The following is a 72,089-nucleotide window of genomic DNA, read 5'->3' as shown; positions in this document are numbered from 1 at the left end:
AGGCCCAATGAACCGAGGACTCAATTTACCCTTCTTCCCAAATCTTATAACACCCTTCATGGGTGAGACCTTCAGTAGAACCTTCTCCTCAACCATGTGAAACACATCACAGACCTTCCTGTCAGCATAACTTTTTTGTCTGGACTGCGCTGTACGAAGCCGCTCCTGAATCACTTTCACCTTGTCCAAAGCATCCTGCAAAGTCTGTACCCAAAAGCCTAGCCTTACCCGGCTCGAACCAACCAACTAGAGATCTACACGGTCTCCCATATAAAGCCTCATATGGAGCAATCTGAATACTTGACTGATAACTATTGTTATAAGCAAACTCCGCGAGCGGTAGAAATTGATCCCATGACCCTCAAAAGTCAATGACACAAGTGCGCAACATGTCCTCCAATATCTGAATAGTGCGCTCGGATTGCCCATCCGTCTGAGAGTGAAAATTTATGCTTAACTCAATGTGAGTACCCAACTCTCTATGCACGGCCCTCCAAAACTGCGAAGTAAACTGAGTACCCTATCTGAAATGATGGAAATTAGGACACCATGCAAGCAAACAATCTCTTGGATATAAATCTCTGCCAGCCGCTCTGAAGAATAGGTAGTACACATAGGAATAAAGTGTGCGGACTTGGTCAGCCGATCCACAATCACCCAAATAGCATCGAACTTCTTCAAAGTCCGTGGGAGTCCAACTATAAAATCCATGGTGATCCGCTCCCACTTCCACTCTGGAATATCTAACCGCTGAAGCAAGTCGCCCGGTCTCTGATGCTCATATTTCACCTGCTGACAATTAAGACACCGAGCTACAAATCCCACAATATCCTTCTTCATTCTCCTCTACCAATAATGCTGCCTTAAATCCTGATACATCTTCGCGGCACCCGGATGGATGGAATACCGCGAGCTATGGGCCTCTTCTAAAATCAACTCCCAAAGTCAATCTACATTGGGCACACATATTCGACCCTGCATCCTAAATACTCCATCATCACCAATCATCACATCTCTGGCATCATCATGCTGAACCTTGTCCTTAAGGACAAGCAAATGAGGATCATCATACTGGCGCTCTCTGATGCGATCGAACAAGGAAGACCGAGAAACCACACAAGCTAAGACCCGAATGGGCTCCGAAATATCCAACCTCACAAACCGATTGGCCAAGGCCTGAACATCAACTGCAAGAGGTTTCTCCCTAACAGGAATAAATGCAAGACTACCCATACTCACCGCATTCCTACTCAAAGCATCGGCCAGTACATTGGCCTTCCTCGGATGGTACAAGATGGTAATATCATAGTCCTTTAGTAGCTCCAACCATCTCCGCGGCCTCAAATTGAGATCCTTCTGCTTGAACAAGTGTTGGAGGCTACGATGATCGGTAAACACCTCACATGACACAGCATAGAAATAGTGCCTCCTTCAACGCGTAGACAATGGCAGCAAACTCCAAATCATGAACGGGGTAGTTCTTCCCATGGGGCTTCAACTGAAGAGAAGCATAAGCAATAACTCTACCCTCCTGCATCAACACACACCCAATACGAACTCTCGAAGCATCACAATACATTGTATATGAAGCTAAAGCTGATGGCAAAACTAACACTAGAGTTGTGGTCAAGGTAGTCTTGAGCTTCTGAAAGCTCGCCTCACACTCATCTGACCACTTGAAAGGAGCACCCTTTTGAGTCAATTTGGTCAAGGGTGATGCTATAGATGAAAATCCCTGAACGAACCGACGGTAATAGCCCGCCAAACCAAGAAAGCTGCAAATCTCTATGGCTAAGGACGGTCTGGGCCAACTCTGAACCGCCTCTATCTTCTTCGAATCAACATGAATACCCTCACTGGACACCACGTGCCCCAAGAAAGCCAATGAACTGAGCCAAAACTCATACTTGGATAACTTTGCATAAAGCTTCTCCTCCCTCAATCTCTGTAATACAACTCTCAAATGTTCAGCATGCTCCTCCTAACTACGCAAGTATACCAAAATATCATTAATAAATACAATAATGAACGAGTTGAGATAAGGACGAAACACGTTATTTATCAAATGCATGAACACGATTGGGGCATTGGTCAGCCCAAACGACATCATAAGGAACTCATAATGACCATATATGGTCCTGAAGGTTGTCTTAAGAATATCCAAGTCCTTGATCTTCAACTAGTGATACCCTGAGCGGAGATCAATCTTCGAGAACACTCTCGCTCCCTGAAGTTGGTCAAATAAATCATCGATACGAGGCAAAGGATACTTGTTCTTGATTGTAACTTTGTTAAACTACCTATAATCAATGCACATCCTCATCGTACCATCCTTCTTCTTCACAAATAGAACAGGCGCACCTCAAGGCGACACACTAGGCCGAATAAACCCCTTATCAAGGAGTTCCTGAAGCTACTCCTTCAACTCTTTCAATTCCGTCGGTGCCATACGATACGGTGGAATAGAAATGGGCTGAGTGCTCGGCACCAAATCAATACCAAAGTCAATATCCCTATCCGGTGGCATGCCCGGCAGGTCTGCAGAAACACATCGGGAAAATCCCGCATTACTGGAATAGAACCAATACTAGGAGTCTCTGCACTAACATCCCTCATGAAGGCCAGATAAGTAAGACAACCCTTCCCAACTATCCGCTAGGCCTTAAAAATGAAATCATTCTACTGGAAACATAATCTGTCGAACCTCGCCACTCAATTCGTGGCAACCCTAGCATAGCCAATGTAACTGTCTTAGCATAACAGTCCAAGATAGCACGACACGGAGATAACCAATCCATGTCCAATATCACATCAAAATCAACCATACTAAGCAATAAGAGATCCACTCGGGTATCCAAATCCCCAATAGTCACCACACATGACCAATATATATGGTCCACAATAATAGTATCGTCCACCGGAGTAGATACATGAACAGATAAAAGAAGAGACTCGCGAGGCATATCCAAGTAATGAGAAAAGTATGATGACACATATGAAAAAGTGGAACCACGATCAAATAATACAGAGGCATCTCTGTGGAAGACTGAGACAATACCTGTAATCACAGCATCTGAAGCAATAGCATCTGGTCTGGCTGGGAGGGCATAGAAATGGGCCTGACCACCACCTGATCGTCCTCCCCCTCTAGGGCGAGCCCTGGCTGACTGACCTCCACCCCGAGCTGACTGAGCGGGTGGGGAAGTAACTGGTGCTGAAGTCGAAGGCTGACTCCTCTGCTGAGATGAACCTCCTGTGAGACGGGGACAAAACCTCTTAATATGGCCCAAATATCTACATTCGAAGCAACCTCTTCCGACAAATGGTGGTGGGGACTGAAGGGAGCCTCGAGCACCGGGATGCCCACTAGAAGAACCCAGCATAGATGAGCCCTGAACTAATGGTGCCTGAGTCGAACTCTGAACTGAAAGGGCATTGAGAGATAAGTGGCCTTGATGTGAACTATGAGAACCGTGGCCAGATGACCCACCACGGTGGCCCGAACGGGCTGGCTGAACATGTCTGAATGGACGGCCTCTGCCATGCTGAAACTAACCTCCCGACGGAATACCACCAAAACTACCAGACCCTCGAGGCCTTTTGGCCTCCCTCTCAACTTGCTCCTGATGGCAAATAGGCTCTATCTCTCGAGCAATGTTGACAACCTCCTCAAAAGAAGCACCAGACACCCTCTCTCTAGTCATAAGAATTCGTAGTTGATAAGAGAGGCCATCCACGAATCTCCTGATCCTCTCCCTGTCTGTAGGAACTAACCAAACAACATGATAGGCTAACTCAGAAAACCTCATCTCATACTGCATCATAGTCATATCATTCTGACGTAACTGCTCAAACTGCATGTGCAGCTCCTCTCTGCGGGGTTGTGGCACATACTTCTCCAGGAAGAGAGCGGAGAACTGCTGCCAGGTAAGGAGCGCTGCACCAACATCCCTACACCTCTAATAAGCCTCCCACCAAGTAAAGGCAGCTCCAAAAAACTGAAAAGTAGTAAATGAGACCCCACTAGTCTCCAAAATACCCGTTGTACGTAACATCCTCTGATACTTGTCCAAGAAACCCTAGGCGTCCTCGCCCTTTGCACCACTGAAAGTTGGAGGCTGAAGTCTACCAAACCTCTCCAATCGATGTTGCTCATCATCAGGCATAACTAGAACTGTATAATCCTGAGCAGGTGCAACCGGCTGGGCTGATAGTGCCTTCGATGTCTGCAGTCCCTGAACAACCTGCTCGGGTGTACGGGCGGCGGGAGTCTAAGTGCCTCCCCTGGCGTGAGAAGAAGTTGATGTAGTAGTAGTCACGACCGTCTGAGCAAAACTGGTGCACACAGTCAGAATATGAGCCAAGGTCTCCTGGAGACACGGAATAACAATTGGCACAATCGGTGCCTAAACTGGTACTGCTGGAGCATCCCCCGCTGGAGCCTGATCATGAACTGGGTAGCTGGTAGATCTGCAGGTGCTGCCCTAGCTGTTGTACGGGCTACACCCCTGCCCCTACCACGACCTCGACTGCGACCTCGGACTCTAGTGGCCTCAACTGGTGGTACTGGTGGTCGTCCGTCCTGACCGGTAGCACATGTCCTCACCATCCGTGAGAGAATAGAATAACAGAAGTTTAGTCCCAGAATCAACAGATTCGTACGACAATAATTCAAGAATGTGGAGTTTTTCCTAAAGGTTTTGTAGCCTCCTGAGGATAAGTACAGATGTCTCCGTACCGATCCGCGAGACTCTACTAAACTTGTTCATGACCCGTGAGACCTATGTAACATAGGCTCTGATACCAACTTGTCACGACCCCAAAATTGACCCGGTCGTGATGGAGCCTATCGTGAGATTAGGCCAGCCAACACATTTCCTATGCAAACCACATTTTTCATTTAAAACTTAAGAAAACCCATTTTTCAATAGAAATCCGATAAAGATGTAAAATTAAGTTTAACAAAGCTGAAAAATACAAGCCCCACCTCGGTTGTCACTAAGTCATGAGCAAAATACTACAACTTTTCGAAATAATAAGACTAACATAGTCTGAGAATAACCGACAAATATACTAAGAGAAAGATAAGGAAGGAGAAGGCGGAACTGCCATCACCAAGCAACTACCTCGCTCTCTCCAAGGAAAAGTCCACAACTGATATGATCAGTAGCCACTACCATGGCCCCAGATACCTGGATCTGCAAAGAAAGTGCATGGGGTAACGTGAGTACACTAACTCAGTAAGTAACAAGTCCAAACTATGGACAGACAAGTAGTGACAAACCAAACCTCAACAGGTAATATCATTAAACTGTACATAAAAGTAGACATGCTTGCAGTTCAGGCAAAACTCAACAATAAATAAATACAGTTTGAAAAGTACGGAGTATAAAGCTCAGGAAATATCTATGTACCAACGCACGGATAGCATGATCAATGTTCTATGTACCTCACTCATATGTGTTCAACCACTCGGTATTGTATATGGCCATCCGGCCCAGGGAAGATCCATTGCAGAATATATATATATATATATATATATATATATATATATATATATATATATATATATATATATCTGACCGTAGTCATCCAGTACCGAGGAAGGCCATTCCAGCCCTATGGAGAAGATCCATCACCATGTATAAGTACTTTGGACAAGATCCATGTCCAGGGAAGATCTATCCCTCAATATCATCAACTATGCTTACTGGGGTGTGTTACAGACTCCGGAGGGGCTCTTAAAGCCCAAGCGCTATCATAATCATCAACATAGCCACTGCGGCGTGCAACTCCGATCCCATATAATATCACTTATAACAGGGCTCTCAGTCATCACTCTCCAGTCTCACACACACGGGCTCCCAATGTCATGATACTAGCCCCAACAATGATATGAAGTGCCAAAAATAATATCAAGACTGAGACATGATATATAATGCATGAACAAGACTGAGTACAAAATATCAATGAAGATAATGATATGACAGCAAGAAACGACCACTCGGGTCTCAACAGTATCGGCATGAAGCCCTAGCAGGATATCTAGCATGTTTTCACAGCACATTTACTCAATCACATGATAGAAACACGGATATCAACAAGAAAGAGTTACTAAACGGTGCCATGGAATGATCCAGGCCGCAATTCTCACGGTGCACGTCCACATGCCCGTCACTTGGCATTTGCGTCACCTCAATAGTAATCATAGAACACATAGTTTGGGGATTCGAACCCTCAAAATCAAGTATGGAAGTGTTACTTACCTCAAGCCAAGTCAAACTCTAGCCCGCGACACCCTTGCCTCTCAATTTGGCCTCCAAATTCCCCGAATCTAACTAAAATCAGAACCATAACATCAAAATATGCTAAGGGAACAAAGCCCACACGAAAATAATCAAATTACATCAAAAATCCCGAAATTGGTCAAACCCGACCCCATGGCCCACGTCTTAGAATCTGACAAAAACCACATCAATAGAATCCTTATCCTCCCACAAGTCCATATATACCATGAACATCAAAATCAGACCTCAAATGGCCCCTCAAATCCCCATTTTACACTCTCCAATTTCAAGCCCTAGCTCCCCAATCTTAGGTTTTAAATCCCACTAATTCATGTCTAATTAGTTAGAAATCACCATAGAATCGAGTATTGAGTTCAAAAATCTTACCTCCAAGTGTTTCCCTTCGATTCCCTCTCCAATCCCTCCCAAAAAGTTTCAAAACCGCTCAACAATGGTGGAAAATGGGCTAAAAATCGCGGAGGCAACTATTTAAACATTCTGTCCAGGGATTATTTCCTTTTTTGCGAACGTGGTAGCTCCCTCGCATTCGTGAAGCAAAAATTCCACTGCCCAATAATTCCTCTTTCATGAACGTGAGTCCTTCCACGTGAACGCGAAGCTTCAGCTGCCCAAGCCTTCGCGAACGTGATGAACAACTACCAGGGGACCCAGCCGCTCCAATTTCCCTGCGCGAACGCGGGACCTACATCGTGTTCGCGATGCACACTCTGCCTTACACTTCGCGAATGCGGAACCAACATCGCGAATGCGAAGAGTAACTCACCTGCCTCATTACACATCCCTTCGCGAACGCGAGTGCCCTCTCGCGAATGCGAAGGGAAAATCTTTGAAACAGGAATAGCAGAAATCTGCAACTTTCCAAAACCACGAATTGGTCTGATAACCTCCCAAAACTCACCCGAGGCCCTCGGGACCTCAACCAAACATGCCAACACATTCCATAACATCATTCAAACTTAGTAGAGCCTTTGAATCACTCAAAACAACACTAAAACACCAATTCAACCTCGGATTCAAGTCTAAGAACTTAGAAACTCTCAAATTCCACAACGACACCGAAATCTATCAAACCAACTCTGAATGATCTGAAATTTTGCACACACGTCACAAATGACACAACGGACCTACTCCAATTTCCAGAATTCCATTCCTACCTCGATATCAAGATTTACACTACCTACCGGAAAGCGCCAAAATCCAATTTCGCTAATTCAAGACTAAATCTATCACGGACCTCCAAATTATATTCTGAACACGCTCCTAAGTTCCAAATCAGCTAACGAAGCTATCTGAACCATAAAAACCAAATTCAAATATTGTTAACTCACAAGTCAACTTCTAGTTGACTTTTCCAACTAAATGGCCAACTTAAGAGACTAAGTGTCTCATAACACGGCAAAACTACTCCAAACCCGAACAAACCAACACGATACAATGAAATGTAGCTTAACAACACATAAGAAAGCAGAAATGGAGGAAACTGAGCGGTAACTCATGAAACGACAGGCCGGGTCGTTACACACAATTTGTTTACCAAATGTTGCAATAAGTACTTCTTAAATGAATTGGCAAAACACCAACTATTTTTTTCTAAAAGTACTTTTAAAAAAAGCACTTCTGAAAAAAGTACTTATGTAAATAAGTAGTTTTTGGCAGCTTGGCCAAACGGGTTCTTAATGTCGAATTGGTTCAGGCCTTAAGGTATAAACGGAGCCGAAGCTTGAAGTTTATAAGTTCTAAATTAGCTATGGAACTCATAGCTTGTCTTAATTATGAGATCCACAATTAAATATATGTATATATTTAATAAATTTTTAATACAAATACAAAATTTAAGCAAAAGTTATTAAGTTAATTCGAACTCGTATTTAATATTCTAGCTCCATTCCTAGTTCAAGGTTGAAGAGTTCAAAAACCGAGTACTAACTTCATTGCTTTGGAGAGAGAGACTCTTCCTTCTCTCTAAAAATCCTTTTCACATGGAACTCTTCTAAACCAAATTCCTAAATTTCATTCCCAAACAACACTACCTTTGAGACTATAAAAATTCCCCCAAAGCTGCCGGATAAACTATCTACAAATCCTCAAAGGGAAGAAATTATTAGCCCAGCTACTAATAGTGACATAACTCCCCAAACGTTCAAAGAGAAGCTCTTGGAAAGGGAAGAAACAATAACTTTCTCTATAGGCCCCTTATCTTCCCGTACATTTCCAATGGACATCCAAGAACAAGAGCCTAACTCCCATCCAAACAAGGAAACTAATAACCTCTCCCCCACAGTTCCCACATACTTGGAAGACAAACTAAGAATCTATCACCCATGGAACTACTCATTAATAGTAAAACTACAAGGTAGAAGAATACTCCACCAAATTTTGAAATAAAAAATCCAAGACCTATGGAAAATCAATGAAAACTTCCCACTCATCGACCTGGGAAATGATTACTTCATCGTCAAACTACAAAAGGAATAAAATATGAATTTAATCCTCCAAAAAGGACCTTGGTTCATATTTGGAAATTTTCTATCAATACAAAGGTGGCAACCTAATTTTGTATCGTTTGAAGCAAAACAAACTTACTCAGCAGTGTGGATTAGGTTCCCCAATTGCCAACTGAGTTTTATGACGGGATAATTCTACAAAAAATAGGAGTCATAGGGAGGCTATTGAAGGTAGATGCATACACATCCTCCTCCCTGAGAGAGAGATACGCTTGGCTATGTATTGAAATACCTATGGATGAGCTAGTTAAAAAATTCGTATATATTGAAACTCATAAAAAATATATCCAATACGAAGCTGAAAAGCTACTTTGCAAAAAATGCGGCAGGCTGGGACATCAAACTGTATCTTGCACAACATCAAGTCCACCGATAAACAACATGACATTATCATCAATGGATCAAATTCCAGAAGCGAACACGAATCAAACTATAGCACATGAGGGAGGATGGTTCACAGTTCCTTTTTCGAAGGTTAGAAAGTCCAGAATTTCAAATTCAAATGAACCTATTGGGAAACATAAAGATCCAAGTATCAATGCTAAACTATTCAATGTTCGGCAGGTAAGTTCACTGTTACCCCAAAACTAAAATACACTCCTAAGTCTTCTAGATTTTCTTTTAATAAAAATATCCAAACATATGATCAAATCCTCGAACAAGACTCAAATCAAGTTGAAAATAACTCTCTAAAAACAAATAATCATTTTTTAATCATCAATCCAGATTCCCAACAAATGGATTTAGACAATACCACTAATAATAGTAATCATAAAACCACTAATTCCAAGTGCATAAACTGGCCGCTAGAGACAAAATAAATATTACACAATCTAGCCACACTAAAGGACAAAAATGAGATTACCTTAATAAATAACCCTAATAAAAACAATGACCAATCAGATGCCACCCTTAACCAGCCAACCAATAATTATGATGCCCTAATCTCTCCCCCTAACTCAAAAAACCTATTAAGCTACAGTACCCAAATGCATGCGCTTAAACATGCGGCCAACCAAACGAACTCCCTTGGACAAATCACGTAACTTGGAACACGTGCCAATAAAAATGCATGAAATCCCTCTATTTACCCTAACACGCTAAACCCTTCATCTTACATGCAAATAAACCCAATTATTTCCCTACTACTCCAACAATTCCCTTAAATCAACAACTACAATCCCTTAACTATGTCGAGAATTCCATTAAGCCACCAAAGGAGGAGATTCATATTGTTCCAAGTACTAAGGAACCAAAATACCCAAACAATGAATAATCTACCTCCCTTTCCTCCCCAACTCTCAAACGTGCCCATAATCTATGCTCAAACCCCTCTCCCACGGGATCATCGACCAACCTTATGGATAGATTTAGGACTCATGGGGAGGGGAGTGTCTCTTCAACTCAACATAAACGGGCAGGATAGCATAGTATTAATTAAGAAACCGCAATTCTTAGCACACTTAGTATCCGAGGGCCTACACCTAGCAATGAGAAACTACATAAATCACATTTGGGTCAACAATATTATGTAACCTCTAGCTCCAGGAATGAACAACAACCTAATTCAAGCCATAAGGACTCAATGGAGTCTTCCCCCTCACTACAACCAAAATCCCTACCTACCTCAAAGCATGGGGTTAGACCTTTCATTATTCCCTCATCAGGAGATCACAACCCTCAACCCAATCTTAATGAATTGAGATCCTCTCCTGAACAACATGCAACCCTAATTTCCAGTGAACTTAGAGCCTATGGATCAACAAGTTTGAAATCAATTTGGTGGGGGAATACTTGGTGGAATCCACAAACCTAGACGAGGTAAAGGTCTACCTATTCGATGAGATGCGAGAGAAGAGACTAATTCTAGCTTGCCCAACCTCACTTTACAAGTGTACCATGGACATGCGTCCACCCCAAGATCCAACAGTGGGGAAATTAGCAATGATACTGGTTCCTTCCCTACGGAGCAACCTAGTGTTTCCATAAGGGAGTCGACTGAATAGCCCTCTTCAACCACCACACCAACCACATGAATAGTGTTAAGACCTTTATTATCTGGAACATTAAGGGGGGAAACAATGAAGACTTTAGAAGAAATTTTCATGAGCTTATATCCACTCACCACCCATGCATGGTCACTCTCCTAGAGACTAGGATGTCAAGCCATGGTAGCCTTATGAATGAATTTAGGTTCACGGATATGATCGAAGTTCCAGCTGAGGGTCAATCAAGAGGAATGGCAGTCCTTTGGGATATAAACTTAGTAAATGTTAACAACTTTATCAAAAGGAACAACGAGATTCATGCTTTAATTGAGGTACCTCTTATTCGCCACTCTTGGTTATTTTCATCCATATATGATAGCACTAATATCTCGGATAGAAATAATATGTGGGATAACATTACCAACATCTTTGATAATTATAAAGATGCTTAGCTAATGGGGCAAGATTTTAATGAAGTTAAAGGCTGCAAATATACGTGGTCTAATCATCGAAAAATTAGTAGTGATCTTATAATGGAAGGATTAGACAGACTACTAGCTAATGAAAAATTGGTAACTTTAATTCCTAAGGCTTCCGTCATTCACTTACCAAAAACCCACTCAGACCACCACCCGATATTATTAGAATTAATCCCAAAAATAAGTGAACCCATGCCCAAACCATTTAGGTTAGAAAATTACTGGAGTGGCCACCCAGAATTTGGGAAAATTGGTCAATCATGCTGGCTCAATAACCAATTTACTGAGGCCTCAAATACTTTTAAAGTCTGTATTATAAATTAGAAAAATGTTACATTTGGTGATATTTTTAAAAGGAAGAGAAAGATCCTGGCTAGGCTCAATGGCATCCAAAAATCCACCTCTTATGGCTTTAGCAATTTTCTAGATCAATTTGAAACTATTCTTAAAGCAGAATTTAATGATATCCTTAAGATGGAAGAAGATTTCTAGAAATTAAGATCTAGAATAAATTGGCTCAATGATGGTGACTTAAATTCAAAAAAAATTTATATCAATGTCTCTAATAATAGAAGAAAAAATAAAATTATCTATTTCAAAGATTCGAAAGGGAATTGGATAGATAATCCTCCAAAAATTATGGATCACACCCTGTCCTACTTTTAAAAAAATCTCTCTACTAGCCACAGCTACACAAACTGGTCTTCTATAAAAAAACAATGACCACCCTAGTCATCAAAGAATTGACTTAGCTCCCTTGATGATAACATATCTCCTTTAAAAATAAAAAATGCTATATTCTCCTTCAAGCCATATAAATCTCCGGGCCCGAATGATTTACACCCTTTTTTTTCAAAAGTACTGGGAAGTTCTAAAACCATCAGTTATAGATCTTTGTTGTCAGGCCTTTGACTCGGGATCCTTACCTGAAGGCATAAACGACACCTACTTATGCCTTATCCCAAAATTCTCAAATGCTAACAATCTGAAAAACTTCAGGCCTATTGGTTTGTGTAATACAATTTACAAAGTTATTACAAAAACTATTGCTAATAGACTTAAACCCTATCTTAGTAATATTATTGGTCCACAACAAGCAAGTTTCATTAAGGGAAGACGAACGTGTGATAATGCTATAATAATCTAAGAACTCATGCTAAAAATGCACAAACAAGTAGGATCAAAAGCTAATATAGTTATCAAATTAAACCTGGAAAAGGCATTTGACCGATTGGAATGGTCATTTATCTACAGAACCCTTTCATACTTCAAATTTCCTCCTAGGATCACAAAACTAATTATGAATTGTATATCATCTAGTAAAATATCAGTCCTAGTGAATGGGAGTAATAGCAAATTCTTTAGGCCCAGTAGAGGAATAAGACAAGGTGATCCTTTATCCCCTCTATTTTTATCTTATGTATGGAAATGTTGTCCATTCAAATCAACCACAATGTAGATATTAAAGTTTGGACCCCTATTACTACGGGGAGAAATCAATACCAATTATCTCATCTCTTCTATGCGGATGATCTTACACTAATGTGTACAATTGATAAAAAAATTACCTCAAACTGTTTTTAATTGCCTAAAGTTTTTCTGCAAAATATCTAGACAAAAAATTAACTATACAAAATTAAAAATAATAGTGTTTAGAAACTGTCCGATAAGCACCTCCAAAGACATGGCCAAGCTTTTCAACATTAGCATTACTAAGAGCTTTGGCAAATATTTAGGTTTTCCTATTACAATCCTTAAACCAAAATATTCCGATTACCAATTTATCATTGATAACATGACAAAAAAATTAGCCTCTTGGAAATCTAACTTCCTCAGTATGGCAGGAAGAACTGTATTAGCTATCTCGACCTTGAATACTATGGAAAATCACATCATGCAATACAACTAACTCCCTACCAAGCTTCTAAAATATATAGATAAAATTCAAAGAAATTTCATTTGGGGTACTACTACATCTTCAAAAAAAAATCCATTTAGTTGCCTGTGCTACAGTGACTAAGGAAAAGTGTGACGGTGGGCTTGGTATACGCTCAGCTAACCACAAAAACCTAGTTAACCTAGCAACCCTCACTTGGAAACTTCTTTATAACCCTAATAGTCCTTGGTCAAAAATCCTCTCATCTATATATGGATCCAAAAAGCTTGCTTATAACACTTCCTTCACATAAAAAGTGTATTAAAGGGCTGGGACATTTGCTATAGAGGTATAAAATGGATCCCCTGCTCAAATTCCAACCTTAATATTTGGACTACTAGCTGGATACCCAAAACACTTATCCTTAGGCAACTCATAGAAGGTCCCCTCACTGAGCATTGTAACACTCTTGCCGTCAAGGATATTTGGACTAACTTTACGTGGCAATTAGGGAAAATATCGCTCAACTTTCCAACTAATATTAGGAACTACATCCTAGCATTACAACCTAGGGAGGACTCTAGAGATATTATGTCTTGGGAGTTAACTGGGGATGGGTCTTTCTCCACAAAAAGTTGCTACAAACTAATTACCCCGACCAATCAACCTTCTAGGGATTTTAGTTGGATATGGGAGTTGAGGTGTCCTAATAAAATAAAATACCTGCTATGGAAATGTTATCACAATAAGCACCCACACGTTCCTATCTCTACCACATTGGCATGAACAAGGATACAATTATGGATATTTATCAAATGTATAGATGCTATCGGACACTAAATAATCAAATTATGTGTCTCTAACTAAATTGAAAAATAAAGGTTTTGGACAGACTTATGCCATCAACCAATCCCACTTGATAGATAACATCAAGAATTTAGTTACTGACTCCTCTTTGCACCATCCTCTGTGGCAGGATCAATATCCCTTTATTTTATGGGGCATTTGGCTCAACCTAAATCACAACAACCACTCTAATACAAACCTCGATTTCAACCTTGGTCAAGCTTTAAAATTAGCAACTGAGTACAAATTGCTGACTAACAAGGAAAACATCATTGTTCCCTCCCATGCAATCAACGTTGCATGGCACAAACCGCCTACAAACTTCTTCAAACTCAACATTGACGGGGCCTTTAATGATAACAAGAAATGGAGGGTTTAGGAGGTTTGTTCAGAGACCATATAGGCAACTGGGTAATAGGCTTCCAATATCAATGCCCAGTAACATCACCTATCCATGTTGAATCATTAGCACTTAAGGAAGGACTCAACTTAGCCCTGACAAGAGGCTACACCCCCTTGATCATTGAAACAGACTCAATTGAGGTAATCAATTTTATGAATACTAGATGTGTTTCTCACGATTGGATCATATGTTTATGCAGGTTGTTAATGCTTCAGCTGAAGCAGCCGACAATCATTCATAATTTTAGGGAAGGCAACAAGATAGCCCACAAGCTGGCAAAGACAGCCCTGAAGGAAGGAAAAAATCATCATCTACTAGGCAAACTACTCTTTTATGTAATAAATAACCTGGCAATAGATAAGGTGGAAGATGTTTATTTTGTTAAGACTATTAGTACTAATGTTTGTATTAAGCTTGCCAATTGGGGCAACATAAATTTCCTTAAGTCTAGCTGTTTTATGGATTATGTAACAAACAGTAATTCGTAGCATTAATACATATTATTTCCCCTGGGTCAAAAAAAAAAAAGAGTTCAAAGACCAGGCGGACTCACATGTAATGGTGCACTGTGGGCCGGGCCTGAACCGGATCGGGCCCGCTGTCCTAACGGGCCTAACGGGCCTGGTGGGCCAGTCTTAACGGTTCTTTAAAGCCCGTGGCGCGCCGGTTCTTCCTAGAAAGCACACGAGCCCGGGACCGCTAAGCCCGGGACCGGCTGGCGGGCCTGGGCCGAGCCTAGCGGGCCTAACGGCTAGTTTTTATTTTAAAAAAAAATTTAAAAATTCCAACAGTCAAAATTTAAAAAGTACCCGTTTGGGCTGCAATTTTGACCGTTTGGATGTTTAGAAAATAGTCATTTGGCCCCCAAACTTTATATAATTACACTTTTTCACAATTCTCAACTATAAATACCCCCTCATTCTTTCATTTTTACTCACCAATTCATCAATCTCTCTCAAACTCTCTACTATAATTGCTTATTTTATTGTTGAAATTTCGTGAAAAATTGTGAAGTTGGTGAATTGAAGTATTCAAGTCTTCAACGATTTTCAATTTTCAAGAAGTTTTTCGGCAATTCGGTAAACGCGTTCCAACTCTTAAGTTTTAATATTATAGTTTTGTTAGTTTATTTAGTATAATTATAATTAATATGACATTTTCTTTGAAAAATATTTTTGGTGGTAAGGGTAAAGATAAAATTGGTGAAAGTAGTGGCCAACCTACTACCCTTCCCCCGGCTCCCCGACCCATACCTGGTAGACGTCCTACTGCTCCTATTATTCTTGATAGTGATAACCCATGTTTTCAATTTTCCGATAGTCAATTTTGCCATAATGTTGCACAAGGTCAAAATTTAGATGATGAAAATATGAATGCTCTTTATCCTAATGAAACTATCTTTGAAAATGATAAGGAAAATGAGGATGAAAATGAAACCCAACCGGATTTAGATGATACACCTACTAGTCCTGTTAATAACCCAACTGATGTACCGTCCGACCCACCTGTAGAAACCCCTAGTTTTAATAGACAACCTTCTAAATGCCTAGAAACATCATTAGTTTGGAATTTTTTTACTCAAGTAAGAGAACAAAATAAGGCTAAGTGTAAAACATGTGGGAAATTACTGGCGCATAAATATACTGGAGACCGTAGTGGCACGGGTAGTTTGACTAGGCACATAAAAACACACCCTAGAGATAAAGCTAGATATTTAAAAATGAAAGCGCAACTAGAGGGAACACATGTAGATTCTGATGTTAACCCTAGTACAGGTTCAAATCTAGTTCAACCAGGAATTAACACTGTGACCGGAGGTATTTTATATTACGATCCAAATAGAGATCGTGAAGAATTAGCAAAGATGGTTACCGTTATGTGCTTACCCTATTCTTTTCCCTCTAATCCTAATTGGGTGCATTATATTAGAAGAGTTTTTAATCCTACTTATAAAGGTTGGCCTCGCGCAACAGTTAAGAGCGATATTTATAAATATAAACATGAATATGAACAATATTTGCGGTATTTATTTACTCATATAAGTAATCGGATTTCTATTACTACTGATATTGGTAGAAGTGGTAATGATTGTGATTATCTAACTGTTACAAGTCATTGGATAGATGAGGAGTGGACAATGCAAAAACGCATTATTGCGTATAGAATAATTAATTCATGTCACACAGGTAAGTTTATAGCTAACACTGTTGCAGATATTTGTAGATATTTTTGCTTTAGAGATAAAATAATGTCAATTTCTATGGATAATGCTTCTAGTAACACTAGTGCTATAGGCATACTTACAACAACACAAAATCCCGCATTTAGAAATATATTCCATGTTAGATGTATTTGTCATATTTATCATTTAATTGTCGGTGATGGTATGCGAATTTTAAATTTAGAAATTGAAAATGTTAGAATGGCTCTTAATTGGCTTTTTTATTCAAACTGTAGAAGTAGACTAAGAGAATATTTTAAAAAATGTGATGAATATGGCCTTAGAGAAAGAAAGGTTCCTAAACCTTGCCCGACTAGATGGAATTATATGTACGAAAGTTTAGTAGTTGCATATGAATATAGAAACCCAATTAATGCAACGTTTAATGCTCGGGTAGGTGGTGAGGATGATGATGAAATGCTTACTACTCAAGATTGGACGAATGTTAAAATTCTTATAGATTTTTTAGAACATTTTCAAATTGCTACAAATGCATTTTCTGGGCAATATTATCCTACTATTTCAAACTGTTTAGTTTATATTGCAGCACTATGTGATTTGTTTGTTGAATTTTCGGAGGGTGGGGAAATTTATCAACTTGCTATAAATGCAATGAAAGAAAAGTTTAAAAAATATTTTTTCCCTATCCCTCATATTTATGGTGTTGCTGCAATGTTAAATCCTACAATGAAATTAGGAGGTCCTCATTTTTGGTACTCAAATATTTATAAGGCTTTAGATCTTTCAAATGAGGAATTTGCTACACTTGGAGATGCAAAAGCCTCAATTAAAATTAATGCTCAAACAATTTATAATTGATTATCAACTTGCCTTAGAGCATGCTAGGCCAAATGTTCCAACCCCTACTTCGTCTAGTTCATAATCGTCTAAAAGAGATGCGGGCTTAAAAGCACTTAAATCTTGGACGGAGTTCAGGGGTTCTCAAGGTGATAATTATGATGAAACTTCACATCTAAATGAGCTTCAAGTTTATTTATCGCAGGGACTTGAAAAGGAAAATCCAGACGGCACTTTTGATCTTTTAGAATGGTGGAAGGCAAGGGAAAAATCTTTTCCGGTTCTTGCAAGGATGGCTCGGGATATTTTATCTATTCAAGTTTCAACTGTTGCATCAGAGAGCGCTTTCAGTCAAGCAAGACTTCAAATAGGTGATCATAGAGCGTCAATGAGGGAGAGCTTGGAAAAATCTGTACTGTTCAGAGATTAGATCCGCTCGGAAAGAAGAAACTTTGGAATTGCGGAATCACAACCGGCGATAGATGAAGCTTATGAAGAAATGATGGTGGAACTTGCGGAGGATGTTGCTTCGCCCGGAAGTGGTGATGAACAAGCTTCTTTTCCACCACCACCAACGCAACCGCCTCCGAACCTTGAAGGATTTATAAAATTTGTTAGAGATACAATGTAGATTATGGTGTAACTTGTACTTTGGCATATCTTCTTTTAGTTTTTTTCCCTTTTAATGGTGGTATTAGTACCTTGTTGTGCTCATTCCATTGGGGGGAGGAAGACTAAGAAAGATATGCCATTTTTGGTAATAAAAATTATAATACATGCCCTTGAATATCTTTTTGCAATATTTTTTTGTCTTTAACTTGCAATTATTTATAAGCTATAATATATATACATAACATACAATATATACTACAAGAAAATATGTAATATATATACATAACATACAATATCTACTACAAGAAAATCTCTCTCTATATATATATACATAACATACAATATATACTACAAGAAAATATATAAGGTAATATATATACATAACATACAATATAACATACAATATATACTACAAGAAAATTTATAAGATAATATATATACATAACATACAATATATACTACAAGAAAATATATAAGGTAATATATATACATAACATACAATATATACTACAAGAAAATCTCTCTCTCTCTCTCTCTCTCTCTATATATATATATATATATATATATACTACAAAACATTATAAGAAATTATATTTGGAAATATATATACATAACATACTATATATAGTATACTATACTAGTATACTATATATACTACAAAACAAGATTTTTCAAAATTCAAAATGAGGGCCCCACCCCCAATGACCACCAACGGCTATATTGCACAAATAGCCATTTTTTTTAATTTACAAAACTAACCTTCTCTAACACTATAAATACCCCCTCCCTCTTCTTCATTTCAATACTCAATACTCATTTCTCAATCTAAATTTCTCTTAATCTCCAATTTTCAAGACTTCAAGTCTCAATCTTAATTTTCAAGTTACATCATGTCTCGTTCGGAAAGAGTGCGCTTATTTGTTTCGCACTACTATGAACTGCTTGAAGAAAATGAAGAAGGCCAAATATTAAAATGCAAGAACTATGGAAGAGTCTTAAATTTTCGTTCAGGGTGTACCACAGGCATTTTAAGAAGGCATATAACGTATTGTGTTGATGGTATTTATCCGCAAATTCGTCTTTAAGATATTTCAACAATTTGTGTTATTTTAAAATTATTAGACGTATTTATGCTTCATGTTGTACTTTCTTATTAATTTATTATGCATGGCAATTTAGTTTTACTATTGTTTTGTTATTTTACTTTTTCGTCAAGCACTTTAAAAATTAGATTTCTACATATATATTACATATATATTTTTTATATAGTCATGATATGGTTTACAAGAAATTGCCTTAAACAAAAAAAATTTAAAAAAAAAAACCCCGGAAATAAAAAGCCCATTAGGCCCGCTAAGCCCACGAGCCCGACCCGTTTAGCCCAGGACCATATGGGTTTAGGCCCGTCACGAGCTGGTTCCACCCGTTGAGCCCACGAAGCCCGGGACCGCCAAATTCAGGCCCGTTAAGCCCGGCCCGTTTGGCCCATTTAGGCCCGAGCCCGGCCCAGAATACAGCATTACTCACATGTGGTCCCATATCGCAGCAACTCGTAGTTATTACTCCTAAGAGAAGTCTCGTTCTGCCAAACCATCGTTAATCTCATGGTTTACTAATTTGACATGTGCACTCTTTTCATGTATTGCTTTACAAGTTACAACCTTAATAATTATAGCCCCCTTCTTTTATTTTTAGAGTTACCGGGTACCTGCAGGGGCGGATATAGTATTAATGTGACGGGTTCAATTGAACTCATAACTTTTGATGCCAAGTACAGTTAAATATTTCTATAACAGACTTGTTTGTTTCGAATATTTTTGGATGCTATAGCGAAGTGCTGTTATAGAGAACATATATTATAACATAACATAAAAATCGGTTCCAGAAAAACTTGGCTTTTATAGTGAAGTGTTGTTATATATGGATATTGTGATAGAGAGGTCTGACTCTATAAATTGTGTGTAAAAATTCATTAAATTTGCAACAACAAAAAAAAAAAGTAGATATGAGCTTATATTTTAAAAATATCATAGGTTCGATATTAAAAATCGTAAATATTAAACCTATAAAATTTAAATCTTAGATCTGCCTTTGCTTATACGTGCATGCTATAACATATATGGTTAGTTAGCAGTTATGGTGAGTTATTGCCCTATACGTGATAAGGGCGTTTCTTTAAGGTCTACCAATTACCAAAAGCTAACTAAGTGTAAGCACTATTAAAGCAGCTAATTTTGAAATAACGTTGCACTATGGTGAGTTATTGCCCTATACGTGATGAGGGCGTTTCTTTAAGGTCTACCAATTACCAAAAGCTAAATAAGGGTAAGCACTATTAAAGCAGCTAATTTTGAAATAACGTTTGCTAGTGCACACAAACAAAATATTTAACATGAAATACATATGGATGTGACCTAATGATCGATGAAATGCGTGGAAGTTTTAGGATCCGTTTATCCATAAAACAATTTTTACCTTTTCTAGTTATTTTTTTCCAAAAAGTGGTCTATGAAAGTTTGCAAGTTTTTGGAAATTTTTCGAAATGAAAAAGTGGTTTTGGCCACTTTTGCAAAATTTGTAGTTGTTTTTTGCACTTACAAATCTGCAATATTTTTTTAAGTAAAATGCATGTTCAAACATAATTTCAAATTCCAAATACCATTTTTCAACTTAACTTCAAATACTATTTTCTTTTTAGAAATTATAATTTTTATGTCTAAACGTATGCTTAGAGACCAAAGTTCAAATTCTATAAAAACACAAAATATTATAGTAAGTGATTCTTCCTATTCGTCTGTCTTAATGGATAAAGTTAATTCGTTATCTATATTAGTAACAAATGATATTCCCTCCGGTCCGTAATAAGTGACCAATTTATTTTTTTATTTTGGTCCAAAATAAGTGTCCATTTATATAATCAAGAAAAAATTCAATTTATGTTTTCAAAATTATCCTTATGTACCTATCCCTAAAAAGTCATTTACTCCTCACATTTGAGAAGTGAAGTAAGTGCTACTATAACTATGCTGCAACATTTTATTAAGGGTAGTTTAGTCACACTAACTATTTTTATCTAGAATTTAGTATTTCCTTAATGGGTGTGCCCAAGGCAAATTGGTCACTTATTGTGGACCGGAGGGAGTAAATACTTGGTGAAATAGTCGTGATGCTCGCAAGTTAGCATGTATGTTGAAAAATAAATTAGGAAGGATCTCTATAGACAGAGTGGCACTAGGGTGTACATAGGTCGGGTTGATTCGGATTTTGCAATTACCAAATCAAACCAATTGTATCGGGTTAATAAATCTAAAGACCAAACCAAACCAATAAAACTCGAGTTTTTTCAATCTCGATTTTTCTCGGATTTTTGGGTTATTCGAATTTTTTTGATTTTTTTTTCCGATAAAATCTTCGTAGGACAAAACATATAACTTGTGTAAATATTTCTTTAACCCTAGTAAGATACAATTATATAAGGTATTTTCAAAGAAAATAATATAAAATATGAAATGTGTCATGACATTATCCTAAAATATTCAATAATAAAGACAATAAAATTATGTAATATAAATATTGCTTATTAAAAAGTCAAAATAAAAAAAAACATAATTTAAAAGTACTAAGTTGTGACGACCCGGCCGGTGATCTTAAGAATTAACGCCCCGATCTCCTATTAACTACTTTCCCCATATTTATTTCTGCCATTTTGATTTGCCGGGATGTTCGGTTTTGAGTTTCGAAGAGTTTTGGGACATTTAGTCCCTAAATGAGAGCCTAAGTGTTGGAAAGTTGACCGTAGTCGAAACAGTGTGAAGACAACCTCGGAATGGAATTCCGATGGTTCCGTTAGCTCCGTTGAGTGATTTCTGGCTTAGGAGCGTGTTCGGATTGTGTTTTGGAGGTCTGTAGCTAATTTAGGCTTGAAATGCCGAAAGGTTGAATTTTGAAGTTTCTGGTTCAATAGTGAGATTTTGATCCGAGGGTCGGAATGGAATTCCGGAAGTTGGAGTAGCTTCGTAGTGTTGAATGTGATGTGTGTGCAAAATTACAGGTCATTCGGACGAGGTTTGATAGACTTTTTGATCGAAGGCGTATTTTTCGAGTTTTGGAATTTTTAGGCTTGAATCTGTGGTTGAATCGTCATTTCGATGTTGTTTTAGGTGTTTTAAGGATTGGTATAAGTTTGGATAGTGGTATTAGACTTGTTGGTGTCTTTGGTTGAGGTCCCGGGAGCCTCGGGGTGATTACGGATGGTTGACGGAAGGATTTTGCAGTTTGGAGTTGCAACTCCATCTTGTTTTCTGTCATAACCACACCTGTGAGTGTGGGGCCACAGGTGCGGAGCCGCAGAAGCGGCATTTGACATTGCCAGAAGCGGAAATAGAGAGGTTCAGCAGGAGCCGCAGAAGCGGTAGAATTTCCGCATGAGCGGTACTGCATCTGCAGATGGGGAATCCAAGATGCGAAATCAGGTTGAGTTAGTGATTGTCGCAGATGCGACCATTGGTCCGCAAAAGTGGGACCGCATCGCAGATGCGAAAATCGCTGGGCAGAAACAAATAAATACTTACCTTCGCGAAATTTAGCCATTTTCACCTTTTTCAAACGGGAAGAAGCTTGTGGAGTACTTTTCAAGAGGGATTTTCAGAGAAGTTCATTGGGGTAAGGTCTTTGGTCCCTAAACTCGTTATTAGAATGATTCTTATCAATTCAAGTATGAAAAATTAAGAAAAACCAGTGGTAAATTGTGGGTTAGGGCTTGACTAATTAGAGACCATTGAGTGATGATTTGAGGGACCCTTTGATGTCCGATTTTGATACTTTTGATATGATTGAACTCGTAAGAGTGTGAGGATTCTGGAAATATAAATTTTACACGATTCCGAGACGTGGACCCGAGGGGCATTTTGGTTATTTTACCTAATTTGGCGTATTAGCTTAGAATTTCTTTGTAGAATCAGTTACTTGGAGTGTTATTTACATTATGCAACTGAATTGAATAGATTTGGGTCATTTGGAGTCGAGTACTCGTGGTAAGAGCGTGGTTTCGGATTGATTTGAGCGGGTTCGAGGTAAGTGGCTTGCCTAACCTTGTGTGGGGACCTTCCCCTTAGGATTTGATATATTTGATAATTGAAGTGTCTTGTACGTGAGGTGACGAGTGCGTACTCTAGCTAATTGTTGAAAATTCGATTTTCTTTAAGTAATTTTAATTGTGTTCCTTTTCCTGTCTTATACTACTTGCAATTTAAGCATGTTGTTAGCCTAGAAAAGCATGTTTAATTGACTTAATTGCTTACTTGCTTAACCTGCCTTAATTGTATTACGTGAAGCATGTTAGGTTAGAATTACCTGTTACTTGGTACGAAATTGAGCTTAAATGAGTATTCCTTGTGTTGTTGCTGCGTGTTTTACGTTGGGACTACGGGAAAGCATCCCGGGAGATCCTCCGCACATATTTATGATTTGAGCTGAGGTACATGATACTGAGAGATCCCTAGCACGTATATTGAGGATACCAAGAGATCTCTAGCATATATTAAGGATATTGAGAGATCCTCGGGATACCAAGAGATCCCTAGCATATATTGAGGATACCGAGAGATCCCTGGCATATATTGAGGGTACTAAGAGATCTTCGGGATACTAAGAGATCACCGGTTATTTCCTTGTGATTATTTTTGCCTCTGTTTCAATTATTTAATTCCTTATTTTTCTGTATTAAATTCTTATTGTTAGCTTACAATTGTACTACTTATCTTATACTGTCATACCTTATATTTTTATTTTATCTCAGTAGGGCCCTGACCTTCCTCGTCACTACCCGACAGAGGTTAGGCTTGGCACTTACTGAGTACCGTTGTGGTGTACTCACGCCCTTTCTGTGCATGTTTTTCATGTGCAGATCCAGGTACTTCGGCTCAGACGTACCATTATTGAGGCGAGGCGACCCTTCGGAGACTTTGAGGTATATCTGCCACATCCGCGGACCGAGGAGTCTCTATCCATGCTCTCTTGTAGTTACAGCCCTTCTGTATTTACTTTGTTTTAGACTATTCTGGAGTTAGAGCACTATGTAGTATCCTTAGCTTGTGATTCATGGGTTTCCGGGTTTTGGAAAAATGTATTAGTTTAGAGAATATATATTGTATATGCCGAGCGGCACTTTTAAACGTTGTTATGTCACTCTATTTCTATTTTAAATTGCTTTTATTCCGCAAATTGGTTTATCTTCCACAAATTTAGGCTTACCTAGTCGTAGAGAATAGGTGTCGTCACGATGGTTCACGGAGGCGAACCGGGGTCGTGACAAGTTGGTATCAGAGCTCTAGATTCATAGGAGTCATGAATCACAAGTCGGTTTATTAGAGTCTCGTTGATCGGTACGGAGACGTCTATACTTATCTACGAGAGGCTATGTAACTGTTAAGAAAATTTTCACTTTATTTGATTTCCTTGTCATGCTATATTTTGAAATCACAATTCTAAACTTCTATTTTCTATTCTCTCATAGATGTTGAGGACACGCACTACCCGAGATGATCAGGCACTCGTGCCCCCTACTGCAGCCGTTAGAGGCCGGGGCCGAGGTAGAGGCCGAGGACATGCACGTGGTGCAACCAGAGCACCTCCGCGAGCTTCCACCAAGGTACCACCAGCAGTTCCAGCCGGAGTTCAGGCACCTGATACGCTTACTGCTACTACTAATCCAGCACTTCAGGAGACTCTAGCATAGTTCATGAGCATATACACCACTTTGGCTCAAGCAGAGTTGTTTCCCCTTGCTGCAGCTAAATCTCAGGCGGGGGGAGGAGCACAGACTCCCGCCGCCCGTACTCCTGAGCAGCGAGTGCATGTTAAGCAGGTCCTTGAGCTTATTCTTGTACAGCCAGCAGTCTGAGATCAGCCCGAGGACAGGGTAGCGGTTTCCGAGGATGAGTAGCTGAGGCCTGAGAGGTTCAAGAAGTACAAGCCTCTTGTATTCAGCGATCTAGCATCGGATGATGCTTTGGGATTTCTAGATGAGCGTTACCATATTCTCCGTACCATGGGTATATCAGGATTGAGCGGGGTTTCCTTCACTACTTTCTAGATTTGAGGAGCCGCCTATGAGTGATGGTGCACCTATGAGTTAGACAGTCCGGATGAGGTTGTTTCACTGATTTGGACTCAGTTTTCAGATCTGTTCCTGAGAGAGTTTGTTCCTTAGAGCCTTAGGGGCGCATGGCGTGCAGAGTTTGAGCACTTGCGCTAGGGTGCTATGACTGTCTCAGAGTATGCTGTTTGTTACACTAGTTTGGCTAGACATGCCCCAACCTTGGTTTCTACTATTCGCGAGAGGGTTCGTCAGTTTATTGAGGGCCTTATTCCCAGCATCAGGTCTAGCATGGCTCGTGAGTTGGAGATGGATATTTCTTATCAGGAGGTGGTGAGCATTGCTAGGAGGATTGAGGGTATGCATGTTAGGGAGAGAGAGGAGAGGGAGACCAAGAGGTCTCAAGAGTCGGGCCATTATTCTGGTGCCCGTGCCCTAGCTGTAGGCCGTCATGGTAGGGGTTATACGAGTCGCCCTGTTCATTCAGCTCTTCCAGTATCCAGTGGTATTCCAGCTCCTCCTAGACCTCAGGAGCCTTATTATGCACCTCCGGTATCTAGCGCGCCTCCTGCACGGGGTGCTTTCAAAGGTCAATCAAGCAGACCTGGCTCGAGCCAGTCACAAACACCGCATCCTCCAAGAGCTTGTTTTAAGTGTAGTGACACACGCCATGTGGTGAGGGATTGCCCTAGACTTGGGAGGAGTGCGCCTCCATAGACTTCTCAGCCACAACTCACCCCGTAGAGTTCTCAGGCTATGGTTACAGCTTCAATTGCTACCCTACCTGCTCAGCTAGCCAGAGGTGGAGTTCGGGGAGGTAGAGGTTGCCCTAGAGGGGAGGCCAGGCCCGATACTATGCCCTTCCTGCCCGTACCGAGGTTGCTTCCTCTGATTCTGTCATCACAGGTATTATACTAGTTTATCACAGAGATGAATCGGTTCTATTCGATCTAGGATCCACTTACTCTTATGTGTCTTCTTATTTTGCTCGGCATTTGGTTGTACCTCGGGATTCTTTGAGTTCCCCTATTTATGTTTCTACTCCTATGGGAGATTCTCTTGTTATGGACCGCATTTATCGATCGCGTTTGGTTGCTCTTAATAGTTTTGTGTGGCTCTATAGCTGATTTATTATGGCTCAGCATGGTAGATTTTGATATTATCATGATCATGGACTGGTTGTCATCCCATTTTGCTATTCTTGATTGTCACGCCAAAATTGTGACGTTGTCTGTGCCTGGTGTACCGTGTGTTGACTAGAGGGGTACTTTAGATCACACTCCCAATATAGCTATTTCTTTCCTTAAAGCTCAGCGTATGGTTAAGAAGAGGTGTGACACATATTTAGCTTATGTAAGAGATGTCAATATTGATACCCCTTCAGTTGATTCAGTCTCAGTAGTACAGGATTTTCCCGATGTATTTCCAGCTGATCTTCCGGGCATGCCGCCTGATAGAGATATTAATTTTGGCATTAATCTGTTGCCGGGCACTCAGCCCATTTCTATTCCTCCGTACCATGTGGCTCCTCCTGAGTAGAAGGAGTTGAAGGATCAGTTATAGGAATTGCTTGATAAGGGTTTTATTCGGCCTAGTGTATCACTTTGGGGTGCTCTTGTCTTGTTTGTGAAGAAAAAGGATGGTTCTATACGTATGTGTATTGATTATCGCCAGTTGAACAAGGTTACAGTGAAGAACTATTATCCTTTGCCTCGTATTGATGATCTGTTTGACCAGCTTTAGGGCGCACGAGTGTTTTCTAAAATTGACTTGCACTCAGGTTACCATCAGTTGAAGATTTGGGATCCATATATCCCGAAGACTGCTTTTAGGACTTGGTATGGTCGTTATGAGTTCCTTGTCATGTCATTTGGGCTGACCAATGCCCCATCAGCCTTTATGCATTTGATGCATAATGTGTTCCGACCGTATCTTGACTTGTTCGTCATTGTCTTTATTGATGATATTTTGGTGTATTCCCGGAGTTGGGAAGATCATGAGCAGTACCTGAGGACTGTGCTTCAGACTCTGAGAGAGAAGAAGTTATATGGTAAGTTCTCGAAATGTGAGTTTTGGTTGGATTCTGTGGCATTCCTAGGCCACGTGGTATCGAGTGAGGTATTTAGGTGGATCCGAAGAAAATAGAGGCCGTGTAGAGTTGGCCCAGACCATCCTTAACTACAGAGATCTGTAGTTTCCTTGGCTTGGCGGGTTACTACCATCGTTTTGTGGAGGAGTTTTCATCGATTGTAGCCCTTATGACCAGGTTGACCTAGAAGGGTGCTCCATTCCAGTGGACGGAGGAGTGTGAGGCAAGCTTTCAGAAGCTCACGACAGCTTTAACTACACCCCTAATTTTGATACTGCCTACAGGTTCGGGGTCTTATATGGTCTATTATGATGCCTCGAGGATTGGCCTCGGAGTGGTATTGATGTAGGACGATAGGGTGATTGCCTATGCGTCTAGACAGTTAAAGATACATGAGAAGAATTACCTTGTCCACGACCTTGAGTTAGCTGCCATTGTTCACACCCTAAAGATCTAGCGCCATTATTTATACTGGGTTCCCTGTGAGATTTATACTGACCATCGAAACTTGCAGCACCTGTTCAAGGAAAAGGATCTAAATTTGCGCTAGAGGAGGTGGTTAGAGTTGCTGAAGGACTATGATATCACTATTTTATATCACCCGGGCAAGGCTAATGTGGTGGCTGATGCCTTGAGTCGCCAGGCAGAGAGTTTGGGGAGTTTGGCTTATTTACCAGCATCGGAGAGACCTATGGAGATGGATGTTTAGGCCTTGGCCAGTCAGTTCGTGAGATTGGATCTTTCGGAGGCCAATCGGGTTCTAGCTTGCGTGGTTTCTCAGTCTTCCTTATCTGATTGTATCAGGGAGCGTCAATATGATGGCCCTTATTTGCTTGTCCTCAAGGACAAGGTTCAGCACGGTGATGCCAGAGATGTGACTATTGGTGATGATGGGGTATTGAGGATGCAGGGTCGGATCTGTGTACCCAATGTTAATAGACTTCACGAGTTGATTCTGGAGGAGGCCCACAGTTTGCGGTATTCCATTCATCCGGGTGCCGCGAAGATGTATCGGGATTTGAGGCCCAGCACTACTGGTGGAGGCGGATGAAGAAAGATATAGTTGGATTTGTAGCTCGGTGCCTTAACTATCAGCAGGTGAATATGAGCACCAGAGATCGGGTGCGTTGCTTCAACAGATAGAGATTCCGAAGTGGAAGTAGGAGCGGATCACCATGGACTTTGTAGTTGGGCTCCCACAGATTTTGAGAAAGTTCGATGCTATCTGGGTTATTGTGGATTGGTTGACCAAGTCCGCTCACTTCATTCATGTGTGTACTACTTATTATTCGGAATGGTTGGCGAAGATCTATATCCGGGATATTGTTCGTCCACATGGTATTCCCGTTTTCATCATTTCAGATAGAGGTACTCAGTTCACATCACGATTCTGGAGAGCCGTTCAGCATGAGTTGGGTACTCGGGTGGAGTTGAGTACAACATTTCACCCTCAGACGGACGGACAGTCGGAGCGCACTATTTATATTCTTGAGGATATGCTCTGTGCGTGTGTGATTGAGTTTAGAGGGTCTTGGGATCAGTTCTTTCCATTGGCGGAGTTTGCCTACAACAACAGCTATCAGTCCAGCATTCAGATGGAACCGAACGAGGCATTATATAGTAGGCAGTGTAGATCCCCGATGGGTTGGTTTGAGCCTGGTGAGGCCAGATTTTTGGGCACAGACTTGGTACAGGATGCTTTAGAGAAGGTTAAGGTGATTTAGGATAGACTCCGTATAGCCTAGTCCAGACAGAAGAGCTATGTGGACCAGAAGGTTCGTGATGTCTCCTATATGGTTGGAGAGGGGGTTCTGCTTCGGGTTTCACCTATGAAGGGCGTCATGAGATTTGGGAAGAAGGAGAAGTTGAGTCCGAGGTTTATTGGCCCATTTGAGGTATTGAGGCGTGTTGGGGAGGTTTCTTATGAGCTTGCATTACCTCCCAGCTTGGCAGGATTTCATCCGGTTTTTCATGTTTCGATGCTCCGAAGGTATCACGGTGATCTGCCGCACGTGTTGGATTTCAGTTCAGTCCAGTTGGACAAGGATCTATCCTATGTTGAGGAGCCAATGGCAATATTGGACATGCAGGTTAGAAAGTTGAGGTCAAAGAACATTGCATCAGTAAAGGTTCAGTGGCAGGGTCGGCCGGTCTAGGAGGCAACCTGGGAGACCGAGCAGGATATGCGCAGCCGTTATCCTCATCTTTTCACTACTTCAAGTATATCTCTATGCTCGTTCGGGGACGAACGAATATTTAAGTGTAGGAGGATGTGACAACCCGGTCGGCCGTCTTAAGAATTAACGCCCCGATCCCCTATTAACTGCTTTCCCCGTGTTTATTTCTGCCATTTTGATTTGCCGGGATGTTCGGTTTTGAGTTTTGGAGAGTTTTGGGACACATAGTCCCTAAATGAGAGCCTAAATATTGGAAAGTTGACCGTAGTCAGAACAGTGTGAAGATGGCCTCGGAATGAAATTCCAATGGTTCCATTAGCTCCGTTGGGTAATTTCGGGCTTAGGAGCGTGTTCGGATTGTGTTTTGGAGGTCCATAGCTAATTTAGGCTTGAAATGCCGAAAGGTTGAATTTTTAAATTTCCGGTTCGATAGTGAGATTCTAATTTGAGGGTCAGAATGGAATTCCGGAAGTTGGAGTAGCTCCGTAATGTTGAATGTGACATGTGTGCAAAATTTCATGTCATTCGGACGAGGTTTGATAGACTTTTTTTATCGAAATCGTATTTTTAGAGTTTTGGAATTTTAAGGCTTAAATCCGTGGTTGATTCTTCATTGCAATGTTGTTTTAGGTGTTTTAAGGATTTGTATAAGTTTGGACAGTGGTGTTAGACTTTTTGGTACCTTTAGTTGAGGTCCCGGGGGCCTCGGGATGATTTTGGATGGTTGACAGAAGGATTTTGGAGTTTTGAGTTGCAACTTCAGCTGGTTTTCTGTCATAACTGCACCTGCGAGTGTGGGGCCGCAGGTGCGGAGCTGTAAAAGCAGCATTTGGCATCACAGAAGCGGAAATGGGGAGGTTCAGCAGGAGCCACATAAGCGGTAAATTTTCGCAGGAGTGGTACCGCATCTGCGGATAGGGAGTCGCAGATGCGGAATCAGGCTGAGTTGGTGATTGTTGCAGATGCGACCATTGGTCCACAAAAGCGGGACTGCAGATGCAGTCCTAGGGCCACAGATGCAGAAATCGCTGGGCAGAAATATATAAATACTTGCCTTCGCAAAATTTAGCCATTTTTCACCTCTTTTCAAACGGGAAGAAGCTTGGGGAGCACTTTTCAAGAGGGATTTTTAGAGAAGTTCATTGGGTTAAGGTCTTTGAACCCTAAACTCATTATTGGAATGATTTTTATGAATTTAAGCATGAAAAATTAAGGAAAATCAGTGGTAAATTGGGGGTTAGGGCTTGACCAATTAGAGACTTTTGAGTGATGATTTGAGGGACCCTTTGAGGTCCGATTTTGGTACTTTTGGTATGACTGAACTCGTGAGAGTGTGAGGATTCTGGAAATATAAATTTTACCCGATTCTGAGATGTGGACTCGAGGGGCATTTTGGTCATTTTACCTAATTTCACGTATTAGCTTAGAATTTCTTTGTAGAATCAGTTACTTAAAGTGTTATTTACATTATGCAATTGAATTGAATAGATTTGATTTATTTGGAGTGGAGTACTCGTGGCAATAGCGTGGTTTCGTATTGATTTGAGCGGGTTCGAGGTAAGTGGCTTGCCTAACCTAACCTTGTGGGGGGACCCTCCCCTTAGGATTTGGTATATTTGATAATTGAAGTGCCTTGTACGTGAGGTGACGAGTGCATACTTGAGCTAATTGTTAAAAATCCGATTTTTTGAAGTAATTTTAATTGTGTTCATTTTTCCTATCTTATACTACTTGCAATTTAAGCATGTTGTTAGCCTACAAAAGCATGTTTAATTGACTTAATTGCTTACTTGTTTAACCTGCCTTAATTGTATTACGTGAAGCATGTTAGGCTAGAATTACCTGTTTACTTGGCACGAAATTGAGCTTAAATGAGCATTCTTTGTGTTGTTGCTACGTGGTTTACTTTGGGACTATGAGACGGCATCCCGGGAGATCCCCTGCACGTATTTATGATTTGAGCTGAGGTGCGGGATACTGAGAGATCCCTAGCACGTATATTGAGGATACCAAGAGATCTCTAGCATATATTGAGGATACTGAAAGATCCTCGGGATACCAAGAGATCCCTAGCATATATTGAAGATACCGAGAGATCCTCGAGATACCAAGAGACCCTGGCATATATTAAGGGTACTAAGAGATCCACGGAATATTGAGAGATCCCCGGTTAATTCCTTGTGATTATTTTTGCCTTTGTTTCAGTTATTGAATTCCTTGTTTTCCTGTATTAAATTCTTATTGTTAGCTTACAACTATACTGCTTATCTTATACTGTCATACCTTATATTTTTATTTTATCTCAGTAGGGCCCTGACCTTCATCGTCACTATCCTACCGAGGTTAGGCTTGGCACTTACTGAGTACCGTTGTGGTGTACTCATGCCCTTTCTGCGCATGTTTTTCATGTTACTTCGGCTCAGACTTACCATCCTTGAGGCGAGGCAACCCTTCGGAGACTTCGAGGTATATATGCCGCATCCGCAGACCGAGGAGTCTCTCTCCATCCTCTCTTATAGTTACAGTCCTTCTGTATTTACTTTGTTTTAGACTATTCTGAAGTTAGAGCACTATGTAGTATCCTTAGCTTGTGATTCATGGGTTTCCGGGTTTTGGGAAAATGTATTAGTTTCAAGAATTTATATTGTGTATGCCGAGCGGCACTTTTAAACGCTATTATATCACTCTATTTCTCTTTTAAATTATTTTTATTCCGCAAATTGGTTTATCTTCCGCAAATTTAGGCTTACCTAGTCGTAGAGACTAGGTGCCGTCGCGATGGTTCACGGAGGGCGAACCGAGGTCGTGACATAAGTCATGCTAAAATAAGTAGACTAAAAGAGGGAATATTAATTACATGATTAAACGCTAAAGAAAAAATAAAAATAGGTTATGCATTTTTATCTAAATTATTGCAAAACAAAAACTAGATATTCAATACATTGTCGTTCGTAATATTGAATTGAATGTCTTTTGTTAGCATTAGTATTTATTTGATTTTGGTTTGGGCTTTTGTTAGCATTATTTAAGTTACTAATATTAATGGCTATAAAACTCATTGGAACATTCAAAAGTTCTAAGTACAACCTTGAAATAATACCTTAAAAGATAAAATTATGAAAAAGTTTAAAAAATATTTATAAATTACATCACAATAAGTATATTTATATGTTAAATATATCTAAAATTTCTATATATGTAATGTCAGGTTGGTTTGGTTTCGGTTTAACTTTCTTTAGTTAAAACCAAACCAAACCAATTATGGTCGGGTTTTTTTTCCAATATCAAACCAAATCATAATCGAATTTTTTTTCTCGGTTTGACTTGGATTATCGGATTGGTGCAGTTTGTCGGTTTCCTTTGTACACCTCTCGGTGGCACTAAGGCAAAAGCATAACAAGTGACACCACCCATAGGCCATAGATTAGCAGTTACACTTGGCGCAGTTAGAGGAATTAGTAGATAATCTATCATTTATAGGTCATTAAGTCGAGGCTCTATATAGGGGCTGTGGAGCAATTTATACTAATGCATGTCTTAAACGGGAGGATTAAGCTAATAGCAGGTAATCTCATTGCGTTCGCCAAAGCACTAAAAAAAAAATTCTAATGTTCATCTAGTGTTCGATTGAAGCTTTGGGTTAATCAAATTACGGTTTGAGGTAAATGGATTTTTTTTTCAATTTCAGTTGTCCGTGCATAAATTGCAGTAAGCATTCTTTTCCATTTCAGATGATTCTTCTATGGGGAATTTATTGTTGCTTATGACTTTTAGTCATTTGAATCTAAAATGTTAAATGCTTGAGATTTTTTTTTCGCAGTTTCTGTAATTATTTTTTCTGTATAAGCTATAATTGTTATTATTACGATTCTAATACAATAATTCTTATTCGTTTTATAACATTAAGATTTTTTTAAACAAGTAATCTGATTGCTAGCTCCACTATATAACATAAGAAACAACTAGCTAGATGATGAAAAGAAGAACTGTAGTTAGTACTTGCCCTTTAATTATTGACAGTTACAGTATAATTAGTTGAATAAAGTATTATTTAGTTATTAGAAATTCCACTAGTATACTAGTAAATTTAAGATATTTTTGACATTTGGGACATAATTAATTTAAGCAAGAAATTAGCACAAAGAGCTTTATTAAGCTGTTATTCTGTGACATATATATTTATACATTTAAACTTTATATTATATAAATATTTTTTTGAATATTAGATTAGATTAAAGTAAATTGTGATAAATAGGTTTTGTGAAATATATATTACTTTCGAAGGAAGGACCGAAGGAGCGATAAGATATAAATCGAACGGTGTCTGCCTTATTGTTTAATATAGAAGAACGCAATCAACGAAAAAGGGGAAACTGGAAACAAATTATTTTTCATTATTGGTTCTAAAAGAAATCAAACATAAACTGAGAAACCAAATATATATATTGGGTTATTTATCTTTAGAATACTGGTTACAGAAGAAATAGGACCACTGGAAGAATTTTTCCGTTTGTACATTATTTGCAGCATAAAATGAGTAGGAGCAAAATTACAAATATGTCAAAGGATAGAAATACATCAGTTTCCTTTTCTATTGTACTTTCTTTAGTACAAAGCAAACAACTAATCCATTTTAATTCAATCAAACCCAGTTTGGTGGAACTACGAGCTTGAATCCATGCATATGTACGCACTACATCTTCATGTATATTGACTGAAGTTTATATGTATTCGCCTGAAGGTGACACTTCAGTATTTTTACCGTATGTTTACATCAAATGGATATCAATTTATTATGGTAAAATGATTTGATGAAGTGAGAAAATATAACAATTAATTATAATTAAGTAAAATAAGTTTATATATAAATATGTTTACCTCGAAAATACGAGTAGCAATTAAATTCGATTTGTAATTTTAAAGATATGTGATTTAGTTCAATACCATTTAATAATCAAAAAAATATGAAGTATAGATGGAAATAAGTAAGACCAAACCAGTAAAGAAGGCAGTATCGACCTCGAGCCAAAGTGACCTCGAGATTGGTCAAGAACAATAAATCAAGAATAATAAAGCTAAAGGACAATTCTGATGAACAATGAGCGAGAAAGTAAGAAAGTGTATTATTTTCCAATCATTAGATGTCATTTACAAATGATTGGGGTCCCTTTTATATAATAGGGGAACCCTAAAATAAGATACATTTCTATTTACAGTAAGAAATCCTATTGGGGACAATTGTATAACCGCCTAGTACAGATTTGTACTAATTTGTATAAATCTATTCTGGAATTTACGTCATGATCTTGGGGACGTGGCGGGAATCTTGTCCTTCTGTAACAAACTCATAACGGCATTGTTTCGAAGTCGGTCATACCTGGCTCCGATATTCCTCGAGCACTTAGGTCTTCGAGCCTTTTATTCTACCTTCGAGCCCTAGCCTGGTCTATATTGAACTTTTGTCCTCGATGTGACTTCTCGAGCCTACAAAATCGGAGGCATATGATTTTGACCGTATATATCGGGCTTGCTCCTAGTCTATTTTGATCTCTCTCTTGAAGTGACCCTCGAGCCCACGAAATCGGGTAGCCCCGATTTCTACCGTATACAGATAGTACCCGCGTTTCTTAGAGTATAACAACAAGAAACAAATTGAGTCCTTGATCTTTATCCCGATTTGCCACGACATCATCATCGTGACATAAGCGACTGAGGAAACGAGAGCTTGGAAGTTGGCCTTTCTCGAGGAAAACTCCGAGAACTTTTAGCAAGTCCAGTAGTGGGGAAAGTTCTAAGGGCGAAGACACTTCTGTCGATAAGGACCGTGCCGCTTGGGTTTCGTGCTCTTAGTAATTTTTTGCTTTTGAGGCTGATCGGCCCTTACGAGGAACTCTTGATCGTGACCTATAGCTCTTGTAAAAAGGTTTATACAAAGCCTTTTTCCTTCCATGGCTTCTGAATCTGTTACCCTTTTGTGCGGGTCAAAGCGCCTTATCATAAAATTCCTTTTAAATGTCCAAAGTTTGAGATGGTAATGACCGATAATAAGTTCTGCCCTCTAATGTTTCTGATCAATGGTCCCTGAATGACCATTCAAACTTAAGTTTGAGTAGCTCTTAGGCTCAACAGTCAATGAGGTAAGGTAGCCCTTGGGCTTGATAGTTGAGTGAGTGAACGCTTGAACTTAAAATGAAAATAGCCTTTAGGCCTTATGGCCAAGTGAGGACATGCTCGAACTTGAGATGAGGCGGCCCTTGGCTCGAAAGATAGTCCCCGAGTGAGAGTTTTCTCGGACTCGGATAGCCTTTGAGCTTAGTAGTCAAGTGAGTACTTGCACGAACTAGAAATGAAGTTAGCCCATAGGTTTCATGGATAGTCCCCGAATGAGGGTTTGCTCGAACTCGGGTTAAGATAGCCCTTGGGCTTTTATGATCGAGTGAGGACTTGCTCGAACTCGAAATAGAGTTAGCCCTTAGGCTTTATAGTCGAGTGAGGATTTGCTCGAACTCGAAGTAAATTTGGCCCTTAGGTTTTTTTATATTGGCCCTTAGGCTCTTTTAGATCGGCGCTTAAGCTCTTTAAGTTGGGTCAATTCGGCCTCTAAGACGGCTATAATTTTCCTCTTTTTCGGCTAAAAGACTTAGTGAAAATTTCTTTATTTCTTAACATGTGTTTTTTGTACCCGTTGGGTTTTTCAAAGGTTCAATCGAACAGAACCCGTTTGTGTTAATACCTCTTGAGGCTTTTTCGAAGGCTGATGTTATCGAAGCCTTTTTTGCTTTTGCCGAGGGTAGCCGAGTTTAACCGGTTTTTTGAAGTACTCGAAGGCCTTTAATTTATGACGGAAGTCGGACGTCTCTAAGCCGCATTATTTTGGTCGTAGCCTTTTACATGACCGTAATCTTTAATATGACCGTAGTCTTTAATATGGTTGTAGCCTTTAATATGGTCGTAGCCTGTAACATGACCATAGTCTTTAATATGGCCGTAGCATTTAATATGGTCGTAGCCTTTAATATGGTCGTAGCATTTAATATGGTCGTAGCCTTTAATATAGTCGTAGACTTCGGGTATGTCTCTTGGACTTGTTTCCCGATAACCTTTCGAACTTGTCCGAAAGGTTAGTCCCTGAGTATGATGTCCTTGGCCTTTGCGTCGAGGGATGCCTCTTTTAGGTCTTATAAATTCGAGTTCAGATAGTCGAATGTGTTGGTTGTCGATGACAGTTCCCGCGTATTCGAGGTGTATTTGCGTTTTGGCCCTTGAGTCATTTCTCGTGGAATCACAAGTATGCTGTTCGTATAGTAGTAAGTTTCTTTGATACACAAAGTGTTTTGATATAGAAAGAATACTTCTTTGGATAATTGATACATGCGTACATGTTTCACCATTGGGGCTCGACTATTCTATAGGGACACGGTTCATCCGACCGTTTGGCCCATTACAAAGTTCTCCTATCGAGACCCGATGTACTGAAGTGATTTCCTTGAAACAAAGTAGACATTCGAGGGCAATGCCCTTTAGTACTCGAGGCTTATTGTAGGGAACCTCGGATACAGTTGAATTGCTCTAAGTTAACACGACAATGGTTGCCTAGTTAAAAACCTCGCCGGAAAAACCCATTTAGGACAAAAATCGATCTAAGGGAAAAAGAGTGCAACGCCTGCTTTAAGGTCCAAAGCTTCATGCCGATCCTTGTCGAAAACCTGCAAGTGTTAGTCGAAAAAATAGAAAGGATTGGATTGGGGTCGTACTTTTATTCAGATGTTGGATATTTAACGTGATCTTCCTCGGCATCAAGCCCCCCTGAATTTTGACCTCGATCATTTCTCCTCTTATTTCATGCAAAGCATTGCCCAGACTCACTGCTTCTACGGTCTGCGTTATACGGTTGATATCGATCTCTATTGAACCTAGGCTCTCTATCGATGTCCATTTTGGTCTTACCCATGGGCCTGCTAGGATAAACAGACCCGAATGAGTCCCTAGTTGATCATCCTCGACTCTAATCTTCGACTGGTACCGATTATGTACGTCGGCCCAAGTGACAGCCGGGTATTTGAGTAAACTTTGCTTCAACTAATGTGAAGCTATAGAACTCCGAGTGTTGAGACCTTGAGTGAAAGCTTGAATAGCCTAGTCATCGGTGACCGGAGGCAAATCCATTCTCTCTACTTGGAACCGAGATACGAATTCCCTGAGCATCTCGTTATCGTTCTATCTTACCTTGAAAAGGTCTGACTTTCTCGTTGCAATTTTAATGGCTCCGGCGTGTGTTTTTACAAAAGAATCTACAAGCATGGCAAACGAATCAATAGAATTAAGGGGTAAGTTATGATACCGTATCAAGGAACTCTTGGATAGAGTCTCCCCGAACTTCTTCAGTAGTACGGATTCGATTTCATCATCTTCCAAGTCGTTTCCTTTGATGGTGCACATATATGAGGTGACATGTTCATTCGGATCGGTCGTCCCGTTATACTTGGGAATCTCGGGCATACGAAACTTCTTGGGGATTGGCTTCAGATCCGTACTAGGGGAATGGTCTTTGCACGAACTTTTTAGAATCTAGTCCTTCTAAGATTGGGGGTGCCCCCGGTATTTGATAAACACGGGAGTTATAAGTCTCTATTATTTTGTCATTATCCTCAATCTTCTTGTCCCTCGACTCGATTCTCTTGGTGAGTTCCTCGAGCATCCTCATAATCATGGGGTCAGTTCCCGAGCCATTACCGTTTGGTCTCTCTGACACCGGCTCAGTACGTCGAGTGTCCCCTGGTTCGACCACACTTGGAATTTTATCCTGACTTTGAAGTTAAGTGATGGCAATCTGTTGAGCTTGTAGCATCTCGAATATTACTTGTAGCTTGATTCCCCCATCTCTTATACCCTGTGTTCCTTGGCCCCTAGATTGGGCTTCCCTGCGTACACTTCCTCCGAGGTCTGCACCTAGATCCGCATTCAAAGCAATGTGTGAACTAACATCGACTGGTTCCACATTTGGCACTTTCTCAAGGTTTATCGGTGGTACACATGCCCATACATTGTTGTTTTCCCCATGAAATCCAAGGCCATTGTTGTCGTGTACAGGTGTGTTTTGCGAGTTTGACATGTTTTTATCTGAGAACAAAAATTCTTGACAAGAATAAGTGTAAAAATAACGTGTGTTATGAGAATCAGTACTGAAATAATCACTATTATCTTTAGCCCCACGATGGGCGCCAAACTGTTTACCTCGAAAATACGAGTAACAATTAAATTTGATTTGTGGTTTTAAAGATATGTGATTTAGTTCAATACCAATTAATAATCAAGAAATATGAAGTATAGATGAAGGAAATAAGTAAGACCAAACCAGTAGAGAAGGCAGTATCGACCTCGAGTCAAAGTGACCTCGAGATTGGTCAAGAACAATAAATCAAGAATAATAAAGCTAAAGGACAATTCTGATGAACAATGAGCGAAAAAGTAAGAGAGTGTATTCTTTTCCAATCATTAGATGTCATTTACAAATGATTGGGGTCCCTTTTATATAATAGGGGAACCCTAAAATGGGGTACATTTCTATTTACAATAAGAAAATTGGGGACAGCTGTATAACCGCCTAGTACGGATTTGTACTAATTTGTACAAATCTATTCCGGAATTTACGCTATGATTTTGGGGACGTGGCGGGAATCTTGTCCTTCTGTAACAAACTCATAACAACACTGTTTCAGAGTCAGTCATACCTGGTTCCGATGTTCCTCGAGCACTTAGGTCTTCGAGCCTCTTATTCTACCTTCGAGCCCGAGCCTGGTCTATATCGAATTTTTGTCCTTGATGCGACTTCTCGAGCCTACAAATCGGAGGCATATGATTTTGACCGTATACATCGGGCTTGCTCCTAATCTATTTCGATCTCGCTCTTGAAGTGACCCTCGAGCCCACGAAATCGGGTAACCACGATTTCTACTGTATACAGACATATTATGCTTCTATTTGTTTTGATGTTAGAATCCAATGTGCATAACGAAAGAGATATCTTCCATCGGCGCAAATACTATGATGAACAAATCGTCTAAAAATAGAAACCAGCCAAATCCTGGAGAGTAAGCTTACGTCCCCGATTCGTATATGCTGTTTGTTAGGGACTAACAAATGTCACTTGGTTACAAAGGATTTGAGTTCTAATAATATAAAGATTCTATGTATATTTTATCAGTTACCAATTTATACTTATCACAAATTATTTATAATAATATTATAAATATCTTACTCCTTTCGATCCATTTTAATTGATTTTTTGGCATTTTTCTTGTAGTCCATAATATTTGATTTTTTAGATTTTTATTATTAATTAATGTCAAAATGTGAATTTCTTATTGCGTTTGAAAACGGCCAAAAAAATTAATTAACTCTAGTATATAAAGAGAGGCATGCAGTTGGCTGCCCCCCTCCCCTTATAACCATTAGCCATAAGACATTAATTTTGCTTAGTGTTTAGAATTGTGTTTCATTTGTGAATATAACTTCTACCAGAATTCTGTTTCACATCTTTGCTGTCTATCTGCATTATAAAAGAAACGTATCCAACACTGGTTGGGAGTACAAACTGGACACATGCAATGGTAAAAGTAGAGAACGTAAAGGACTCTTTATTGGAGTGTTAACTGTTATTCCTATTATTATTGATATTGATATTGATTTGGAAAGGCAATAGGAATTAAAATTGGTTAATTTGGCTTGCACTGCACGTGGCCACGAACAAAATGCATGTAATATACCGCAAAAATCAGTTCCGAGATTTTCCCTATCAATTCTCATTTATCCACCAAGGAGAAAGAGAGAGAACCAATTAAAACGTGGTTAATTAAACTGAATCGTATGTATATAGGATTCTCACACAAAGAGCCAACTCGACATTCAAGTCGTTGCTGGGATCCAGGAGATCACTCTCCTTTGCTGATTTTATTTCTTCACTTTCGTATTTAAATCTTCCTTAATTTCCACATATCAAGAAGAAACATGAGGAGCAAAAAAAGAGACCATACCAAAGATTGTGAGTTTTTTCTCTCTTTCTTTGTATATGTACACGCAGATTTTGTCAACAAGAAAGAAGAGAAGGAATAAAGAGAATTAATGAAGGAGATGAAGATGGAGGAGATAAAGAAAAAGTTGAAGAGATCAAATGTATTGATAGGAATGTTAACAGTTCAAGCAATAGCAACTGGATTACAACTTCTTTCAAAGGTGATATTAAGTAAAGGGACCTTTGTTTTCGCACTCATGGCTTACCGTCATGTCGTCGCCACTCTATGTATCGCACCTTTTGCTTTTATTTGGGAAAGGTTATCTTTATCTTCCTTTTTCTTTTCCTCTTTCAAATTAATGAGTTTCAGTACAGTTAATGTCATTTTCTTTAATATATGTATCTTTTTTCTGATTACGTTTTTTTTTTTTTTTTGGTGTTTGTTATTTTGTAGAGATAGCTTGAAGAAAGTGACATGGTCCGTTTTTTTCTGGCTTTTCATGATCGCATTAACCGGGTAAGTTTTGTTTGTTTCAAAAAAAAAAAAATCTCGTTTCAAGATTTTTAGTGTAAGGCTTAACAAACCATGCATGGGAACTTGAGCCTTTTTTATGATGGCAAAATGACAAATGGGTCGTTCTATTTCTTGCCACCTTTCATGACAATAGTTTTTTTTCTGAATTTCTTTTCTATATTATGTACTAATAGAGTGAGGGCATGTACGAGAAGGCAATGACGAAGTGTTAATACTACTCAATTCAATAGTTCTAAGAAAGCGGATTTGCTCATATAATCCTTTAACACTAGATCATTCTTTGTCGATTTGCGCTTAGAGTACTTATGAAACATGCATTAAGATGTAGTCCTCTGTCGATTAGTTCTATGGACATTCATGTTTTATATCAAATCAACAAGTTTCTTGTGAATTAGTTTGGTTGATTTTCTGAAATATGTAGTATTATATATTTCTGAATTTGACCACCTATATGTTATTTCTATGACAACAAGTATGTTTCAGATCACCATGTTAGTTAGGGTCGTTTGTATGAATCCTCAATATCAATGCACATTTTTTTTAGCTCTATAATTTCTTTTTCAAGTTTTTTTTTTTGGTGAAATTTTTTTTATTAATCTCCACGAACAAGTACAGTATTCTCAGCTTCGTACAATCTGCCTCTCCTAAATGTTACCTTCTAAATTCTTATTCTATTCTTCATGCGTATATAACTTTACAACTGTTTCAAGTATCTATATTATGTAAACTATGAACACTCTCTAAGTTAAGCTAAGTTTGTTGCTCAGTCACTCCCTTTCTTTATTGCCCTGCTTTATGTTGATGAATATGTTTCTACGCATTTTGCACTCTTGTTGTATCTGTTCCATCACGACTTCAGGTCGTGGTATTTGGATTCCCAGTACGCCAGGTTCCTTGCTTTCCAGATGTGATAGACCACTGCTGCCATAGTTGCAATAACAAAAGCCCTGCAGTTTCTACCTTTGGTGGTCCTTGCTAATATCCTCCATATCTCATTTATGTCCATCTGTTGCACTCCACTTCCTGTCCAGTTAAGTATACCTTGTAGGCACCTTTGGGAGAATGCACATTCAAAGTACAAATGTTCTATGGTCTCTGTGTTAGCACCACACATTACACATTTATCATCTTGACTTATTCCTAGTCTGTATAGCCTCTCTTTTGTGAGTAATCTTTTATGCAACACCAACCAGCAGATGAAACTATGTTTTGCCATATTTCCTCTGCTCCATACTCATCTCCACCAAGGCCAGTCCTCCTGCTCTCTCATTCTCCATTTGTAGCCAGCATTCACTGTGTATTTACCTTGAGTTATTAGCCAGTCATTTATCACAAAACCTGTTGCAAATGTATCTCTTATATTGCAGACCTTTTTCCAGTACCAACAGCAATCCAGTGGGGGATATATTGCCACCAACTAGTACCCTTTAAGTAGATATTATTGATCCATTTGACCCACAAGTTATCAGCTTTTTTAGCAATGTTCCAAACGTATTTTGCTATTGCAGCTTCATTTCACTTCTGGCACTCTGTGATTCTCAGTCCTCCTTCTCTCTTTGGCCTGCATACCAGGTCTCAGGCCACAAGAGGGGTTCTATTTGTGACCACTTTATCATCCCATAGAAAATTTCTACATATTGCAAAGATTCCTTTGAGCACTAACTTTGGTAAGATGAAAATGGAAGCCCAGTAGCTATGTATATGAAGTAGAACTGAATTAATGAGCATCACTCTCCCGGCATAGGAGAGATGTCTGGTACCCCAGCTCATTGCTCGTGCTGTTAGTCTCTCATTCAAAACTTCACAATCCATTTTTGATAGTTTTCGAGCAGATATTAGTACTCCAAGGTATCTAAAAGGTAGGGTGCTTTTTGCATAGCCAGTCATAGTAAGTTTTCCTCATATTGGGGTTGCATGCTCACACTGAATATGTTTGACTTTGCTGCATTTGTATATAATTCTGAAGTATTGGAAAATATCTTCAATCCTCTCAGTATAAGGAGGACAGACTGGAAGTCTCCCCTGCTAAATAACAAGACATCATCTGCAAAACATAGATGATGCAGCCTAAGACTTTTACATTTTGCATGAAACCCAAATTCTTGATGATTTTCCACCTAGTCCATTATTATTGTAAAGTATTCCATGCATATGACAAATAGAAGAGGAGAGATAGGGCCCCCTTGTCTCAGCCCTCTTCTACCTATTATATTTCCATATAGCCCTCATTCATTGAAATATAGTACTTAGCTGTTGTGATACAATTCATAGTCCATCGGATGAAATGGTATGAAAAATTCAGTGCATGCATTATCTCTTCCACAAACTCCCATTCAATAGTGTCATATGCTTTTTTCAAGTCTACTTTATCAGGCAGTTGCTGGTAGTGTGTTTTTTGTTCTACAGTCTAACCAAGTCCTGGAAAATAAGCACATTCTAGGCAATGGATCTTCCTGCTACAAATGCACTCTGATTAACAGAAATGATCTCTGGCGGCACCTTCGTCAGTCTATTGGACAACATCTTGGAAATTATCTTGTATATTGTGTCGCGGCATGCTATGGGTATATAGTCTCCCACAGTTTCAGCATGATCCTTCTTAGGAACTAGAGCGAGTACAGTTTCATTCCATACCTTCAAAGGTTTCCCAGTTTTGAAGAATTTCATCACCCTAGCTAATAGGTCATCCTTAATGATATCCCAATAGTTGATATAGCCGTCTGTACCTGGGGCTTTCTCACATTCTATCTCCCATAGGGCTGTTTCATCTCATGTTCAGTGAACTCTTCTATAAGCATCTTCCTATGCTCCCCTGAGACCACTGGGCCATCTTTCACAGTTGAGCTGCAGACTCTGGTCCTGCTAGTAGGGATGTACATAGGTTGGGTTGGTTCAGATTTTACGATTACCAAACCAAACCAATTGTGCCGGGTTATTAAATCTAAATATCAAACCAAACTAATAAAACTCGGGTTTTTCAGTCTCGAGTTCTCGGATTTTCTCGGATTTTCGGGTTATTCGAGTTTTTTTCGGTAAAATCTTCGTAGAACAAAATATATAATTTGTGCACAAAATATTTCTTTAATCCTAGTAAGATACAATTATATAAAGTATTTTCCAAGAAAATAATACAAAATATGAGATGTGTCATGGCATTATCCTAAAATATTCAACAATAAAGACAATAAAAATTATGTAATATAAATATTGCTAATTAAAAAACCATAATAAAAATAGACATAATCTAAAAGTACTAAGTCATGCTAAAGTAAGTAGACTAATAAGGGAGTTTTAATTACATTTTTATCTAAATTATTGCAAAACAAAAAATAGATATTCAATACATTCTCGTTTGTGGTATTGACTATTGAATTGGATGCCTTTTGTTAGCATAAGTATTGATTTGATTTTGGTTTGGGTTTTTTTTTAGTATTATTTAATTTACTAATATTAATGGCTATAAAACTTATTGAAACAGTCAAAAGTTCTAAGTCAAACCTTAAAATAATACATTAAAAGATAAAATTATGAAAATTTTTAAGAAATATTTATAAATTACATCACAATAAATATATTTATATATTAAATATATCTAAAAAATTTATATATATAATGCCGGGTTGGTTTAGTTTCGGTTTGACTTTCTTTAGTTAAAACCAAACCAAATCATAGTCGGGTTTTTTTATCGGTTTGACTCGGATTATTGGGTTGGTGTGGTTTGTCGGTTTTATTTGTACATCCCTACCTGCTAGTGCCTGAAGATCCTAACAAAGATGTGTAGAACTCTACAAAACTTTGTGCTATCACTGGTAAGTCAGTACTGATCTCTCCATTGTTACTCTTGATTGTGAAAATCTTGTTGGTATTTCTTCTTGCTTTTAGAATACTATGAAAGAACTTTGTGTTCAAATCTCCATAGTTTTAGCCATTGGATCTTGCATTTCTGTCTGAAGTATTGGTCTCTAGCTAGCTTCCATTTCTGGTACTCTTCTATTAATCTCCTTTCATACTCTATTAGCTGTAGGTTCTTAAGGTCTTTATGCAATTTGCTTTGACATTCATCCAGCTCCTTCTTGACCTTTTCTGTATTGATTTCCACATCACTAAAGTTTGCTTTGTTTATTCCCTTAAGAGTGGATTTGAGTCTGTTCAACTTTCCTACCATCCCAAACATTTTTGTACTAGCTATACTTCTTTCCCAGCTAAGCTTAACTGTCTACTAAAAGTTTGGTGCCTGACTCCACATGTTGAAGTATTTAAATCTACATTGGTTTGGTTGTTGCCCAGTTTCCCAGTTTATTATTACTGGACAATGATCTATTAGTCCTTCATTTCCAAAGTGTGCTTCAGGACTTGGTAGAGTGGTAATCCAGTCACTATTGACTAGGACTCTATCAATTTTGTTGTAAGCTCTGCTGCAATCTCCATGCTTGTTATTCCATGTGTAGAATGCCCCTGATGATCTCAGATCCTTTAAAGAACAAACTTGAACACAATGCTTAAACTCTCTTATTTCTGACAGAGAGACAGGACTGCCAATTCTCTCATCTCTGTTGAGAATACAATTGAAATCTCCCAATACTACCCGTCCCTTATATTGTACCATGCATCCCCATAAGTTGTTGCCATAGTTCCCTTCTTAGAGCCTGGTCATTGAACTCATACACTGGTGTCACCTGAAACACCAGCTTAGTCCCTCTATGTATCACCTCACAATGGATCATTGGTGAGGCCATTTCTTTTATGTTAACTTCAAATATTTGTGGCTTCCAGAGTAACCAAATCTACCACCAGGGTGATGGTTAAGATTTATGGTGAAACACCATCCATTACATAGGTTAAAGGTTGCTACCTGAGCTTTATGCTTTTAACCTTTGTTTCCAGGAGTCCAAATAGACCAACTTTATAGTTGTGCATAAACAGATTCATTTCTTTTTATTTTGCCTGTCTATTCAGACCCTTGGTGTTCCAAAATTCAATTTTATCTAGCATGGGGGAGGGGGGATTTCCCCACCCTTTCCCGTACCTGGACCCATCACTGTGTTCTTAATTGTACTACTTATTGAAGCCATAGCTTGGTTCCCCCTTGGTGCTACGGCTGAGTTGATAGCATTTTCAGCTTGCTTCATTTCTTTCCTTTTCCTCCCTCTCCAGGCTTCCCTTCTTTGTTGTTTGTCATTGTTGCACTACTTACTTCTCCTAGAGATGCAAAGGGATTGCTTGTAGTAACAACCACCTCTTTGTACTGCATCTGTTGTCTAGGTCTTCTAGGGCTATGCTGCAGTTCCTTCACTTTATCTCCATCCGTCTTGCTTTCCCCAGCTGTTGTGTTATCTTTTTGTATGATATTCACCTGCGCTTTTTGAGTATCTTCTGGCTGCTTATTCAGCTTTCTGCCTTGCTGCTTCTCATGTCCAAAGATCTTACAATGTTCGTAAAGTATAGGTTTCCATTCATACTCCACTCTCTGCTTGATTACCTGCATTCACTTTCAAACAGGATTATATCTGGGTATGTTTGGTTCAATTGGACCTCAACCAGTACCCTAGCATACAACAACCTTTCTTTCATAGTGGTTTTTGCATCAGCTTTCACTAGTTTTCCAACCAATCCTGCTATTTTTGTTAGTGTCACTTGCCTCCAATACTTCAGATCCAATCCTATCAATTTTATCCAGATAGGTACATTTTCAGCTGTGATCTTGTTCATTTCCTTTTCTGGTCTCCATGGCTTTACAATCACAGGTTCCTATCAAAAGTCTGAATCCCATCTTCAACTACTTTCTATGACTGTTACAGTACCCTTCTATGATTGTTAGGGGGAGTATTCGATCCCAACACATAGCAGACAACAGCTGATTGCCAGTATTCTATCTCCTCCTTAATATCATTCATGGTGATTTTTATATTCGTAGCCAGTTTTTCTGCTGCTACTAAGTCAAAACCCTCCCTCAATTGTGATTTCCCAACTATATTACTCCATGATTTAGGGCTAGGGGTTAGTTTTTTGGTTTGTACCTTTCTCAGTTGTAGATTTCTCCTCTACATCAACTCGATCTACCCAAGATGCCCTGCTTGTGTTCTGTTCGCCAGTATTTGCATTTGGTGTACCAGTAGTTGCAATTGGTGTACCAATTGCCCTGCTAGGTGCCATTGGAGTCACTATCAGATGCGATGTCTGCTAAAACTCCAGTGGAACTACTCCTTGGATTACATTCACACTCTTCGTTCTCTTAGCATCCTCTGACTGGGGAATCCCCCTTCTCCCCATGTTTATCACTGGTAGGTTGCTCTTTATTCCTTGCCCTCTCCCTCCCGTCTTCGATTTCCTTGCCATCCAGTCTTAGCTGAGAGGAGCTCTCATTCTAGAGAGAGAAAGTTTTTTCTATGAACATTTTTTAGCAATGAAATCAAAGTTTATTAGCGTAGAAAACCTTGTTATAGATAGGGGTATCAATATTAGCCTCTCGGAATTAATCTCTCTACCTTGATAAAGTAGAGGTAAGGTCTGCGTATACACAATCTTTTCAAGACTCCATTTATATAATTTCACTGGGTTTTTTGTTTTTGTTGTTGTTTCGTGACCCACTCAACCCGTCTAAAATTGAGCTGTCAAATTATTAACTCAATCCATTTTGATACGCTCAATTTAATCCATCTAGAAGTTGAGTTGATTTGGACTAAATATGTAACTCAAATTGACCCATGAGAAACCTTGTCAAAATAGTAAAATACTTCTTTATTTGATATGTTATAATATATGGCCATAACATAAAGAAAAGCAATTTTTATTAGTTTTACTAGGTAATTACACAATGAATCAAATGAAGAAATTAAAACAGAGTTGATTGGGTTGGGTGATGATGAGCTATTATTTAGGGCATCTCCAACCCTTGCACCATTTTTTTTACATCAAAATAGTGTAAACACCAAAAATGTACAAATTAATTTCAACCCACTACACTATTGTTTTACACAAAAAAGAATATTTCTTTTATATTCTTCTGTCTCTTCTATATTATATTATTTTCTTTTATTTAAATTTATTTTTTATTTCATAAAACAAATCCTTTCTTTTTCCTTTTTTACATTCATCCCATATAACTCATATTCCTTTCTTATATATCCATTTAATATAAAATTATTTTATACCATAAATTTTTAAATAATATAAATTGTAAGCAAATATTAAAAATTATACATATTTATGGATAATCCAAATAAAACAAAATCACTGATATGATATAATTAAATTAATATTATATTATGGTAAAATATAATTTAATTTTTACATAAATATTCAACTTCCAGGATTAGTATGTTACTCCCATAAATTTTGTTTAATTTCTACATAAATATTCAACTTCCAGATTTACACTTTTTATTTTTTTAGGGTTATACATTTTTATACAATTATAATTTACAGTAAAATTAACTAACAATTTTGTATAAAAATAATATATACGAAAATTTATTTATAAAAATTATACACCAAAATTAAGATGTAAAATTAATATTATAACAATATTACATAAAAACTATAAGTAATTACAAAAACTATTATATGTTGAATTAAAAGTGTTATATAATAAAATATTAATGAATAGTGATGGTGATGATGAATAGTGTTACATCAACACACCAAAATGATGTAAAAATGGTATTGGATTGGAGCACCAAAACACCAAATCTTATATCAAAATAGTATTTGAAGTCAAAAATAGTGTTGGATTGAAGATGGCCTTAGCCCATTTTAACCCAGTTCATTTCATCCGTTTATTAACTCAACTCATTTTTAACCCATTCAGGTTCAGTAGACTGATCCGTTTGATACGCCTATTTATAGATATCCATACGAGGAGACTTTACTTTCCTAGCTGCTGTTTCGATAATTACATGTACATCTTGGTAGTTGTCGATGCAATGATGTCCTTTGGTTGTGCCTTCCGATATATAGGATCAATCAGACTTCGCGTTAGATACTTTGGGCCATGGATTACTACAATTTGGCGTGTCTCGACATACAGGCGTGTCTTTATGTGCACAATTTGGTGATCTTATATCAGTAATCCATCAGAATGTTCATACTCTAATAAACAGCATTATTGTGGAATCCGACAATGTGAATGAGTTTATGACTATACTCAATCAGAATGATTAAAATGATCGAGATAATTTAACAAACCCATGTCTTAATTTATACATGAAAAGGTGTGTTGATGCAACGGACGAGCATCTCCTCTTGTATTATACTAACTTTAATATTTGGTAAAACCAACTCATGTAGGACTTGAGAAGCATACCATTAGATATATTTGGTTGCCACCATTTATGGCAAGGATTTGTAGCCACTAGTCAGTAACCTCAGGGGGTTTTGGTATTAATCAACATCTTTATGATTAGGTTAGGATTTAGGTTAAGCATCTTTTTAAATTAATTGAACGATCAAAGCCTTTTTATTGCCTCTGGATAATCATTAAACTACCACAAATGGTGTTAGCTTGCTTCGCTTCTCTCTAACATGATTGGTATTAGTCTTCCAAAAAGACAAAAGATAATGAAAATAGGAACGAGAAAGCGATATCCATCCTTCTAAAAATAAATAGGAGGAAACTTTAGGAAATTTCTCAACTGTTTACTCTGCTTCAAGATTATCTTTTTCTAAATAAGCTAGCATTTAGACCTAAATTTGGTTGAAACTTAAAAAAAATAAGTTTTTAAAGATAAAAATTATTTTTGAAAGTTGTAATTGTGTCTGGACATGCATTTTACTTGAAAAGAATTTGAAGCTTTGTGAGTATAAAACTTCAAAAACTCTCTAGAGCAGTTTTTGGGATTTGAAGATTTTGTTTCCAAAATCTGCCAAAAAATAGTTAAAATCTATAAACAAATAGATATTTTAAAATATTTTTTTTTAAAAGCTCCTAAATTTTATGGTCAAACGGGAGCTAAGAGACAAGGGCGGCCCAAGAAGATTGGTGGCTTAAAGCCAATTTTTAATCTGGGGCCTTTCGGAAGGAAAAAAAATTCATATATATTTTTAATTGAAGTCTACTTTTTAGCTTTTAATATGTAAAGTTGTTAATAGTTTCTTTTATAAATAATTTAATCTCTCTTAAGAATTGTTGATCTTAGAAAATAGAACCAGATTCAAGAAGTTTATAACTTGATATCGAAATAGTTTTTGATGTTCTAATATACTTGTTAAAACGCTTGAAACCTGAGGGAGGAAAAAAGGAAGAAAAAAAAAGAATGTGCAATATAGCTTTATTCAACGGTACTCTTCAACTCTTGTTTTTTATAGAAAAAATAAAACTCTTTTCTTTCTACAGAGAACAATATAACTTTTATCGAGAACTTAAGCTTTTTTGTAGAAACCAAGAAGAGAATATAAGAATGTAGTACCCGTTTTCTGATGAGAAAGATAAAAAATAAGACTTGGACTATTGAAGATACCAAAAAACGGATTCTAAAAGTTTATTACACGTTTTTAGTGTTAAATGTAAAAGGAGAATAATAATATAGGCACCTCACTAATGATGTAAATCATAAAATTTAGATAATGAAAAATTTTATATTTGGATAAGGGTTTAGGGGGAGTGATTCTCTTTCTCCAATTTTTGCTTAAACGGTTACATCAACACTAAATTAAAAGTTATCTTTACTTTATATAAAATATTTTTTATTTTCAATTTAACATACACAATATATTTAGACCCTACCTCTAAAGATTGTTGTGAGATATATATGATCCAACTTACCTTAATTAGATATATTGGGTTCGAGTCCTGTAGTTAAAATAAATCCTATTAAAATATGTTCTCTCTTTTGCTAGGTCTTACGCGGTACGAATATAGATTAGTCGATGTCTCAATACTAATACGAGTAGAAAACAAAAAGAAAAAAATTTGGGGTCCTCAAAATTTAGGGCCCAAAGCCTTTGCTTTTAGTGGCTTGACCGTTGGGACAACACCTTATCTTATACGTAAGAAATTAAGTATGTCACATGTCATTATTAGTACACTTTGATTCAGATAGGGGATCCATTCCCAGGTAGATTCAAACCTGCAAATGGATACCAACTAGTACCTAGTTGCCAAACCCTGAAAGCTTGCAAGCAATTGTTATCCACAAGTATTTTGTTGGCACATAAATGTAACCAACTTATATTGCTCCAAAATATTCTTCCTGATTAGTCAGTATTCCTTCTGTATTTTTTTTTGGATAATGGTTGTTTCTTAGTTTGAAACACAATAATACTAAAACTCATTGCTGCCATATATTACTGAAACACTCCATGTGATAATTATGTATTATAGAACTTACAATCTGCAAGTGTTTGCATGGTTAATTATTAGTAGCATTTTACATAGCTCTTTAATAAATTTATACCAATGCAACAGGATTATAATGGCTATGGGACTTTTCTATTATGGCCTCCGAGACACGACTGCAACATATGCTACTAACTTCCTCAATCTAATTCCAATAGTGACCTTTATCTTCTCAACTGTATTACGGTATGAAATTAATTGATGTTTCCTCATTTATAGCATTAAGTTCTGGACAAGGAATATATCAAGCTCATTTATGTCTTTGCTAATTTTACTTCTGTTTTTTATATGCTGAAGTGTTGAAAAGCTAAGATTGAAGACCAAGGCTGGTAAAGTTAAACTTATAGGTGCAATGTTGTGCTTGGCTGGAGCACTGACTATTACACTCTACAAAGGCAAAGTGTTCCATATCAGTCATCACAACAAGCATCAAAATAGTTCCAAGGATCATACGAATATGGTTCGTGGAACTATTTTCTTGATATGTAGCTGCATGTCTTATGGTTGTTGGTTCCTTATACAGGTAAATTTGTAGCCAAGGTTAAGGCAATTAATTTTTTGAGATAAATTGTTAGCTTCATATCGATGTATAAGATGAGTAATTTATGCTATTATCACTTTCTTAATTATGTAACAGGCCAAGGTGTCCAAAGTGTTCCCCTACAAATATTCTTCAACATTTATTATATGTGTAATAGCAACGATCCAAAGCGTGGTAATTGGATTATGCATAGATAGAAGAAAGGTTTCTTGGAAAGTGGGATTGAATTTGCAGCTAATCACTATCTTCTACTCGGTAAGAGTCAATTCCATAATTCATGCTTGGCAAATTTGGATCAGTGAGTAATTTTGGTATTGAATTAAAGGTGTGTGTAACATACCAAAAATGCTCTTAGAATCTTGTGGTGCATGTTAATCTTATAAGTGGTGTAAATATGAAATGGAGGAAGTAGTATCAGTTTGAAAACATCTACTTGAGAGAAAAGCTAATAGTGCCTGTAAAATGCAGGGAGCGTTAGCAACGGCAGCAACATTTTGTCTGATATCATGGGCAGTTGCAAGAAGAGGACCAACGTACCCCTCTATGTTCAATCCTCTGTCTTTGATTTTTATAGCTATCACAGAAGCTGCCTTTCTTGGTGAAGAGATCAGTATCGGAAGGTAAAATTGAGATCTTTCATGCTCAAGATATTGGTTCTAATTTGCTAGTTAAAATATTTGTGATGCAAGACTCAAACTAAGAGCTCGTTTGGACATAAGAATTTTTTTATTTTTTCCGAAATCAGTGTTTGGCCATAAAAATTTTAATTTTCACTTGAAGATGAATTTTGGAATTTTTCGAAAATTTGAAAAACTTCAAAAAGCTATTTTTTAAAATTTTCACTCAGATCACTCATAAAAATTTAAAAATAACCCAAAATTATATTCATGTCCAAACACAACTCTAATTTCAAATATCAGTTACTTGAAAAAAAATCACTTTTTTTTTTTGGAATTTTACAATTCTTATGTCCAAACACCCACTAAGTAGTCGTTTGGACATTAAAAAAAAATCATTTTTTGGAAAAGCGGTATTTGGAATTTAAAATTGTGTTTGAACATGAATTTCACTTGAAAAAATGTTACCGTTGTATAAGGGGAAACCAAATTTTACATGAAAAGGTGGTACAATCCACTTTTTCAATATTTAAAACTCATCTTCAAATTTTTTGATATACATCTTTAAAAATTCAGTTAAATGTATAATAACATGATTTGAAAATATTTTTCGGAAAAAGATAATTAAAAAAATTGTGTTTGCTATATTGTTAAGTTTAGTTGCCTACTTTCATTAAATTACAACACTTCAAAAACTTTTTTTTTTTTTTTTTTTTTTGCAGCTTGATTGGCATGTTTCTGATCATAGTGGGATTGTACTCGTTCCTGCGGGCAAAGAGCAAAGAGCTCACAGTACGAATTGAATCGGATGCAGTGGATGCTGAAGCATCACCACCTCAAAATGAAGGAATGCATTCTATAAATATGGAAATTCCAATTTTAGCTCGTGAAAGTGCTAAATTTCAATCCCCTATTCAAACACAAGAAGCAAAGGAATCCAATGTGTCCAGCAAGATAAACAAATTAACAGAAAAGTAGTATAAAGTTTTGGTGATGAATGATTTAGTAGGAGTTGCTTTCGACGACATTTGGAGGGACCAGTTTTGCCAAGGGCTGGGCATATACCGGGTAAAACTGATAATCCGAACCGTTAATTTTTTATTAAGTTATCGGTATTGGGTTATTGGGTTATCGGTTCGGGCCTCGATTTGCCAATTTTATTAATGGGTTAACCGATAACCCCATAAGAATTAATAAAATTACGACTTTATCCTTAAGTATATACAAATGTTAGGGCTTCAGTTCATTCTCTCCTATTCTTTCTCAACCCCACTCTTCAGTTGCTTCTTCTTCATTCTTCATTCTTCATTCTTCATACACCTTACTAGTTACTCCTAGCGTAAATCTTTAGTATACTATATGTGAATTCTTCTCTTTTTTGCTTAACTCCGATGAATTGTCTTTTTTTTTTTTTGCTTAACTCTAGATTGAGTTATCTTATCGGGTAAACCGATAACCGATTAACCGATATCCGATAACCGATATCTTATCGGTTCGGTTATCGGTTTATCAAATTTATAAACCGATAACCGATATGTTAAACCAATAATATTCATAACCGAACCGAATCGACCGATGCCCAACCCTAGTTTTGCCACGGAATTCAGTACTCTTTGTCCCTTCGATACTTCAAGAGCCTCTAACCCTCAGGTGTTGTATACTGATGAATTAAAGCCAACATTCAATCTATAGTGTCTACTTGATTCAGACTTGCGTCCTAGTAATGTAACATGTCAAACTCCTTTTATTTAATTTATTGTAATAAAATTTTGTCAGACAACATTGCTATTGACATTGGTTGATTAAGTAGTTAAATAAACATATATATCATCTAATCACATACTAAATGACCGTGACTGGAGTTGACATTCTTTAGTATGGTTTTGTGTTGGTTGAATAATAGTAGTAGAATAAGTCAAAAGATATTTTTAGTTGTTTTTTATTTGTTTGTTTACCTAATATCTAGGAGATTTGTTTTCTGTTACCTAGAGTCTAGTAATTAGTTCCTATTGTTTTGTTTATTTTTGCTGTAATTGCGTATAAAAGGCAGATGTTGAATAAAGAGTGAATGAAGCCGCAGCTCATTCGACTAAAATATTTCTATTTCCTTGTTTCAGATTGCTAAAAAATGCCATTTTGCTTTTTCATTAGCATACACTTTCTTGTTTTTTCTACATTTTGAACTATGAGAAAAGTAAAAATTTCATAGACATTGTCAAACTATTTTCCACTTAATAAGTGTCCGACCCTTTTAGCTAATATGGAATGATAGAAGCCTAGTGAACAATATTATCTGCTTTCATAAAAACAGTGAACAATCCATCTCTTCGTTAATATCATTTCATAAAAGGGCTAAGAGGGAGTGTGTCTCTGTCAAATGACGCAGTCATTGAACTACTTTAATTTGACAAATCAAAATTTTTCAGAAAAGTGACATTTTTATATGAATTGCAAGAATAGCTAAGTCGCGGGGCAAGCTTCTAAGTTGTTTTTAAAGTATATTGGGGGACGAATATGTGTGTGGTGGCACTTTGGGCGACAAGAAGAGACAAACTGGCTTCTGTGTCTGCTTAAAAAATGGAAAGCCAAAGTCAAATTAAAGAGAGTTTAGCTGACGCCTAATGGATTTCGTTAGTGATCCTGTATTTGTGTGTCAATCTTATCTGACAATGATCTTATAATATTAGCCTTACTGAAACTATTCTATGAACACGGTATGTGTTATGACAAATTAATTAGGCATCCCATGCTTTTGTTTTTGTTATTTCATGCTTGGTAGTATCTAGTTGTCTTTGATTGGACGCATAAACTGAGTCCAGAAATGTTATCTGTCGGTGCGCCTAATTCTGCGATTTGTTTTTATAGTACTAAAAAATAGTCCGGTTCACAAAGTATTATGTATTTACTTAGGGTCCGGAAAAGGTTGGACCCTTACGCAAGTATCGATTGCACGTCTCGATCCCTGTTTAACCCAAAATTTAGATCTAGATTTAAACAATTAGATTTTCTAATGAAATAAGGTTAATCTTAACCAATATTAATATCCAAAAAATTATTTAACTAGCGTCGTGGCAAGACGTCATACAGTCTATAGGAGCAATGAATATGTAATAATAAACAATATTTAGTGGCCCAAATACAACGTGAATAGTATTAAATAAGAATAAATGGTATATAATGGTAATATTGTAAATAAATGCAAGAGAGATGACCGAAATGGAATGAAATCGTATGATATTCTCTCTGACAATGATAAATAATTGATGAGCCTTTGAATATTTGGATTCTCCTTGGATCGTGGGAGAAAAGTTAGATCAGAATCTCAAGAAAAGGTGTCTTTTGTATGTATGTAGGGAAGTAAGAATCTTTAGATAATATCAAATTGTTGTTCTCTTACAAATGAGTATCCAATCCCCCCTATAACTATATCTCTTTCTATTTATAGTAGGACATGGGCCACAAAACCCTAATAGTACATATCTTAGGAATATTCACGGAAATATTCTCGTTAAAGTCAGATCCCCAAACTAGCCATTACTGCTCTGCTAAAGAGGGTACTCGACATCGACCTCAATTTTTGTTGACGCCTCGACCTAGCACTTATATTTCGTCAGATCATTTCGACGTTGAATCCATCTTTTGTTGAAATCATACCGATGACATGTGCCAGCCTTTGAAGGCTCTCTTAGTGCTAATGTAGCCTGAATATAACTTGGATAATTTTTGCCCTATACAGTTAGTCCCTCCGTTCATTGAAGTCGTCTTCGTGGGCGAGTTCAATGAGCAGATAATATCGCTCAAGTTCGTCTTCATGGTGAATCTCGCTGAACAGATAACATCGGTTGTGGTCGTTGTAACGATCATGCGAAGTGGCTCTTTGTGGGCTGTGTATTTCAAATTTCTTAAATTTTTCGAGTAATTTGTTGGAACCATCTGGTCCAAGAGAGTGAGTGACGTCATGACGTCGTGCGTCATGATGATACTAGTTCCCGATGTATTGTGTCGATTAGCGTGTGTCCTTTGATTGGATCTGTCGTTTCGATTCTGATGCCAATCATGACAAACTATTTCAGATTTGGTGCTTCAATCTCTATAAATAGGGATGGCCAAACCTGAATTTGAACCTTTCATTCTTCCAAATTTTAGACTCTAAACTTCCTCTATGAACTTCCATTTTCTGCTTTGTTGCTCCATACCGTATTCCAAACTTTCTTCTTAGTGTTCTTCTTTACTTTTCATAAATATGTCAAATTTCCCATCTGATGTTGGTGAAGGGAGTCACGTCATTCCGTTGGCGGTTGTGTTTCCTGCTCACAGGGAGAGTGTAGCTGCCACCGTAAAGGATGAAACTTTTCCGTTGGCGGTTGAGTTTCCTGCTCACAGGGAGAGTGTAGCTGCCACCGCAAAGGATGAAACTTTTTTGTCGATGGAGGAGATCATCCCCCGCAACTCTGAAGCAAGGCTTGATTTCTAACGATAGCCGGACGCGGCGCCTAAAAAATTTCTATTGACAATGGTGCCCAAAAAATTAATTGAATTTAAAGTCAAGTTTGGCCTCCCCAACCATATCGAACTAATCCCCAATGAAGAAGACAAAGTACGTATTCACCGTCCAGGGTACTACGCTCTATATGCCTAATATGCCTACTCGTTCACTATCAGCTATTCATTTTCCCATCTTCCTCTATTGGAGGAGTTTTTGCCGCCACTATGGCGTTTTCCCCGCTTCGACTCATATGTTTACAAGGTCATAAAGATGCTCACCAAATTTGCTGAGCTCGCGCTGGAGTCAAGGTAAGAGTGTGGCATTTGGTACACTTGTTCGCTCCTAGCTTCTATAGAGGGACGATGTTAAACCTTCGTCACCGTGGAGGCAAGTGCTTGGTAGTGAAGATGGACAACAAGGCCAGCCACCAATTCTAGCTTGATTTCTTTTACGTAAAAATTGAGGACGTCGTGGCTAATGTCGACGACTTCCCTGAGGCTTGGGATCATACACGTAAATGTCCAGGTTTCTTTCATTTTTACCTTTTGCATCTCTTTGCCTATTTTGGGTTAGTTAAGCAACCATGTCTATCTTTCTTATAGCCAACAATCATCCTCCCCCTCTAGTCATACGCATCGCCGAATGGGTCGGGCAAATTCTCCCCCACGCTGCAAGGATTCGTGACTGGTTGATCTTCTTTAAGAAGCTCAAATCGGGTCTCCTTTCCGCATGTAACTTCTCTTTTTTGGTTGTGACTGTTGTTTCTCTTTGTTGTATGTTGGCCTACTTCATTGTAATCTTCTATATTTCTTCCTTTCTCAGGTCCAGTCAGGGGCTTTTCTCGAAGGAACAGGGCACTTGTGCACTCTTTTAGGAGAAAGGCTACTACACCTTCGATTTCTACCCCCGTCATGGCTACTGCACCTTCTGCACCCGGCCTCGTCCTGACTAATGCGGCCTCTGAATCTGTCCCCTTTCCAATTTGCTTCCGCTCCTCGACTTTTTTCACTAGTCGATGAGGATGATGATATCTTTCCTGAGGATGGTAGTCTAATGCCTCGTAAGAGGAGAGCCGTGGATGCGGGAGGAGAAAGGCCAGTAGCCGTCGACTTGGAATAAGGCGACTTCATTTTTCGTGAGATGTCCATAGTGCATGTTGGAAAGAGCACTGAGGTGGACTCTGAGGTCCTGTATTTGGAGGAGATGAACGTGAGTGCATCGATGCATCCTGCGGGGGAGACAGTCAAAGGCGGGATGCCTGACGATGGCCTCGCACTTCCGAGGCAAGAGGAGGTTTCGTTCCTCCAGGGAGGCAATGGATGTTTCTTCGTAAGTCGAAGACAGGGGGAAAGCCATCACCGAGGAGGACGATGAGTCGAGTTCCAACATGGACCTGTACCATCTAAAAATGATCGACGAGGGGCCCACCCAACTCGATGTGAGGCTGGATGGAGGTTCTAGGACCATCACAATCCCGATGGATCATGATTTGCTAGTAAATACCAAGGAGCTAGTTCGTGCTCCTGGCCCGTATGAGGCACCTGACGAGTGCTCGATCACCGGAATGAGTACCGCAATGGTCTTCATGGACTTCTTCGAGGATGCATTGCGTTTGGTTTGGGCCTAAACATTTTACCAAAGGACCGCCATACGTTCTCTTGTATAAGTCATTATGAAGGAGGTTGTATTTGGCCGCTTGCATTCTTAGTTTTGTAGCTTCATTTTTGTCGTTTGGGAGAGTGACATCTTGCAAATACGTAATAATACAATTGCGTCAGTCCCAACTTAAACTTACAGATCTTACCTCGATTTGATCTAGTGATGAGTTGAGGAGATGGACTATGCTTTAGCCCCTAGCCGTGATGTTTTTGGTGGCGGCAACCATTTTGGCGGAGCCATCTGCTTCGATGTTCTGATTTCGTGGGATTTGGTAGCTGGCATTCGTAAAAATTGGACAGTAGATTACAGATTTCGGCTTGATATTTTTTCAACCTTTGTTCTTTGATTTGGAAAGTCCCTATGACTTTGTTGACTACGAGCTGAGAATCACAGCGGAGTTTCAGCTGCTTCGCTCCATATTTGAGTGCTAACCTCAACCCCGCAATTACGGCCTCATACTTGGCCTCATTGTTAGATATATCCGGGCATCTTATGGACTGGCGAATTACTTTGCCGGTGGGGACCTCGAGTACGAGTCCCAATCCGGATCCGGAGGCATTGGATCCACCATCGGTGTACATGACCCAGAGGTCTTGTGTTTGAAGAGAAGCTTGAATGGCTTCTTTCTCGGCCTCAGGCATTGCTTTCGCACTAAAGTTTGTGACAAAGTCGATGATTACTTGCGACTTTATTGTTGTTCGCGGCTGGTATGTGATGTCGTGCTCACTTAGCTTGATGTCCTATTTGTGTAGCCTCCCTGATAGCTCGGTTTATGTAAAATGCTTCTTAAAGAGAAAGTAGTAATGACTGAGATAGGGTGGCACTTGAAATAGGGTCTAAGCTTTCGTGAATGTAAAACCCGACTGGTCGTTTTGAGCAATTACGTTCGGTTCGGAAGTTTGAGGACACGAGTAGCTTCACACAGTGTATTATGATTTGCGTGCATCATCGATTCGGGTTTCTGAGAGGTTCGGAAAGGATTTTAAGGAGTGACTCTTATTTAAGAAGCTCGAAGTTGAAAGAATTGACCAAGATTTGACTTTTGAGTATTTGACCTCGGATTGGAGTTTCGACAATTCCTATAGGTTTGGATGGTAAATTTGGACTTAGGCGTGCATCCAGATTTATATTTGGAGGTCCGTAGGGTAATTTGAAGTATTCGGCAAAAATTGGAAAGTTGAAGTTTTGGAAGATTGAGAAGTTTGATCGAGAGTTGACTTTGGTGATATCGAGGTCGAAATGTAATTTTGAGAGTTGTATTAGCTTTGTTATGTCATATGGGACTTGCATGCAAAATTTGACGTCATTCCGGATTGATTTGGTATGTTTCGGCACGAGTTTTGGAAGTTGGAAGATTTGAAAGTTCATAAGTTTGGTTCGTGGTGTGATTCGTAGTTTCGACGTTGTTTGATATGATTTAAGACCTCGAGCAAGTCTTGTTATGTTGTGGAACTTGTTGGCATGTTTCGACAGGGTCCCGGGGGTCTCGAGCGTATTTCAAATGGACTACGGGCCATTTCTACATGATGTTGGACTGCTGTTTTGCTGGTATTGGTTTTCTTAATCGCGTTCGCATAGTGTAATTTTGGAGGAAGGAATAATTGTTCTTTGTGTTCGCACACTAATGTCCGTGATCGTGTAGGTGTGCATTTCCCTTCAATGCATTCGCGTTTAACTGTCCACGTTCGTGTAGCACATCCCCAGCTGGTTCCCTTTCGCGGTTGCATAGTGTATTCCTTGGGCATCAGAATTTTCCCTTTTCGTGGTCGCACTCATCTATTCACGATCATGTAGCATTAAATTTGGACAGTAGACATTTTCCCTTCGCGATTGCAATTGAAATTCCACGATCGCAATGTACAAATACCTGGGCAGAATATAAAAGTACTCTATTACTAGGGTTAGCCATATTTATCATTTTTGGAGTTGTAGAGCTCGGTTTTGAGCGATTCTTCGTGGGTTTTTCAAGCAAATCATTTGGATAAGTGTTCTTCACCCGAAATTTATTATATTCCATGATTCTATCTTTATTTTTACCTTATAATTAGTGATGTGAGTTGAGGAAAATGGGAATTTTTGAAGAAACCTTTCAAATTGTAAAATGATGATTTGAGGGACGAATTGGTATCGAAAATTGATAATTTTGGTGTGGTTGAACTCGTATTGAAATGGGTGTTCGGGTTTTGTAATTTATCGGGTTCCGAGGTACGGGCCCGGGGAATGACTTTTTAGTTTTTGTTAACGATTGAAGCTTTATTACCGAAATTGTTTTCTATAAATTTTATTTATGATGAAGTTATTTTGGCTAGATTTGAGTCGTCCGGAGGTTGTTTCACTCGAGGATGTCATTTTAGAGTATCGGTCAAGCTTCTTTAATGTAAGTGTCTTGTCTAACTTTGTGGAGGGGAGGGCAGGGGGAACTGCCCCTTAGGAATTGAGTAATTGTACTATCTTGTTATATAAAAATCGTGTACGCAAGGTGACGAGTGGGTATGCGGTCTATATGTGGTAATTGACCGGCTTAGAGTGTCAAGTGTCATTCCATGGCTTTAATTGAACTGTCATAACATGTGGTATCTCGTTGTTAGTCTACTCTTACATGCTCTATTTGACGTTGTTAGCACCTATTGTACCTCTTACTCGTTATTTGGCCCTTATATGTCTTAGGTGAAGTTATTGCCTTACTTATTGTCTTGTTACTTCTTAATTGTTGAGTTTTTTCTATAACCTTGTGTTATCTGCTACATGTCCAAACTGTTGTGATTGCATATTTAGTTATCACGCCCCTTACATGTCCTGTCATTTTTGTAAAGTTTGTTGTATTCCTTCGGTTTTTACGTAGTTCCTTTGTTGTCGTGTATTGATACCCTTGATTGTAGAAATTCTTGTAAATAGAGTTATTGAATTGTTGCTGTTGATTTAAATTATTGTACAGGAGATCGGGTTGCACGCCATAACAGGTGAAATAAGATAGGTGGTGAAATAAGGGAGGATATTTATATTGTGATATTGTTATTGTATGGTGGGATCGGGTTGCACGCTGCAACATATGAAATAGCGGTGGACTGTTATGGTAAAATAAGGGTGAATTATGATATTGATATTATCTGGTAGGATCGGGTTGCGCGCCGCAATATATTTTTTTATTGTTATGATATTGTGCGGTGGGATCGGGTTGCACGCTACAATAGGTGAAATAAGGGTGAATTGATGTGGTGAATTATGATATTGATATTATACAGTGGGATCGGATTGCGCACCGCAATATATTTTATTTATTATTATGATATTGACTGTGATTATATGGTGGGATCGAATTGCGCGCCGCAGCATACATGCATTTATTATTATTTGATATTTACATGGTGGAATAATGGTGGATAGTGTTATATGGTGGGATCGGGTTGCGCGCCGCAATAGTTTATTATTTTGTATTCTCTGTGATATTGTATTGTCTTCGGTTCTTTCACACGAGACTATGAGAATTTGTATTTCTGGTCTTTCTCTAGTTTCAGTGGATTGAATTGTTGTCATTGATTTATTGCCTGTCCATCATTTACTGAATTTTTTTCCTAATTGCTGAATTGATTTTCAAGATGAATTTACTATGTTGAGTCACTACCTCATATCCTATTGAGTTGTTAGTAATATAGCGATTTTAAATAAAAGAATTAATAACATGTTTACCTTATGTGACCTTTAAGTTAAAACTCATCATTTTATTCGGTACCTTATCATTTGTAATAGTTGTCATATTTTACTTTACTTAAAAAGAAATTGTTATTATGTTTTAATTTAATAAATTCTACATTAAATTCAGCAGTTTATGTGATGCTTTATTTTATTTGAAAAATATATTTTCTTCACCCAAATGATTTCTAGAATAAACTCATTATTCTCATTGATTTCCTTCTTGGTTCAGAAACTGTAATTTTACTATATGATATATAAATAAATCTCTTGAACATCCTAATTAGCATTTGACACGGATATTATGTACCGATTAGTACGTGGATTCTTGAAGTGAGATGGAAAATATAAGCACAAGGTGCCACGTGTGTTAAAGGTTTGGAAGTTGTGATTTATGATATGAGATTACGAGAAGTGGGGTTGTTGAAATTCGTGTACTAGTAATGATTTGGTTGGTTGAGTTGACATTGTTTTCCCTACTTGAACACATTTATACTTCATCCGTATCCTGACTATGTTGCTTTTTAATTACTTGGTTATTTCTCGTTGTCATTCGTGTTCCCCTTATCGTTACTACTGTTTGTAATCTGATTTCTGTCTGCTATTGGAATTACTTTGATATTCCTTCCTTGTTAGCTTTATGCCATATCCTACACAGGTTTACATGTTGGGTAGGTGTCTAGACATAGCTTCGTCACTACTCTACCGACGTTAGGCTTTATACTTACTGGGTACCACTGTGGTATATTCATGCAACGTTTTTGCACATTTTTGTATAGAACCAGGTATTTCGGATCGAGTTGGTTTTAACACTTAAGCTTGGTATGGATGGAGACTTCAAGGTACACCTGATGGGCGTTTGCGGGCTCCGAAATCACCTTCTATTGTAATTATTCCCATTGTTTCCTATTAATCCGGAATAGTGATATATTTATTATGTATAATTACTCCTAGAAAGGCTTATGACTTGTACTACCGATTTTGGGATATTATATTATGTTGAGACTGTTGGTTTATTTAGAAATTTCTGGTTCATGTTCAACAGTTGTTTTGTAGAATTTGTTATCATTCAGTATTAATAGTATTACCTAGTTTTGAAAACTAGGTACCATCATGACTCCTCCGAAGGGATTTTGGGTTATGACAGTGAAGCTACGACCAATGCCATGGCCAATTTCTCAAGGTGTAGGTACCTCGTCTCGGCGTCGATAAGTGTTTTGCTTATGTAATAAACATGAGATTGTGTACCTTTACTTTCTCGAAGCAGGACCGCACTTACTGCTACTTCGGAGATGGCAAGGTAGATAGGGAGGTGTTCCCCGGGTTCAGGCTTCGAGAGTAAATATAGCGATGACAAATGCACATTCAATTCTTGTAGTGATTGCACGCAGACGGGCATCCACTCGAGTTCGTTATCCTTTTTTAGTACGCCAAAAAATTTATGAAATCTATCGGACGAACGCGAGATAAATCTCGATAGGGTGGCGATTTGACCAGTCAATATTTGGACATGCTTCTTAGTATTCAATTGCTCAGGTATCCGGTCGATAGCCTTGATTTGATATGGGCTGACTTCAATTCATTGTTGTGATACAAAGAGACCCAAAAATTTCTCGAGGCTACACCAAACACGCATTTTTCGGGGTTTAACTTCATCTTGTATTGTCTTAGTATGTCGAAAACTTCCTTTAAGTGGTCGATGTGATCCTTTGCCTTCACAGATTTGATCAACATATCATCGATAAATACTTCCATGGCTTTGTCGAGTTGGTATTTGAACATTTTTGTGACCAACCTCAGAGAGGTAGCCCTTGAATTCTTCAACCTAAATGGCATGACTCTATAACAATATGTTCCCCTATGGGTGATGAACGTGTTTTTTCTTGATCCTCTTCTTCCATGAGTATCTGGTTATAACCCGAATATGCATCTAGGAAACTTAGTAGCTCGTGCCTGACCGTTGCGCCAATGAGTTGGTCAATATGTTGTAATTGAAATGAATCTTTTGTGAAGGCTTTGTTTAGGTATGTGAAGTCCACACACATCCTCCATTTCCTATTTTTCTTTTTGACCATCACCACGTTGGCTATCTATTTGGGGTATGTTGATTCCCTGATTGAGTCATTCGCTAGTAGCTTTTCTACTTCCTCTTGGACAACATCGTTGATGGTCGGTTAAAACTTTCGTCGGACCTGCCTCGCTGGGTGATAGAAGGGGTCGACGTTCAGTTTATATGTGGCGATCTCTTTAGGGATGCCTGGCATAGGCAAACAAATCTACGTTAATTATTTAGAATTGGCTAAATTTACCTTGTTCTCAGAGGTTACAGCCGATGTAAGCCTTTTTACTGAGGTCGTTGTGGTCTAACTGGAGGGGTCGAGGTATTCAATGGCTGATTCTGCGGGTTCGACCGTTTCGAGGTCCATAATGCCTTCCCTAGATCCTTCATGTGGCGACCGCGACCCTATTCATTACTATGCTTTTTTTTCTTTTTCTTTCTTTTGTTGGGTTATCGTGTTGTGCATGGCGATTCGGTAGCATTCCCGGTATGTGCATTATTCCCCTCGTATGTTGAATATTCCCCAAGGTGTTGGGAATTTGATCACTTGGTATAAGCTGGAGGGGACGACTCTCATAGGATGTATCCATGGTTTTCCCACGATGGCATTGTATATGGTGGCCTGGTCCATGATGTGGAACATTGTCTCCAGAGTTACGCCACCGGCGAGGACGAGGAGTGTAATTTCTCTCGAAGTCTGTTCAACTGCATTGTTAAAATCGGTTAGTGAGATGCAACGTGGCTCTATCTTATCCTCGAGTCTCAACTCGGCGAGGACTCGGGGATAGATAATTCATGCTCCACTTCCATCATCCACCATGATACGTTTAACATCAGTATCTAAAATTCGTAAAGTAATTCAAATCGTTGGCATCTGACTCGTCGAATACGATACTTTCTTCGAGTTTGTCATACCGTTTGTGGGTGATAAGTGAAGATTTTGACTATTTATTAGCACCTTTTAACTCACATTTTAGTCCAAAAGTGCTTAACTGTGTTCCCGTAAACTTATGAAATGTGCTTAATTGCAGGAATATTGGAAGATGAGCTCCCAAAATGAAATACTAATCAAGAAGGAGTGATCTGAACTCAAGGACAAAAACAGGAACAAAAGAACAGAAGTACGGACCGTAGATTATCATCTGCGGCCGCGGGATGTGAAGACCATCAGAGAAGTATGAACAATGTAGTCTGTATATGATATGTGCGGCCGCAAAAACTGGATAAGAGCAAAAGTTCAGAGAACCTGCATCTCAAGTTCAACAAAAGTGCGGACTGCACAATTATTGTGCGGCCGCAGTCAGAATTGTACAGACCACAGAAGAGCAAGGTACGGCCGCAGACACATTTGTGCGGACCGTAGAAAGAAAGAAGTGCGGCCGCAGTTCAGAATTATGCGGCAACAGGTTTCCAATCCTGTCAGGCTGAAGCAAAGTGCGGATCGCACATGAAATTGCGCGGCCGCAGAACCTCCGAAAGGGCATTGTTGTCCAAAAATTTCAACCCTGTATAAATAGAAGAGTTTCACCTTTTTAGGTTAAATTTTGACATCGACTGCTACAGTAGACGGTTTTCTTTACTCTCTTTAGTAGTTTTTGCTATTTTGAGCTTTTTGAATAAAGATTTCATCATTTTGATTATCAATATCGGTTTAATTATCATTTCTTCTTCTATTTCTTCTATCTTAAGCATGAGTAGCTAAATTTTCACTAGGGTTGTGATGCAACCCTACAGTGTAATCTTATTGGGTGTTTGATTTATTGCTTGTTTATGATTGGGTGTTTATTATTTAGCCTTGTTCTTGCTTTTAATTGTAGAATTAATGGTTGCAATCATTAGTTCATGCCTATTTGACTTAGTCTCTACTTGAGAAGAGAGAGACTTAGTCTAAGAAAACTTGGCTAATACTACATTGGGTCAATCATGAGATTGATAAGCTCAATTACAGGGTTGAACCTAGAGATAGTAAAACCCGACTTGAGCTTTGTATCAACCGTTTTGTTTAATACCCATTTGGACTTGAGAAAGTCAAATTGGGTAAAATCACTCTCTAATCGAGAGGTATTGAGTGGGTACTCGAGTGTTGATAGCTATAATACACCCCGACCAATAAAGCAAGCTATAAAGTCTATAACCCGTTAGGCAAAGACCTAGGTGAAGGTCATAGCCCTAGGCTTTTTATATTATTAGAAAAATAACCACAAAAATAATTTCCTAGTTTCAATTCTTAGTTTCTAATCTTAGTTTAAATCAGACCTAGAAACAACCCAAGTTTGTGGAAGTGAAATTTGAGATAATTCAAGCTCATACACTATAATATATACCCCTAAGTTCCATTCCTAGCTCCCTATGTAAAATTGACCCCGACGCCTTATTGGGTATTACTATAGCATCGACCGTTTCATAACCTTAAATAGAGGTGTGACTTGGATGAGATCAGTGGGTGATCGATCATTTGAACTTGTAGGTGGCAGTGAACTTGACACTATTGATAGAGGCATCATCATTTCCACCAATAATCATATTGATGGTTTGAGTTGGTGAGGGTGGCTTCGGCGGGACTTGTCATTCTCGACCCCTGGCGAAGGTGTTCCTTCTTTTGTAGCTCAGCAGCTCTTTGAGGTGCCCTTGCTGCAACATGTTCGCTACCTCTTCCCTTGGGGTGATGCAATCGTTTTTTTTTGTGTCTGCATCCTGGTGGGATTCACAGAGGGCGTTAGATTTCCTAGTGCTCGGATTGGACCTCATTTTTGGCGGCCACTTTACCTTCGTTCCAATCTTCTCAAAGGTGTAGACCACCTATTTAGGTGAATTACCAAAATCGTGAGTAAATAACAAAGGGGCATACCTATCTCGTTCTTGTGAGTCCCCGACCTCAGCCTAGACGACCATTATCATAACGAAAGGAATGATGGGTAGGTGCTCTGACATAAGGCTGATGTCGTTCCTTGTTTGGCCGCGAAGCTGGGTAATCCTCCTCATGTTTTCTCTTCGTTCTTTCCTGGGCTCGGTTTGTATCAAGATGAGTTGTCGAGTTGGTCCATTGAGGTCGTCATCATCTGCTTTGACCTCGGCACGGTAGGCATTATGAATTTCATCCCAAGTGGTTGGAGGATACTCATTAATCGGCTTAGCAGCTTTCTGGTCACTCTCGAACCCTCTCTACTCAACCCATTCTAAAAAGCTGCAACTACCATCCCCTCGTTCACAGTTGATAAGGTCATCATTACCCTGTTGAATCAGGCGAGGAAGTCCCTCAGTCCCTCTCATAGGTCTTTCTTGATTGTGAAGATGTCGTTTAGTCTCGTTTCGGCTCTCTTGTCCCCAGCATGTGACGTCACGAACTTGTCAAACATTTGTTCGAACGTTTCTGTGGAGTAGGTTGGTAGCTGTGAATACCATGTTAATATCCCTCTAGAGAGGGTTTCGCCATTCAGCAAAATTGAAGACACATGTTCCTTGGTGAGGACGTTGCCCTTCACGGCGGTGACGTAATGAGTCACATGGTCTTTGGGTTCGGTTGTCCCATCATATATTTTGAGATACGACGGCATTTTGAAGGTCTTTGGTATGACATATGGGGCCGCTTCCTCATTACAAGGCTATTCTACGAACCTATCGGCGTCCCTTTTCGGCAGTAGTTTAAGGACACAAGGTATATTGTCTACTCATTTCTAGTGTTTTTCCGTTTGATCTCTGAGCATCTTGTTCTTATTCCACATTTCTTCCATTCTATTCAAAATAGCGGCTAGGACACTGTTGTAATAACCCGATATTTTTAATAATAGACCTTAAGTTAATTTTTTAAGTTTATAGTATTACTGAATATTCTGCCTCGTTTTATTTTAGAAAAAGAAAAAAACGTATAGTAATTATTAACAAAAACAATTTGCTCCATTCTCTCGAATTTTCAGTGGTTACCTATTGTTGTCGTAACATGCTTTTCCCATCGAAGCGACATGAATGCATAGGTACTATAAAAAGAGTAAACGACTAGCAATATTACTTTGTGGACCCCATACTATTTTATTTCATACAACTAAAGTCATTAGACTTTTGTTTTAATTGTGTATGTGTGACGACCTGGCCGGTCGTCTTAAGAATTAACGTCTCGATCCTCTATTAACTACGTTCCTCAAGTTTATTTCTGTTATTTTGATTTGCCGGGATGTTCGATTTGGGGTTTCGGAGAGGTTTGGGACTCTTAGTCCCAAAATGAAAGTTTAAGTGTTGGAAAGTTGACCGCAGACGGAACAGTGTGAAGACGGACTCGGAATGGAAATTCGATGGTTCTGTTAGCTCCCTTGGGTGATTTAGGGCTTAGGGACGTGTTCGGATTGTGTTTTGGAGGTCCATAACTAATTTAAGTTTGAAATACCGAAAGGTCAAATTTTGAAGTTTTCGGTTCGCTAGTGAGATTTTCATCCAGGGGTCGGAATGGAATTCCAGAAGTTGAAGTAGCTCCGTAGTGTTGAGTGTGACATGTACGCAAAATTTCAGGTCATTCAGACGGGGTTTGATAGACTTTTTGATCGAAAACGTATTTTTAGTTTTTAGAATTCTTAGGCTTGAATCCGATGAAAAATAGGTGTTTTGATGTTGTTTTGACCATTCTGAAGGTTGGAACAAGTTTGAATGATTTTTTAGGATTGGTTGGCATGTTTGGTTGAGGTCTTGGGGGCCTCGGGTGTGTTTCAGATGCTCAACGGGTCATTTTTGAACTTAGAGAATTGCAGAAAAATGTTGCAGCAGTCAGTTCTGGTTTCCTTCTTAGCATTCGTGAGTGGGGTCTCGCGTTCGCGAAGAGGAGCTGGGGCTGGTGAGGAATTAATGCTTCGCGTTTGCAAAGGAACTTCTGCGTTCGCGAGGACTGTGGGACTTTGTGCCTACGCGTTCACGAAGGCAGTCTCGTATTCGCGTAGGAGGAAAGAAATGATCATCGCATTCCTGACTCAGGCATCACATTCGCAAAGAGGGAAACTGGATAGTGGAACTTTATTGCATCGCGTTCACGACCGCATCCTCTTGTTCGCGAAGAAGAACGCGCCTGGGCAGAATGTTTAAATTCAAAATCGAGTGTTTAGCCATTTTTATCAAAACTTAAGTTTGGGAGCTCGGATTTGAGCGAGATTTTGAGGGATTTTCAGAGATATCGATTGGGTAATGATTCTTAAATCCTTTTTTCTTGTAACCCATTAATCCAAACATGAATTCATCATTTAATTTAGGATTGGAGATGAAAATTGGGGAAAAGTTGGAAGAAAGTGCTTAGACCTAGAATTCGACTTTTGATTGTGAATTTGACCTTGGATTTGGATAATTTTGGTGTGCATGAACTCGTGAGAGCGTGAACATTCTAAAAATATAAATTTTACCCGATTCTGAGATGTGGGCCCGAGGGGCATTTTGGTCATTTTACCTAATTTCGCGTATTAGCTTAGAATTTCTTTATAGAATCAGTTACTTGAAGTGTTATTTACATTATGCAATTGAATTGAATAGATTTGGTCCATTTGGAGTCGAGTACTCGTGGCAAGAGCGTGGTTTTGGGTTGATTTTGAGCCGGTTCGAGGTAAGTGGCTTGTCTAACCTTGTGTGGGGGACCTTTCCCTTAGGATTGGTTTATTTGGTAATTGAAATGCCTTGCACATGAGGTTACAAGTGTGTACTTGTGCTAATTGTTGGAAATCCGGTTTTCATTAAGTAATCACTAGTATGTTTCCTTTCCTGTTTTTATTACTTGCACTATTAAGCATGTTGTTAGTTTAGGAAAGCATGTCTAAGTGACTTGATTGCTTTATTTGCTTAACCTGTCTTACCTGAATTCTGTGCAGCATGCTAGACTAGAATCACTTGTTTCCTTAATATGAAATTTTGTCATTTCTGTATATTTTCTTGTTGCTGTTGTGTATTTATTTTGGGACTATGGATGTGGGATTCTGGTAGCTCCCCCTTGTCTGTTTATTTTGGGACTACGGATGTGGGATTCCGGTAGGTTCCCCCTTGTCTGTTTGTTTTGGGACTATGATAAGTAGGGATTTTAACGAGTTTCATGATCCTGCTTGCTTATGCTTTGATTATAAATCGTTACAAAATAGTCCCAAAAGGCTCATAAGTTGTGCTTGAGTGCAGGTTTGATCGATAAAGTGACGAAATGTCAAAGATCGGCTCAAAAGGAGTGAAACCTGCTCAAGTATCAAAGACAAAGTAAACTGAGGGTAAACAGGCCTAGTGCGTACCGCACAAAGTCGAATGCTGCCGCACTAAGTGATTCAGAGAGATGGCAAAACCAGGCTCCAGGCAATGCGGCCGCAGTCCACATTGCGCGGTCCGCGGTGAAGGTTCCACGGCCGCACTGCCTTTTTGTGCGGTTCGCGATGAAGGTTTCGCGGCCGCACTGCCTTTTTGTGCGGTCCGCGATAGAGATATTCAGAGAGATGGAAAATGTCAATGTGATCCGCGGTCATGGTTGTGCGGACCGCGACAGCTGCCTCCACGGCCGCAGTCCATTCTACGCGGTCCGCGGAGCCCAAGTCAGAGAGCCCATAATTGAAGTCCAAGAGCCTAGCGCGGCTGCGATCTATTTTATGCGACCCGCGTTGACCCCGCAGGGGTATTTTTGTCCAGTTTTTCCAGCCTAGTATAAATAGAACATTTTACCATTTTTAGGTCATCAGATATATCCAGAACTTAGATGCGCTCGTGGGAACTTCATCTGTAGCCATTTTTGGCATCTTAGCTTCAAATTAACGATAGATTCTTGTATTTTAATTTAGCATTTAATTAATATGCCTTGTTCTTCATCTATTTCTCTATTTTCTCCTTCAAGCATGAGTAGCTAAACCCATTAGCTAGGGTTGTGGCTCAACCCTAATGTGGATAATTGATGGGTGTTGCCATCTATTGTTAGATTGACTATGAGTGTTTGTTATTTGGGTCAATTTTATGGTTTAATCTATGAATTGGTGGTTGCAAACACTAGTTTGTGCTAAGTTGACTTGGCTCTTCTTGAGAAAGAGAGCCTATGTCTTCAAAATTGACACAACAAGGAATTGGGATGGACTCAAGAGAATTGATAGTCCCAATTAAAGGGTTAAGCCTCGAAAGAGTAATTACCCAACTTGAACCCTAGTTTCTTGAGCTAATTTGCCTACCTATTTGGTCTTGAGAGAGTCAATTGGGCAAAATTACTCTCTCTACCAAGAGGTGTGAGAGTGGGTAAAATTGTGCAACGGTTATAGCATAAGCCCCAATTATGTCAATCGAACCTTAGTAACATCTACCCGTCAATTAGCCACCTAGGTAATGTCATGACCCTAGTGCCTTTCTTCCCATTAGATACAACTTAACAATTATCTCGTAGCATAATCTAGTTTCAATTAATAGTTTGATAATAGTAGTTTATAATCAAAAACCCAAAAATGTATGGAAGTGACATTAGGAACAAATACACAACTCTAGTCTAGATAGATACTCGACTCCATTCCTAACTCCCTGTGGAAATCGATCCCGACCCTCATATCGGGTAAAAGCTATTGTGATCCTCTCTTCCTACCTTTTAGTAGTGTGGAGTTGGCAGCGATCAGACGACGGATGTGGGATTCCGGTAGATCCCTCTGCACAGTTATATGGAACTACGGGAATGCACCCGGTAGATTCCTCCAATACTGAGTATTTACATTTGGGAATACGGAATGGAATTCTGGTAGATCCCTGCGCACTATGAGTTGGACTACGGGACGGGATCCCGGAAGATCCATT

General features: G+C 38.7%; 1 protein-coding gene across 2 annotated transcripts; it reads left to right on the top strand.

The window, feature by feature from the left end:
- Nucleotides 1-32,926: 32,926 nt before the first annotated feature.
- On the top strand, nucleotides 32,927-54,226 carry LOC107801710 (WAT1-related protein At5g64700). Of its 2 annotated transcripts, XM_016625081.2 has the most exons (8): nucleotides 32,927-33,058; nucleotides 40,478-40,727; nucleotides 40,863-40,925; nucleotides 51,346-51,462; nucleotides 51,574-51,799; nucleotides 51,914-52,072; nucleotides 52,286-52,437; nucleotides 53,157-54,226. In XM_016625081.2, exons 2-8 carry the CDS (start codon nucleotides 40,519-40,521, stop codon nucleotides 53,410-53,412), a joined length of 1,182 nt encoding a protein of 393 aa, XP_016480567.1. In that variant the 5' UTR covers nucleotides 32,927-33,058; nucleotides 40,478-40,518; the 3' UTR covers nucleotides 53,413-54,226. The 2 variants fall into 2 exon arrangements, with proteins under 2 accessions (XP_016480567.1, XP_075111720.1); XM_075255619.1 differs by lacking the exon at nucleotides 32,927-33,058 and having other exon boundaries at nucleotides 40,374-40,727; nucleotides 53,157-53,599.
- The last annotated feature ends 17,863 nt before the right edge of the window (nucleotides 54,227-72,089 follow it).

Source organism: Nicotiana tabacum, chromosome 6 (assembly GCF_000715075.1).
Source record: "Nicotiana tabacum cultivar K326 chromosome 6, ASM71507v2, whole genome shotgun sequence".
Lineage (NCBI taxonomy): Eukaryota > Viridiplantae > Streptophyta > Magnoliopsida > Solanales > Solanaceae > Nicotiana > Nicotiana tabacum.
The sequence above is the reverse complement of the archived record's forward strand: the minus strand, read 5'-3'. Positions and strand labels throughout refer to the sequence as shown.

Coding starts and splice junctions, on each gene's coding strand:
- LOC107801710 (XM_016625081.2), top strand. CDS start 40,519: ATGAAGGAGATGAAGATGGAGGAGATAAAGAAAAAGTTGAAGAGATCA. Junction 40,728..40,862: donor TTTGCTTTTATTTGGGAAAG/GTTATCTTTATC, acceptor GTTATTTTGTAG/AGATAGCTTGAAGAAAGTGA. Junction 51,800..51,913: donor GTTGTTGGTTCCTTATACAG/GTAAATTTGTAG, acceptor ATTATGTAACAG/GCCAAGGTGTCCAAAGTGTT.